The sequence below is a fragment of the Momordica charantia genome, unplaced genomic scaffold, assembly GCF_013281855.1.
Source record: "Momordica charantia cultivar OHB3-1 unplaced genomic scaffold, Mcharantia_2.0 BLBB01000173.1, whole genome shotgun sequence".
In the NCBI taxonomy this organism is placed as follows: Eukaryota; Viridiplantae; Streptophyta; class Magnoliopsida; order Cucurbitales; family Cucurbitaceae; genus Momordica; species Momordica charantia.
Window position 1 is genome coordinate 1 of NW_028275329.1, and position 64,467 is coordinate 64,467.

The 64,467-nt window shown below is 32.5% G+C and overlaps 6 protein-coding genes and 2 pseudogenes across 10 annotated transcripts; 3 read left to right on the forward strand and 5 right to left on the reverse strand.

The window, feature by feature from the left end:
* The first annotated feature begins 602 nt into the window (after positions 1 to 602).
* LOC148207182 (uncharacterized) lies at positions 603 to 3,715 on the forward strand. Its single transcript, XM_088118489.1, is given in 7 exon segments — positions 603 to 769; positions 1,031 to 1,197; positions 1,200 to 1,391; positions 1,394 to 1,438; positions 1,441 to 1,565; positions 3,015 to 3,080; positions 3,215 to 3,715. Coding segments are annotated over 7 exon segments (744 nt in total). The 5' UTR covers positions 603 to 680; the 3' UTR covers positions 3,275 to 3,715.
* A 1,138-nt stretch (positions 3,716 to 4,853) lies between these two features.
* Positions 4,854 to 10,789, reverse strand: LOC148207183 (squamosa promoter-binding-like protein 17; annotated as a pseudogene). Its single transcript, XR_015788101.1, has 3 exons — positions 9,995 to 10,789; positions 5,850 to 5,984; positions 4,854 to 5,707 (listed from the first exon to the last, which is right to left on the reverse strand). The product of XR_015788101.1 is annotated as a squamosa promoter-binding-like protein 17 (transcript).
* Positions 10,790 to 20,830: 10,041 nt separating this feature from the next.
* On the reverse strand, positions 20,831 to 26,139 carry LOC148207184 (UBP1-associated protein 2C-like). Of its 2 annotated transcripts, XM_088118495.1 has the most exons (7): positions 25,901 to 26,139; positions 24,500 to 24,620; positions 24,137 to 24,280; positions 23,375 to 23,571; positions 23,184 to 23,259; positions 21,980 to 22,339; positions 20,831 to 21,113 (listed from the first exon to the last, which is right to left on the reverse strand). In XM_088118495.1, exons 1-6 carry the CDS (start codon positions 26,026 to 26,028, stop codon positions 22,004 to 22,006), a joined length of 1,002 nt encoding a protein of 333 aa, XP_087974621.1. In that variant the 5' UTR covers positions 26,029 to 26,139; the 3' UTR covers positions 20,831 to 21,113; positions 21,980 to 22,003. The 2 variants fall into 2 exon arrangements, with proteins under 2 accessions (XP_087974621.1, XP_087974622.1); XM_088118496.1 differs by lacking the exon at positions 24,500 to 24,620 and having other exon boundaries at positions 25,901 to 26,035.
* A 1,430-nt stretch (positions 26,140 to 27,569) lies between these two features.
* On the forward strand, positions 27,570 to 31,788 carry LOC148207185 (uncharacterized). Of its 2 annotated transcripts, none has more exons than XM_088118494.1 (7): positions 27,570 to 27,728; positions 28,150 to 28,323; positions 29,465 to 29,547; positions 29,731 to 29,898; positions 30,308 to 30,418; positions 31,198 to 31,264; positions 31,343 to 31,788. In XM_088118494.1, exons 2-7 carry the CDS (start codon positions 28,203 to 28,205, stop codon positions 31,621 to 31,623), a joined length of 831 nt encoding a protein of 276 aa, XP_087974620.1. In that variant the 5' UTR covers positions 27,570 to 27,728; positions 28,150 to 28,202; the 3' UTR covers positions 31,624 to 31,788. The 2 variants fall into 2 exon arrangements, with proteins under 2 accessions (XP_087974620.1, XP_087974619.1); XM_088118493.1 differs by having other exon boundaries at positions 27,575 to 27,772.
* On the reverse strand, positions 31,752 to 36,889 carry LOC148207186 (protein STRUBBELIG-RECEPTOR FAMILY 2-like). Of its 2 annotated transcripts, none has more exons than XM_088118492.1 (16): positions 36,664 to 36,889; positions 36,353 to 36,484; positions 35,948 to 36,080; positions 35,768 to 35,839; positions 35,626 to 35,691; positions 35,435 to 35,506; positions 35,287 to 35,358; positions 34,966 to 35,037; positions 34,812 to 34,877; positions 34,630 to 34,695; positions 34,194 to 34,522; positions 33,408 to 33,682; positions 33,067 to 33,332; positions 32,442 to 32,589; positions 32,180 to 32,319; positions 31,752 to 32,091 (listed from the first exon to the last, which is right to left on the reverse strand). In XM_088118492.1, exons 2-16 carry the CDS (start codon positions 36,444 to 36,446, stop codon positions 31,881 to 31,883), a joined length of 2,082 nt encoding a protein of 693 aa, XP_087974618.1. In that variant the 5' UTR covers positions 36,447 to 36,484; positions 36,664 to 36,889; the 3' UTR covers positions 31,752 to 31,880. The 2 variants fall into 2 exon arrangements, with proteins under 2 accessions (XP_087974618.1, XP_087974617.1); XM_088118491.1 differs by having other exon boundaries at positions 36,657 to 36,889.
* Positions 36,890 to 38,981: 2,092 nt separating this feature from the next.
* LOC148207187 (GDSL esterase/lipase At5g03980-like) lies at positions 38,982 to 39,947 on the reverse strand (annotated as a pseudogene).
* A 3,363-nt stretch (positions 39,948 to 43,310) lies between these two features.
* LOC148207188 (uncharacterized) lies at positions 43,311 to 46,532 on the forward strand. Its single transcript, XM_088118488.1, has 4 exons — positions 43,311 to 43,546; positions 43,772 to 44,308; positions 45,762 to 45,827; positions 45,962 to 46,532. Exons 1-4 carry the CDS (start codon positions 43,418 to 43,420, stop codon positions 46,019 to 46,021), a joined length of 792 nt encoding a protein of 263 aa, XP_087974614.1. The 5' UTR covers positions 43,311 to 43,417; the 3' UTR covers positions 46,022 to 46,532.
* A 1,073-nt stretch (positions 46,533 to 47,605) lies between these two features.
* Positions 47,606 to 53,424, reverse strand: LOC111025786 (squamosa promoter-binding-like protein 9). Its single transcript, XM_088118490.1, has 3 exons — positions 52,758 to 53,424; positions 48,603 to 48,742; positions 47,606 to 48,459 (listed from the first exon to the last, which is right to left on the reverse strand). The coding sequence occupies exons 1-3, from the start codon at positions 53,135 to 53,137 to the stop codon at positions 47,828 to 47,830; spliced, it is 1,152 nt and encodes a 383-aa protein (XP_087974616.1). The 5' UTR covers positions 53,138 to 53,424; the 3' UTR covers positions 47,606 to 47,827.
* Positions 53,425 to 64,467: the final 11,043 nt, after the last annotated feature.

The following is a 64,467-nucleotide window of genomic DNA, read 5'->3' on the forward strand; positions in this document are numbered from 1 at the left end:
ATGTGTTATAGGTTGAAATTTAGCACAACAGGCGTGTCTAAACTTCCCAAGACGAGGAGACGGATGTTGGCTTCAGCTTGACACTCCTAAGACGAAGAGGACGGGCCATTCGTAGCACAAATACAGTAGTGTTCCGACCTAGAAAGATTATGACCAACAGAAAATCTGTCAACATTCGATAGAACAATTATGCTATTAAAGAATCTTTCAATTGTCAGCGAATAATTCATCAAGTAAGTACAGTAGGCAAAGAGCTCCATCTCTTTATAAGAGGCAGAGTCTATCCTTTCATTATAAAAAGGCGGAGCTTATCTTTTCCAAAGTACGTAATCTCCTACATGCAATTTAGCACGTTGACACTAGCGAGAATTATAAACATTATAAAAAAAATTTATAGGTACGGTACTCCGTAGTGTAGGCTAATCATACAAAAATTTATTTTAAAATATCTACAGTGTAACAATAGAGGAATTATAATTGTCAAACAAAGCATAACGAGATAATCCAGAAGTCTTGGATTCTACAGCGGGTTGTACTCTAGCAAAATAATAAATAGATAAATTTATAATTTAATCTCGTCCAAAACAGCGCCTTCCTTTGCATATTGGCCCCGATTTGAACCGTTAGGGAAACCGAATTTGTATGTGTTCCAGACTCTGAGCTTCCAAAGGTCTCGAGCTATGGCTGAATCAGCTTTCAAGCAAACCAACGAACCAGACAATGAAGAAGAGGAAGAAGACTACATGGGTGATCTTTCTAAGTTGTTCCTGTAGAAGATACTACCTCTTCGAGATCCTTGTCCAGAAAGGTAACCCCTTCTGGCTTTGCTTGATTCTTCGGCTAATTGTGAATTACCGGACCTTTTTTTCTGTCTCAATTCATTTGAATTCTGGTTTATTTACTCTATTTGCTGTAAATTTCACTTGGATTTTATTGGTTTTCAAAAAAGCCTGTTGGTTTTTTTTTTTTTTTTGTTGATTCTTTATTGAAATTTGTTGAATCTGTTTTTCATTTTTTTTTTTTTTTGCAGTTCCCTGCTAACAGAACCTCTGCTGTTGAATCTCGAAGAAGAAGAAGCCCAAACCTTCAATTGGCAAGAACAGCGCAGATTGGATAGAGAACGGAAGCAATTCGAAGAAGATGAACAGACGTTAGCCAGAATAGAGGCTCCAATTCCACAATCGAACATTGGGTTTAAATGTTGAAGCAAATGGGGTACACCCCTGGCGCAGCTTTGGGCAAGGGGGGATCAGGTCTGGCAGAACCAGTGGGACTTGAGATTCGACGGTCACGAGCTGGAATTGGCAGGGAAGATCCGATCAAAGAGAAGAAGAAGCAAGAAGAGTTTAGAGCTCAGACAAAGAGGAGCCATCAGGAGGCTTTAATGGAGGAATTGGGTCTCGACAGAAGTTGCAGTGGCGAAGTCGAAGAATTGTGGTCAATACAAGAAGGCGAAGGCTGCACTTGATCAATTGGAGAATAAGGAAATTGTGGAGCCTGAGAAGAAGGACAATGAAGAGGAAGAAGATCAGGAAGAAGAAGAGGAAGAGATTATAACAGAAGAGGTACAATTCTATTCTGCAAATTCTAGCATCCTGCACCCCCCGTTAACTTTAAGTAAAATTTCTCTAATTTCTATGACAATGTTGGGCTTAAAAGTGAGAAAAATTTACCATTATCTTACATAGTTTGAAATAGATTCTCGTTCTGAAGCTAGAGTTAAGATCATAATACATTATTTAAGATACGTTACAATAGGTAGAAGGCAAATTTAGTAGTCAGTGGAGAGTTGCAGGTTTAGCATGAATTTGGTTGGAGTGCCTTGATAAAGGGCTGGACCATAAGCGCCCATCCAATTGTATTGCCTTAATACAAAGGTTAGGCATTTGGACGACCGTTTTAATTTCCCCCCAAATGTTTCTTATAGAGTTGCAAGGCACTCTCGTAGAACAATTCAAGATTTGATTGTAGGTTACTTTTTATGAATTGAATGACTTTCATGATTTTGTCATTTCTTGGATCTTATTTCTATACCATTTGTTGGAAGTGTGTGGGGGATTCTCATAAAGCAAAAACAAACAAGAAAGCTATTGTGTAGGATCAAAATATTTTCCATTTAGCTCTTTTATCAATTTCATTCTAGTTTCAATTGGAGCTGTGATTGGTAGAATCAAGCATATTGAATCTCTCAGAATCTTCATATACAATGCTTCATAACTGCCAATCAATTTTTATTCGTGAATCAATCACTTTAGATAGCCTACTATAATTTTTTGGCTTTAATTGCACAAAAAGTTTTTTTCATCATCTCTAGCTTGAAGCATCATGGTGAGAGCCTTCTGAAAGTTTTTGCTTATATTCTATAAAGTTTCTCTTTAAGTTTCATTCAAGATAGCTTCATATTTTGGTTCTATGTAGCTTCTGTCAACAGTTTTTTTGCATCTTTTTTGCATCTTGTGAACCAAGTAGAATGTTGATGTTAACTACAGTCTACGGTAATCTTCTTGGCAAGTAAAGACACTGGAAAGAAACTAAATTCAATATGTCATTACCTTTTCAACTCAAGCTCTAATACTTGGGATGGTGGACACTTGCCAAGAAAACGGATTTTCTTACGTTGAAAATTTCACATAACACAAACTTGGTTCAACACCTCTGTCAAATCTTTTCTTTTCCCCTCCACATGCTTGATTTGACTACAGTACCACTCCAAGGATAACTGGTTTATGTAAAAGTAACAATGTCATGATTTAATGTAATGCACAAAAAGGAAAGAACCCGAGGGCACGGAGGTTGCAGAAAGGTATTCCAATTAGCATGAACCTTAGGTCATAACTCAAATCCTGGAACCAAGTTAGTCTTATGGTATTAAATGTCTTTTATGGTGAAGTTCCTTTTGTAGACCTAATAAGACCTGCCTGCTTGGCTGCAATACATTATTCATGATATTATTTTGCATTATTTCTGGTGAGCGTTACTTGGGAATTGGAATGACACAAGACTAATTGATGCAGGATTTGGAGGATGTATTGATGAAACTGAGAGATGAACATCGATATTGCGTTTTCTGTGGATACCAGGTGACATATTACATACACCATTCTCTGACACAATAGTTAAAGACTGAAGCACTTTATCTTTTTGTAGTCTTCTATGTTATATTACCAACCACCAGAATCCTGCTTTTCTAACATCCTTCTTCTGCTTCTGCCAGTACGACTCGATGGAGTTGCTCATATCTAACTGTCCAGGAATTAGTGAAGATGATCACTGATCACTGAACTCTGAACTATACCTTTTGCTCCAAACACTTCCATGGAGATGGGCTTTGTTGCAAGTCTCCCCTTCAGATCAAGGGTTGTATTTGTATCATGTGCTTCAATACTCTCAACACGAATGGAGTAGTCTCTCATACAGGAGTCCAGTCCGAAGTTGCTGTTCGAAACAACAATTTTTCGCTTCTGGGAATCATCTAACCTTGACAATGGATGGCCAGAGGTACACTTACAGATCTCTAAAGTTTTCACATTGAGCTATACGAGTAGTGCAGAACACCCCATTGACGGTCTGCTAACTGCTTTATATTGTACTTGGCCAAGCTTCATCCTACTGTGTGCCCTTTTGAGTACAAATTATGAGAGAATTTGGAATCATACAAGGTTTGTCTTGTAAGTGTATGATGTTATATTTAAATAACTATTTTAACTCTGTCAAATCACAATCCTAAACATAATCGAGAGATATAACCATCAAAATTTGTGAATTAACTTATAATTTAGCCTAACTCCCGACCATTTTGCTCGTAGCCATTAACGCTAACTCTCTGATGGCAATGGCTCTTTCAAAGGCAACCTATTATTGGGTTGACCGTTCATTTCTTTCATGTGCATTCAATTTTTGCCCTTTTATGAATGCAGGCTTGTCATAGCCAACTCTTTCTGCACCTTGCAAGCTAACATGATCATGTTTGATTCTTAAGGTAGTAGCCAGCTATAACTATTCATAGTTTGTGAATTAAATTTATAATATTAAAGTTTGAACCTTTAGGTGAACTTAAAACAAAAAAACTCTTTATGTTTTTCGAGGCTAGACCTTGGAGTTTATGTTTTTCGAGACCAGAACTTGGAGTTTTTGAATATAAGAAAGCAAGTTATGACTCTCAATTATCAAAAAAATAAATAAATAAACGAACTTATAATTTGACCAAGTTATTCAATCACAATTTCTAAAAAAATTTTTTAAAACGAAACAAAAACTTAGTTTTGAAAACAAATTGCAAATCTTCAAAGTAATTGTTCTTTGGAGATGTAAATTAGTGTTCCTATTACATTTTAAGTTTTAATTCCGAAAATAGACTTAAATTCAACATGTCTATAATTGAAAGATTATAATATAACCAAAACATTCCCTTTAATTTTTAATAATAAAGTAACAGAAAACATAATCATGTTCTATTTCGGAAGGAAAAAAAACAGAAATAAAGGTGCACTTTTATACACATTTCGTTTTTTATTTTACATTTTCTTAATTTATGCAGTAATTTTTTCATCTCTATTGAAAACATATTTAAATTCTTAACTAACTAATTTTATTTTTTCAAAATTAGCTTAAGTTTTGAAAATGTTAATAAAAACTATATGACAAATTGTTTTTAAATTTAATTTTTAAAGACAAAAAACTAAAAACGAAATTGTTATCAAACGGACCAAATCATTTTGGTGGCCTATTTCAATCAAACTCGACATGATTCCTCTACTCTAAGAAGATGGCCTATGAGTTCGCTTTCCATTCCTGCACATACTTGGTGACATTCATGCATCCAAAATCAAGCAGCTAGAATGGCAAAACAAGAGTAAACACAAAAGCATCAGGTAGTTCCAGAGTCAAATTTCAAAAGGCAAAGTTCAGGTTTCAAGCCTTGCAGGTGTTTGTCTTAAAACAGAAAGGAACAATAGTTTACGAATAAAACCAACGGTCTGGGAATGGCGTAGGCGATGACTCTGATGTCTCGAGCCAATTATTCAAAGCCTAAAAGAGGACTGATTCCATCAGAAGAGTGGAGGAACTGCACCACTTCAAAGTGACCAGTGCAGATGCTGGGTGGAGTTGAAGGCGCTCGAATGCCCGAGTTCCATGTACGACCTCCTACTTGATGATGAGGAAACTGGACATCACCAGAGAAACTGGTAAGCGCCTGTGAAAACTTGATTCAGACCCAGATCAGATGTCAGGTGGTCCTGGAGCTGCTGCTAGCAGCAGCTTCATCCCCTTGAAACCCCACGGTGCGGTCGGGAAGTGGTTGGCAGCAGCATGAGTTGCTGTAGTTTGAGCCACGAGCGCACCTTCAACATTCAACAAGGCATTTACCTCAAGAGCCGATGATGTTCGGTTTCTGGAGCCCCATGTTTGGTTTGACAGAAGAGAGAGAGCACAGGTTGAGTCAGTGACTCCATTGATGCATTCTCCAGAAGGATCCCAGGACCAGAAAACTGGTCCCAACTGCAGAACCTGGCACGAAAAGTTCAGATGGATTGTTCTCAGAGCTGCTCTGCCATGGATGAGGGGTATATTTTCCCATGGCAGTGATTGTTTGGTTTCCGGGTACCCGTTCAGATGATTTCATAGCCGACCATACATCTCTTCCGGTTAGCTTCGGGTATGCACTGAAGTCCATTAGAAAACTTCCAACCCTGCTGCTGTTTTCTATCATTGCAAGCAGCAAACAAATGGTTAGTTTTCCGCAAAAGATAAGTTGATGATACAAAAATTAGATAGCTCTTTAGGTTAACTTGAAGTTAGATCATTTTTATCCTGAAGTTTAGTAAATGATGATGGCAATGTCTAACCAAGATCGATGAAGAGAAGCGGCCATAACGAGTGGATAATAATGACCGGGTGGAGGCTTCCTACGGCGCTCATTATGACCAGCCAGACGCCTGCGACAACTACGTTTTCCTTGATCAAACTCAGGAAGCTGATGAAATCTGGCAAAAACTACCAAAGCAGCAATCAGTTTCAGTGAACTATTGAAAGCATACTTCACATACAGGGAAGAAAAAAACATCTGGATGTACTAAAACATATATTACAAGACAAGGAAAATAATAAAGACCATAGACAAATATTATCCTTACACATCAATCGATTGGGCCCCCAAGGAGCTGTTCTTGAAAAATGTTTCAAGAGCATAGAATCAAAAAATACAAAAAAGGAGTTACCAAAATGAATGTTTTGGTCGTTATACTTTTAAAGAAAAAAGTGATATTTTGGTCCCAATTTGGAAAATTTTAACACAAATTTTATATACAATAAAACTCTCAAATACAAATCTATAGCTATATTTCAAGAAATTTATTGACTGGAATGTCATTCTAAAATTATAATTGAAAAAAATGTGATAAAAAAGAAAATTAAGGACCAAAACGGTCACTTTTAAAAGTATAGGGACCAAAATAAATGTCTCAAAAGTATAAGGACTAAAATGAGCAAAAGCTAAAAGTATAGGACCAAAATAATATTTAAACAAAGAATTATTATAAGTCGTTTTAGCGATTCATAAGTTCAGAAGACTAAAGAGCCAGTGTACTCAAGGTGGCTGACAACCTCTCCTCTCCCGACTCCTCCTTAATCATCTTGTTCGAAGAAAAAGGCTAAAGAAATCAATTATCAAATAAAGTTATTTTCATATTTTATGGACAGTGTCCTTTTTGTTACAACTTTTGGGTAGGCAAAATTACTCTATTACTGATATTTTGGATTTCGGCCGATTGGAGGTTGTTCTTTTTTTTTTTGAAATTCGTGTGTCCGGGCTAGCTTGCGCGCACCTCGACTAATCACGGGTCAACCGCCTGACCCTACTACATTTGGTTGACAAGGTAACTTGTAGGATATTAAATCTTAGGTAGGTGGCCACCATGGTTTGAACTGATTGGAGGTTGTTCTTGTAAAACCCTTTTGGTTGTGGGTTGTCTTTCTCTTCCCCTTTCTTTTGTATATTTTACCGATCTAATGAAATATCATAACATTGTAATGGATCTTAATTTGAATACACATAGAAATGATAATATTTCATTTCTTTTAAAAGAAGAAATAAGACTTCATTGAATGAAAGGAAGGTACACAGCCTTAAGCCAAAGCGATAGCAGAAAGCCTCTAACACAAATCAAAATTAACAAAAGAAAAGAAGTAACAAAAGAAATGTTATCACAAACCCTACTCATGGGTCTTCCATTCTGGGGAATAACCTCACGTTTCTTTCTATTAAACCACTAACCAACCTAAAAGCTTAAACTGATGAATTACGATAAATTTAATCTTTTATAGATACCTTAACACTCCCCTTCGCTTATGGGCTTGCAATTTTGTACAAGGCCCTAATTTTAACAGAGAGTAAATGACATTACTGGAGATCGAACACAGGACTTCCTACTCTAATACCATGTTAAATCACCCGTCAACACAAAAGCTTAAGGTGATGGGTTGTAGTGAATTTAATGTTTTATGGATACCTTAACATTTTCCAATCAAACTTCTCATGTGGCCATAGAATTAGCTTTATAAGAGGTGATCTTAACATGATTCAGGAATACTAAGAACCAGCCAAATAAGTTAGTAGCTTCCTCCACAACTCCAAGATGACATGACAGCACAACACCAACTTTGTCAAGAGCCATAATGGGATTTCCCTGCTGAACTCTCTTGCACATAGAACCTCCATGCAATAGTTCGAAAAAAACAAAGGAAGAATTTTCTGTTCTTTGTATAATTGTGTCTCCAAAAAAAAAAACATAAATCCTTGTGGAAAATGAAGGTGCCTAAGCTATCTTCAAAACTCTGTAGTCATCATCTCAATAAGACCACCATCTCCAGCCTCTTAATCAGATTTAATTGATGCATTCAACCAATGCAAAATCAGCAAGTCTCTTCTAGTTTCAAAATTCCAACACAACATCACAACCTCATTCCAAATATCCAAAATGTACCAGTCCTTAGTGTTGGAGAACACAAATGATTCTAAACAAAATTACAAGAGGACCCTGATCGATCCATAAATCTTCCAGAACCCTCAAATCTTTACTATCGCCCATCCCAAAATGACTATGATTGGCATCAATATGCCTAAGGGCTAAGACTTGAGATCTCCTTAGCCCAGCTTCTTGAGCTAACCACTCTACTTCCTGAGAATCAACCACCAAGACCAAATCCAAACTCACTTGAATTTATCCTATGGCAAAATTCAAAAATTCATCTTTTTCAAGAGGAAACCTCCGTAGCCATTTGGGTGGCACGGACATGGTCCTTTTCTTCAAAATCCCAAATACCTGAGCCACCACTATCAATGGGGGAGGCACTAAGTTCCAATCTACAAGAATGAGACCCTCCTTCCAACCTGGGACACCTCCCAGCCCGACAAGAAGTTCATGAAGATTTTCCCTCACTCTTTAGACACACCACAAGGCACCTAAATTCTTTCATTTTCTGCCACTTGGTCATAATCTTCTGGATAACAGAGCATTAAAAACTTCTGACAACTTAAAAATTCCCATTATGAGGGAGGCCAAGATATGAATTGGGCCACTCATGACTCAACAATACATAACCTTACCCAGTTTGGGAATGTTGCAATAAAAATGGGTGTCATCAAGAAATTTGTAAATTATTTAGATGGAGCAAATATCTAAAACCCTTCCACAAAACCAGAATCCAACCTATTTAAAGGTGTCCTACCAAGGCAACCGTCTACTTGAACTAATAGGAGACAGAGTGTTTTCCCTTGCCTGAGGCCTCTCTAAGACAAATGCTTATCTAAGGAGTTCATTCGAACTCCCACGTTCAATATATCTTTCCATATGAAACAGAATGCCTTGTCTCCATCAGAAAAGAAGTTTAATAGGATATCATTGCCATTAACAGAAGAACATTATCTAAACCGTTTTTTACTTTGATGTGTCTAGCTGGGCTCCCACTCCAAAGGGCTTTTGTAATTTACTTCTGTACTTATTTTGAACAATAAGAGGGATTTATGTTAACTTCCTTGGCCTTTGAGGGTTGTGTAGAATATTAAGTTTTCTAGCTTCCATTGTATTAATCTTCCTACCATACAACTCTTTCTAAAATAACAAGAAAAGGGATTAAATATTTGTTCCTGATGCACCATAGGAAGCTGCAACAAAAACCCATATGGCATTTTGGATATGAAAATTGTACAAAGTAAAAAGAAGGGATAGAAAAAAAAAAGTAGTTGCACAAAAAAGAATAGTCAGAATGATTGGATGTAGGCCATCGTATTGACTAATATCCCTCTCCAGAAATAATATCGAGCAAAAGGTGGAGAATTGACAACATCCAATTAGAACAGAGTTAATAAAAAGACAATTAGAATCATTAATTAAAAAATAATAGTCTTGAGTGCTATTTGGCTCCATAATCTTTTCTGTAGGGTCTGCTTGGTTCAAATACAAGCAGCTGGACGTTGTAAAAAAAGAGGTTGGCCCCACCCAAAACCAAATAAATCCAACTAAAAGAAGATAAGACCTCATTGATAGATAAGAGAGATGAAACCAAAACCACAAACACATAAAGCCCTCTGAAGTGAGCAAGAAGCTGCTACATTCAACCTTGTGCTACAGCTCCGTACTCATATGTATCTACAAACTTAACCAAAATGACACAAGGAACATGATGAATCTAAGTTTAGACACAAGAAAGAAACACAAAACAGGACAGAGACAAAGAGAAATGACAAACAGTCAAGTGAATCCTTCTGTCATATTTTCTAAGAGAAACCTAACAACCATTCATAAGACCCAAAAGGAAGTACAAAATCTTCACTAATCAAACCCAATAACTCACAGATCACAGGAACAGAAAAGAGATTGTTTCAGCATGTGCTAAGCATATTCAACAACCCAAGATAAAAGAAAAAAAATCACAGACCAGTAAGAGCTCTGGGGAAAAAATTGCAACAAAAACCAAGAGTTAGAGAGCAGCTGACCTGCTACACTGCTGGCAAAACCTTTGCTCAAGACCAGCAACAATGACCTTGGGGGATTTGGAGTGCATAGTACAGACTTTGTGGCGTGAATAGTAAGCCTTAGCATCACTTAGATCTACTCTACACCCTTCAACCTGACACCTAGGGGGTTGAGCAGCCTGAACCACGCCGCCCCTTGCTTTCTTGGTGGGTGCAGTTGCAATTCCAGCCGAAGATGAGAAAGATCCCCCACCTGATTTCGGGAGCTCCCCAATACCCACATCTTCAAAGTAAATTTTCTGCCCAAATTTCAGGCCATTGACCGACTCAGCGGATGAGTTGTGTGGCGAGGAAGTGGAAGACCCACCAGACTCGGTCAAAGAGCTGCAATCCATTTCCATCAGAAACCCAAAAAACACAAAACCCCCTTCTAAATCTCATCCGTTGAGCTTCTAGAGAGGAGGGGTCGCATTATGAGGCTGTTTTTTTGACTGTGCGGGAAAGAAAGAAAGAGAGAGAGAAAAGGGGCTAAAGGTGAAGTGGGAAAGAAAGAAGAGTGAGAGAAGAAAGAAAATGGTGGTGGTGGTGATGTAGGGACAGCAAAAAGTAGAGACCTGACAGAGGCCCATGCCAGCTGAGTGCTGAAGTTTTCTTTTTTCCCTTTTTTTTTTTTCTCTCTTGGGTATTGTATGCTACACACTCGCAGCCCTCCCTATCCCTGCCAAAAATAGTGGGAGGAGGAGAAAAAAGGCTAAACCTTTGAGAGATTTTGCACTCATGTGGGGTCTTTTTGGCGCTCTGACGGCCACAATTCTTCCCCAAAGCCCTTCTTCTCTCTCGTTATACTCAATCGCCATTTTGGAAAAAACTTCTCTTGCAATCTCTCTTTGCCTGTTTCTTGATTTTCCTGCTACTTTCCAACTTCCATTTCTTTCATGGACTTGGAATTTGTTGGGCTCGTCTCAAATTGATCCTTTTTAAGAGATAATTACATAAATAGCATCGAATAAATATATTTTTTTAAGTTCACCTCAAATAAGTAAACGTTGAGTAAAAGACGGGGAGAGATAGGAATTCATGATCTCTTGGTCTAAAACAGGTGTAGTTACAATTGAGTTAAATTCGGGTTAGTACTCATTATATTATTTAAATATTATATGATAATTTGATTTCGGATAACTTTAGACTTTTAGCATGACAGTAAATAAGGAACGAGAGAGAGGTAAAGGATCTATTGAAAATAAAATATTTTGGTTCTGACCCGTGAGAATCTATTTTTGTGCTGACTATCATTGAAAATTTGATAGCTCGTTATTTTTTAAAAAATTTATGTGTTTTTTTTTCTCTCTCTTAATTGTTAAACATTTAAGGGTGGTAAGCACAAAATAAGTCTTGAACAATAAATACCTAAATGTTTTCTAAAATAAAATTTTTTAAATAATAACTTAGATTTATGTTTGCTCTTTTGAAAAACATTTTTTTTAATTATGAGCTAAATCTCAAATAATGCGGAAGAACATTTTTGTGTTTTGAAATTGACTAAGAGTATTAAAAAATAATCTTGAAAAAAAGTAAAAATAAAAAATTGTTACTGAAAAAATAAATTACAAAATAACAAATAAAAATTAGATTATTGTCAAATATATTTTAGAAACTTGGTTATATTTTAATTTTTGTTTTTTGAAATTATATTTTTCGAAAATCACTTTTAAGATTAGTCTATTTTAATCTCTACCGTTTTAAATTCTATATTTTAATTTTTGAACTTTTATATTTATTTCATTTTAATTATAATCCTTCAAGATGTCTATTTTAGTCGAAAATAATAATAATAAAAAATTAAATGAATGTTGGCCTTATGTGCACATTTATTTAGAATATTATGCAACAAAATAATAAGATAAATCCAAATAGTTGTTTTTTAACCTCACAAATAAAGTAAATATTTTGAAAGTTTACAAGTCAAAATAATAATTATTTTTTTAATACAGAGAAAATTGGACCCATTAAAAATTTTAAGATTAAAGTTAAAAATTCATGGACCAAAATCACGTTTAAATCTACTTTAATTAACATTTGATGAGAAATGGAAACAAAAATTAATTTAAAATATTAGGTTAGAGAATAATTAATGAAAATAAAGAATTGTAAATTGCAAATAGTTTCAAAAATTCATGAAGCACCAATGGAAGGATTTCTTTGCACCCAAAATAAAATTTATAAAATTTAAAAAATCCAGCTATTTACTTAAAAGAAATAAACAAATAAAAAAATCCAACTTATATGCGCAGCCACGCCGACGCTGCGCTCTACACTACCAATCAGATTTTTTTTAGTTGGCAACTTTTTTACTTTTTAATATCTGGAAAAGAAATCATTTTTTACATCGAAACTAAGTTATATCAATTTTCATTATATACTTTCAATTTCATTAAATCAGATAAATAAGTATTCCGTCAACAAAAAAAAAAACTATAATAATAAGTATTTAATTTTTACTTTTGTTAAATTTTCACTAATTTTTTATTTTTACAATGTAAAAAACTTTCAATTAACTCGTTAATTTCAATAAAATTAATTTGTTTTTCTTTTTATTGAATAGCTCTGTCAAACGGTTTTTAGTTAGTTTAAGGTATATTGTTATACCTTCTCAAGTTAGAAATTAAAATTGAATTTGTTCCCAGATGTCTTTTAATATATTTTTGAAAAGTAATTAAATACGTTAATTAAGGGACAAAATGAAAGAGCTGAATTTAAGTATGTTTGAAAAGTATATATTAACATTATAGCAATAGCTAAGTACAAGACCATGCTATAAAATATAAAAAGTGAACTATATGTAAAATATAATAAAATAACAGTTAAGAAACTTAGACAGAAGTCAAAACAAACATAGCTCAATGGTAATTGGTATATATCTCCAACTATGATGTTGTAAGTTCGATTCCCCACCCCCACATGTTGTATTAAAAAAAAAAAAACTTAGGTAGAAAAGTGTCGTTGGATAATATTTTTTGTTTCTGCTTTATCGTTTCGTAATAAATTATGTTTGACAGCTCTTTCTTATTTTTGTTTCTTTTTTCTTGAAAAACAACATAAACATTTTTTTTAATAAATTTTTGTTTTTCATTGGTTATATTTTAAATTAAAATAAGTATTTTTTATATTAAAATTAATTTAGTAGTTCATTATTGTTATATTTGTTTTTAAATATTTATTAGGCAAGAAAGATTAAATAATGCTTTTGTTTATGTTTTATAAAAATTGAGAATAAGAAATAAGAAATTTGATATTGTTATTTCTAAATTTCTATCCAATTTTGGAAATATTTATTAAAAATGAGAACCAATAATAGTTACTGAACACTAAGGATGAATTTGGCCAAATTATCAAGTGTCACGTCAATATTTTAAATAAATTAAAATTATATATTGGACCAATTATAAATTTAGAAGTATTCTCAAATTAATTTTCAAATTAGTAAATCAAATTATGACAAGTATTTTTTTTTCACGTGTCGTGACATTGGTTAAATTAAGAGAATTGGCTCAAACTCCTGTAAGCCCAACAGATGTCTATATAAAATCCACTAAAGACTCTATAAATAGATGATGTCACCTCTCGATAATTCATCTACTGCAAGCCAAAGACTTTATCAAATTGTATAACTAAAGAACTTCGTCAAGCAACAACCTAATACTCCAATCAATATGCGTAGTCAAATACTTCATCAAGGTGTGCAACTAAAGGCTTCATCAAACTTTATAGTTGAATATCTTAAAGGTCTTTCAACAAGCTAGAAGTCGAATACGTAAACCTGTTTGTTTCGAGAACAAGCTTATGGCTTTCAAATCAAAGTTTGCATCCAAGAGAAATCATCATAAAATTATATATTAGAGATTTGAGATTGTAAACATACGTACATAAATATAAATCAAGTTCATTCAATTCGAGTTTCTCTTCCAAAATTTTTTCATAAACATTTAAAAATTGAATACGAAAAATGCTCAAATCAGCTCTAATAAGTGTTATACAACATTATTAAAAATATATTTGTCTAGAGATTCATTTGACCTTTTTTGGGATGATTCATTTGACTTCTTAAAATACAACAATTAAGGTACAGTTAATCTATGAAAATTTTGTTTTGTTTTTTTTGGTATGAATTGTTTTATTGAACTATATTAAAAAATGATTTTATTCGCAACAAATATTTTTTTCCTCAGAACATATTTGATTCTACTCGCACCAAATGGTTTTTTTTTTCCACAGCATATTTTGGAATGCATGATCTCTGTTAATTATTTAAAATAACTTCTGAGATAGTCATTTTACAAGTATTTTTTCAAAGAAAATGTTTTTAATTCGACCTGACCTGTCAAAAAATGTTTTTTTCATTTAAAACCAAACGCTAGATTAAAAAAAATCATTTTTAATATTTAAAATAATTTAGGAAACTATACAAAAACACACAATCAATTATTATTATTCTTTTTTTACGGAACACTATAAATTATTAATTGTCTATTTAGTTTGTAATCTAGATTGGGACTAAATCAATACTAATTTTATAGTTCAAGAATTGAATCATTATTTTGACAATTTAGGGACATTATTTTAATTAAAATATAGAAACCAAATGTTTTTGTAATCAGAAAAATAATTATTACATATTACTAAAGAAATCAATAATACTGATATACTTAATTATTAGTGTTGATATACCAATAATATACTTGATATTTTTATATATGAATATTGATACATCAACGATATACATGATTTGGTATGATATTGATATATCGTAGACGTAGATGAAAACCTAGAAGGATAAAATCGAGATAATTGGAAGATGGAAAATGTGATTCTAAATATTTTGCCGTATTTTGACAATTTTGAAAAATTAAAAAACTTGTATTTCATTACAAATTCCAATAATGTTTTGTCCTTTTTCTTCCATGACAAGATGTTTTGTCATACATGAATGAAAATTTAGTACATAAACGTTCCAAATTGAATACCTTTTTTCTTTATTTTTGTTGCCTTTTTCACACATTATTGGAATAGAAGTAATCATGTAAGAATATATATATTTCAAAATAAATCTTTGTCAATTATTTTCCCATTCTTTGTAAAAAAAGTTGAGAGATTATAAGCCAATAATAGTTCAAATTTGTGGTCACACTCACATTAAAATGTAGACCTACAAAATGGAGTACTCTTTTCTTTTGGCTTTTTTTTTTTATCTATGCTTTCTATGATTTCATTTATTTTTTCGCTAAATTTATCAACATAAACATAGTTAAACTAATTAAAATATATATCGATTTCAAATTCTCACTTAAACTAAAAAAAATCAATTTAAACTGAATCCAATTAGTTAAAACACATATCTCCGACCAAAATGTCGAAAGTTCGAATCCTACCCCCCACATGTTATTGTATTAGAAAAAACTCTATATACTTTTTGTGTTTACTTACCATGTAAATTACGCACCATTAAAGTAAATAAAATATGATAATTTCACTACTTATAAGCTAATAAAATTTATTTAATAATCATTACCACGTCAATGTCCTATTAACAATTTTTACCTTGGGGTTGAATAGATAAACATAATCAAAAATTAAAAATATAATTAAAATTAATATTTTTAGTTTAAAAAATAAATAGCCGTAATATTCAAGGTTGAATGACTAAAATTTGAACTTAAACTATATATTAAAATCAACACTATTAGATTTAGTTTTTTAAATTAAAGTAAATTTAGTACGTCCAACTTCCAAGCACCTGATTATATTTGTTGTTTTTATAAACATAATTTTTCTTCTTTCCAAATATTAATTAAATAATTCACCAAACTCAAGAAAAGTCAAAATATGATGTTTTGTCACACATGGTTGACTGTTTATTTTTAATTCAATTTAATTCAATGTTTGATATTCTTAACACCACATGAATATTATGAAGGTACATAAACTTTCTAATTTCTATATTGAACTGCATTTTCTATTATTATTATTATTATTATTATTATTATTATTATTATTATTTATTACCTTTTTCATAGATTATAGGAAGAGAATTAATAATGTGAAAAAAAAATATGTATTTATATTGTCAAACAAAATCTTTGCTCAACTATTTTCTACCTTTTTTATTAAAAGAAACAATTGGATATTATTTGCCTATATAGATCAAATATAATATACATTTAAATTCTAGTACTTGAAAATTTAAATGCATTTGGATTTCTTAAAAACACACTTGAATTATTAATCAAAAAAAAATTAAAAATAAAGAACAAATTTTCAAATACAATTTTTTTTAATTTTTTAATAAGTAGATAACAAAAAGAAAAGAAACACAATTGTTATTCCAAGACTTAATTTTTAAAAATAGAAACCAAAAAACAAAATTGTTGGTGCCTAAATTTTTATGTTTATTCCATTTTTTCAAAACTTCAAAAAAAAATTTTAATCCAGAAACTTTGTTTTAAAAAATTATTTTAGTATTTATCATTTTTTAATGAATTGTTTAATAAAACATTTATGCGGATACATCTTTATTCCATTTGCCTGATCATAATTAGTTTGGTATTAGATTTCCAAGAACAAATTGATTTTTGCTTAATGGTAAATAAATAAAAAAATGCCATTGTTTAAGGATTGAATAAAAAAATCGAATATTTGAAAATTTAATAATTATAATGTAAAATAATTATAAAAGTTCTAAAGACCGCATTATGATTTAAACTAATTCAAAATGACCAAAGAAAAAAATAATTTTGTCACAATATGTGTAGTTGCTCGAACAAAAAATATTCCTCATTTTTTACGAATTTGCATGTAGAAAATAATTTTTAGTGAAAATTTAAAATTTGCCATAGATTTAATTTAGTGAGTGAATTTTAACTTTAAATGTAAAATACATTTGAATTTCATTAAAACAACTCCAAACTTAAACCAATAGTAACATTGAAACCTCTTCAAGACTGAATTTTAAAACTCCCCACAAACCGGCCAATAAATCATACAAAGTTGAATTAAAAAAAAAGAGAATACTAAAAATCTAGCCACAAAAATGTTCAAATCCAACTATGAAAATACTCAAACTTTAATAAATAAATAAATATATATATATTGAAAAATTTGTTCAACTAAATAAGAGCCACAATGTTGATTCAAGCATAACCAAAGGTTTAAAAGGTATGATGTCGGTCAAAGTGAGCATCGTTTAGCGATAATTGACATGTATCTCCAACCAAGAGACTGTGAATTCGATATCCCACCCCTAAAAAAAAAGTATGATGTGGATAGATCAATTATTAATGATGAAAAAAATCACCACTCAACCCGACCTCCCGCTCTGATACCAAGGATGAACAAACGACCATTCAACTCATCAGCTTATATATATATATATATATATATATAAAATGTCGATAAAAATATTAATAAAATGTCGGAGATACATGTTAATTCTTTTATGGATATCTAACATTAATTTTGTGAAATGTCAATAAAAATATTAATAAAATGTTGATGTTGATGGATATTTATAGAAAATTATAAAAATAACAAATATGTAAATTAACAAATAAATATTTTACCATGTCGATATCAGTGATATTTTGTTGATGTTTTTTTATCAAATTTGTTCCAATACTATGGAAATGTCGATTAGCCCCTTATGTCAATGTTGAACCCATAAACATATGAAATTGTCGACACGTCGACAAAAATTTAATATCCTAAACATAATTCAACCGAGTTAATGCAATGCACTATAAGATTCTCCTAAACGTTAGAGGTTCGAACCGAATCCTTTCTAATGGGACATGGATTGAAATGAAGAAAAAAGAAAAGTAAAATGAAAAAGAGAAGGGAGAAAAGAAAGAAAGAAATAGAAAGTGGGATGGAAGATGAGTTGGGAAATGTAGCAATAATTGGGGGCAAGAGGGAAATATGATGGGGCCTTATCTGCAAAAACCACAACCATTTGCACATGCCATCACCCAAAACAAGACCTGAACTTGGATTGGATATCTCCCACTGACAAACACCCAAGCAATTGTCTTGTCTCATAAGATTTCACAATCTTCAACACTTGTCCCCACCCAACCATTTTTACATTATTCTCCCTCTTTCCAATTTGGTCCTTTTATCTTTTATATTTTTCAATTATACCCTTCATGGCCCTAAATATTCAAATTTGTTAGGATAAACTTACGGGACATGATACTTAGAGAGGCTGGATCGATCCAGTAGGTTGGAATGAGGAATTTGAAACTTTGCTCTCTTAAGTGGAAATTTGATGCTTTGGTCCTTGAGTTTTCGAACTAGGTTTAAATGGTCCCTCAACTAACGCCTCTATTAGATATCTTACAAAAAAAAGCTGATTGGATCGGCATGACATATTTGAGTTGGAAAATATCATTCATCATGTGGATATTTACTCGCATGCACTAGATGTTAAGTCATTGGGTAGCGCAATATTGAATAAAATAAGTATGCGATGAAACCTCAATACATTCACGTGGAATATAACACGGCACTGATCACTATATATTATTGGTCATTGTGCAGCATGATCAAATAATTTAGTAATGCAATCATAAAATCTTAGAACGTAAGGTTGTGTTGGTCCTCCATGCGAGCATTTACAGATGCCATTTATAAACTTTAGACCGTATATAGTCTAACACGATCTTATCTTCCATGACAGGTTAGAGTTTGTGATTGTGCCGCTAAGTTATCTGATTTTGCTACACGATAGCAAAAAATGTTCATTGATCGCGTGAGTTATCAGTGTGATATTACATTCCACATGGATGCATCAAAGTTTCATGATGTTCATATTTTATTCAATTGCGCCACATTGATAGGCATAGCGCCACGGAGAGAGGTGAATAGACGCAACGAATGATATTTTCCAACTCGGATATGTTCATTGAGAGACCATTTAAACATTTTCTAAAAATTCATAGACCAAAATGTGCATGGCTTTTAAAACATAGGGACCAAAGTGACTTATAAAGTGTAAACTCAAGGACCAAAAAGGGTTTTTTTTCCCAAAATTTTTGTAATTAACATCTAAAACGAAAATTATTATATATGTTTCACTTTTAGCAGAGGGATAAAAAATTGGATCTTCGATCTCTAGAAACATAGCAAGATACCTTAACAAGTGAGCCAATGTTAGGTTGGCACGAAAGTTTTTTGTGTTATACCGTAATATTTCAATCTTAGTTTTATAACTTGAATTAACAATGCGAAGCAAAAATCTCATTTTCATTGTTTTTTAATTACATAACTTCTAGTAAAATAATAACACTTCGATCATTAAAAAAAAATCATATTCATTTGCTTACATGACATTGGTACTCAAGCATATGATATTTATAGAATTGTATTTATAATTTTTAATAATTGAGAAATATTTTATGGTCCAAAACCATTCTTGAAGTGATTCAAAGACAGATATGATTTAATATCAATAATTTCACTCAAATAGGGAAAAGGGTCAAAGAAGTGTTCCCCACCAACACAGACCTCTTTGTAAGAACCATTGAATACTAAAAAATAGGTTTGCTGTCCTTTTGAATTTGATTCATTTTAGTCATTGTATTTTCAAACAATGACTATTTTAATCTGTATTTGCAAAATTAAACATAAACTTTATACATAATGGAAATCTTTTAATTCAAATTTATAGTTGCATTTCAAGAAATTAGTGAGTAAAGTGATAATAAAATTTTTATGGAAAGAAATGAGATAAAGAATCAAATCGAAGGACCAAGATGATCACTTTTAAAAAATACAGACATCAAAATGGATACTTCAGAAATATAGATACCAAAATAATATATGAACTTAAAAGAATAATTAGGAATATAATATAATTGAGATTAAATATTATAAAAATAGTAGCTAAAACAATAATTATATATACATGGTGGATCACAAACATATGAATATTCAAAAAGTCTACTTCATCTAAAAAATTATGTTAACCCAATTTAAATAGGGAGCCTACTCCCAACCCTACACCATTTAATATAGTCACAAAATTTATTAAACATTTAAATCTAGAATTGATCACAAAGATATTCAAATAAAATGTTGGTTGATTAAAAACATTAAACTAAAAGGAGATGAAAAATTATTTGGGAGTTTATGAGAAAACTGGATACTTGTATTCGTGTTGAGCCTTCTCTTAGAAGGCTACTTATTTAGTATATTTTGAGAAATTTTTAATCGGTGGTAATTCATATTGTTATATTTATAAATATAGTAAAATAAAAATATTTCATATGATTCCTTTTTTACCCTCGTACATTATTCATTTATGTTTATTGGTGAGAGATGAATTGTCATATTGGTAAATATAGTAGCAGAAATTTTTTTAATGTGATTCCTCTTTTACCCTCGTACATTATTTATTTACATTTATCGGTGAGAGACTATGTCATTGATACACATCCATCACGGATATAATTTATCATTAGATCGGAGGTTCAAAGCCCCGATTACCCCCAATTTGTTGTACGAGAAAAAAATGTTTTGAGATTAAAGATAAAATAGCTTGAGGCCTATGCATTCCTATATGTCATCCATTAATTTGATGTCAATTCAACCTCAATGTTGGCTAAAATTTAACCCAGACAGAAATTTGTCACTACCAAACAAAGAAATAGCAAGTATTTCCTTAAACAAGAAAATTGTTAATGGCACAACAATTATTCTATACAACTCTACAAATATGATCTACGAGACCCATTTTCTAAATTCCAACTTTGAAGTTCAATTTAAAATAGGAATACAATTCAAAAATCATGATCGATCGAAGAGAAATATCAAGAATATTGTCACCTGTTCATTAGTTAGAGTAGCTAACACCAATATTTTCCATGCTCAGAATTGAATAACTCTAATCCTAAAAATAGGCTAAGTTATGCATTATCATTATTCCTAGGTAGCATTAATATTGCACAGACAAGGTATAAAAATATAGAGTTCTACTTAAATCCACAAGCTCACCTGGGCACCTTCAATGTCCAAATTACCATTTCAATCAATAAGATTTGCCTATTCTCAGCAACCAATGTGTAGAGGTGCATAGTCAAGCTCTAGGTTCCTACAAAAAAACCGAGCAGGTACCACGAACAACTGAATGAGAATGAAAATAATGCAGGTAATACCGTTATTACGTGAAGGGGGTAAAGAAATAAGAAGAAACAAAAGTAGATTGCAAAAGTTACCCCATACTTGAAGTCTTGTGATTAGTCTTACATTATCCTTTTGAAATCATAAATATTTTACCCTTTTTAATTCTATGGCCAAATATAGGTTTTAGTCCGGAGTGTTTTCAATATAGTCCCCAGTGTAAGTTCGAGGCTAATTTCTCATCTAAATTTGTCCCGAGTGTAAGTTCATCATCAACCAATTTTAACATTCACAACAGTGAGGGTATAATTGAAAAATGTTAAAACAGAATGAACTAAATTTAAACTTTTTCAACAATAGAGACTAGAATGAAAAACACTATAACGTTAGGGATTAAAACATATATTTAGCTTAATTTACACATTTTTCTCTCTAAACTAAACTTTCTTATTTCAACCAACGAAAATGCAGATGCGGCACATCAAAATTGCAGAAGTTACCCCAACATCCTATCCAAGTGTAAGTATTACTTCAATTAGATGAAAAAGTTAAGCCTAGAATAGAAGGTACAGTTCTGTAAAGTGTAAGATTTATTATTATTTTTTTAAGATAAGAAACCAAACTTTCGTTGAACTATAAAGTGTAAGTATATATAATTTTGTCGGCCTAGTTCAACTAGTTAAGACATTACATACCAGTCTTAAAAGTAAGAAATTCTCACCCCTACAGCGTTGTAAAAAAAATTGGTATGTAATTTCAATTAAAGAATGTAGATATATTATTTGCATGGATGCTAAATCTGAAGTGTAAAGGTAAATATAAAGTTTTGAAATTCACCTCTTATAAATCACATTGAGGTTATTATTTCGCCATGTAATATGGATACCCGCCCATTCCAGCAGGTGCAGTCGGGTGAAGTCCGGGAGCCTCTTTCACTCCAATCGCTTGATGAGGGTATGGCATTTGGGGTTGGCCCGCATACGAAGCGTGTGCAGCCGTAGGACTAGGATACGAAGCAGGATATGCAGGAGCTTGGGGATAAGTATAGCCAACAGGGGCAACAATGCCGTGTGATTTTCCGGGTTGAGGATATCCCGCTGCTACTGGATATGGCATGGAAGGAATGGCTGGGGATACTTGAGCCTGCACCATCTTGCTCCTGTGGGAATCGGCAAGCTTCACAATGATGTTCCTTCCCTACAAAGAGTCAAAACATCATAGAAATGCTTACATATGGAAACAGACTTACAGAGAATGTCAAAGATTCTAAACGGACAAATTTTACTCCATATCTTAAGTAAAGAGAGGAAAGTTTTTCAATTCTTTTCAATATGCAAAATAAAGAGGCTTATTTAGAATCTTAAAAATTCGATACTCAATTGCCATACACGTTTCTTATTATGTTGTTAAATTTAACTAGAAGAATGAGTCAACTGTCGCCCAAGTTGCACTACAAAGGATTTGCTGAACAGCTTTAATAGTATGATATGAAACAAAGGAAAAGTGAACTCTAAAGAACTTTACATATTTGTATACATAATACATCAGTAATATATTATCCTTTTCATTGAAGGTTACAAGTTATTTGCAATATTTTGACATATGGACAAGAACATTTCTAGTTTGGCTCTTGAACTTGATTGTGAACATTCTTCATTTCTACACAATCCGCTTTTGTTTGTTCCCCCTCTAGAATATTATTTTCAGTTTACCCCCTTCCCCTTTCAAAAATAAAAATAAAATTGATTCTAATAATTCCACATTTAATCTAAATGATTGCTTATGCTTAATTAGAACTCCTTTAAGACTTCATACATCCTCGGCAGATGAGTTAAACTAAACCAAATATTTTCTACCAGTTCAAAATCATATAATTCTAAGTTTTAATTATGGCCATTTTCCTTATATTATGACTTAACAAATAATTAGAGCATTTCTAAGCATTCAAATAACTGGAATCTTCCATTCTGAAGAGTTATTAGTAAAATTCAACAAACTATCTATTTCACAAAGTTAATCATAAAGCTCATTACTAGCTCACCCCAAAGGTCTTGTCTGGATCATCTATTGCCTTCTTTGCAGCCTCTACTGTCGTATAGGTAACAAATCCAAACCCTCTACAGAAACAAACTGTGCAAATTATTACATAGGTGCAGCATTTGTGGATCTCCAACAAGTTATAGACATCAACAGCAAAAAGTCCCAATGAAATGGGAGGAGAATGTTACTAACCGTGATTCATTTGTATCCTTATCATAAGCAACCGAACCTTCTTCTATATCACCATACCTTCCGAAGAAATTCAGCAACACTTCACTTGAAATATCTGGTGATAAACCTCCAATGTAGAGCTTCCTCTGTGCTAAATCTGGCGTTGTACTTGATCCGGTTAGACCCTCGCAAGCCAGATTGCAGACAGCCATGCGACCCTAGAATTAAGAAGGATTAATCAAATAAAAAATATTCAGTTCTCTTGGAATCTTAAATATCTTATAAAACCACCACCGGCTATGATGAGGTGGAATGAAGAGGTGATTGTGTTAATTGAAAGTCTGTATGCTTGCAGGTGGATAGCCCATCTATCAACTACCCTTAATAATCTCCTTTAAAGGCATAGCATAGATCTTGTTCAAGTTATGAATTACATGTCATGTATAAGAGTTAGTTAAGTTTAAATCTTTATAAAAGTTATGTTGATCACATATTACGATCCAAAAAGCAAAAAGAATACTTCTCCATTAACCCTAAGCCAGAAGCTAACATCCTATGAACAAAGAAATGATCGAGAAAAGGAGTGCTTGTTCACAAAACATAATACAAAAATGTCTAAACTCTAAAAAAGAAGAGATCGCATTATTCATTTTATTCCTAATAAAAGATATACAAATTGCTTCATCCCATCCCAACTAGTCTCACGCACATTTAACTCCTTCAAAAAGTAACCAGATCAAACAGAAAATATTTCCACAACATTTGCAAGGGGTAAGTGCTTGCCTCAATAATTTTGCTAGGAGCTTTTAAAGCAGCTTTAGTTGACTCCATGTGCTTGTAAGTAATGAAACCATATCCACGGGACTTTCCTGTTGCTTTGTCATAGATAACAGCTCCTTCTTCAATTTCACCATGCACGCTAAATGCCTGAACATCAATATAATTGTCACAACTTTATTAAGGAAAAGAGAGAGAGAGAGAGAGAGAGAGAGAGAACACTGTTCATTGTAGATAGAAGCCAAGGAAAAAAAATTGATTAAACAAGTGATTCAAAGATTTAATGTTCCAGGTCTAGGCACAGATAGAGTCTAGAGAACATTCCCAAACATGACAGGCAAAACACAAGCAACAACCAATTGCACTCACAGCACACAATGTTTCTGAACTGGTATTCCAGGCCAAGCCACGAACAAAAAGCTTTCGATTGACAGGATCTGCACTGGCAACACTTTTTATTTCTTCTGCAATGGAAGGATACTGGGACCCTCTTTATGCCTCAACATGCAATGAAAATAAACACACATTCACCATGTCAATCACACAGGATACAATTGGAGCAACACCCTTGTGATTTCCGCTGTGTATACCCACAAAAATGTGTCCTTACTATGGTTTTAGTAATGGAATTTACTTTCAAAAGAAACCTTTAATTTTGAGAACTATAAATATAAGAATTTTCTCAAACAAATAGCTTTGAATTTGAATTTTTTTATGAGTATTGAACTTATATAAGTTTATCTTCCTTCTAAAATAGTGTCTTAGATAAGTATCCTAAGACAAATCTGAATTTGGTTTGAAATACCTTTATGATAACATTTTGAACGGTGTTGATATGAGAAATCTAAGATGTGACACACTGTTTGACAAAACAAAGCAAATCATCCAAACATGCTAGATGAAATTGTAATATATCAATATTGTGCATGTTCATGAGGAATAAATAAAATATTTCTTAGAGGCTGGGAAATGTGGCTTTAAGAATTAAAGCTTGCTTCGCTAATAATTTTGTTAGCAGGCCAACTTCCATGCTAACGCTTAGAACAAAACACCCATTTGGATCGCCCTAGTTGTAAAGATTTGGAATGTTCAGAGATGCCCTCTAAAGTCCTAGGCTCAAGCTACAGATAGAAAACTTAATAAAACTTGTGCTCTCTTAGAGTTGGCTTTGGAGATAGTAAGAGTGGGCCATCAGCAAAATGCAAGGTGCGGAAAAAATGCTTAGAAGAAAGCCTTTTTCAATCCCATCAATGTATTGAGACTAAACTTCAATCACAACTCAATCATTGGGAGCTGCAAGTTCTAATATTTCTGAAATATAACAAACTCCTGAACAAAAACATTGAATTCTTTATCGATCACAATAACAGCTTCAGAAAAGGTTAAACCCCTAGCATCTACGATATGACAGTTTCAAAGCTTGGGAAGGTGTCTACTAGTTTTGAAATTATAAATGGGCAAGCTGTTTACTGGTGCTTTTACAGTGGGAATGCCTCATACATCTAGGCACCAATTAGATTCAGAACAGAACATCCGCAGCATTGGCATCCACATAAATGAGTTAAACTTGGATGATAGGAGTGTCCTTAACCCCATATCTCATCAAATAGCGTTTGCCCATGAAACAGAAGGACACAAGCAGTGGAGAAATAGAAGAAGAACTAAGAAAGTAAAACGGTACGAGCATTCTTGAAAAGAAAGAAGAAGAAGAGGAGGAAACTGCAAATGGAAGTCTCGTTTTAATCAAGAAAAAGGTAGAAGGAGACGCACAGTCTGGCGAGGAGATCGACGAGTTGTGGCTTGGGAAGCGGTTCCAGTAGAGAGCGCAGATGTTCCACCGACGAGAATTCGCAGTTGGCGACGGTCTCCTCCAGCTTCCTCTTCTTCAAATCCTCCATTTTTGTGTAGGTTATCCAACACCGTTGGCGCAGAGTTGAGACTGAGAATGGACTGTGAAGCTGAGCCCTCGTGGGAACCGGACCGGACAGAGGCCTTAGGGCTTATTTGGCATTGTAGATGCTTTATATATATATATATATATATATATATATAAACAAATTGGGGCCTTGGGCAAAGGTTGGAACTTCCGACCTTAATGACTAAAGCGAGTATAGTTCAGTGTTAATTAGTATGTATCTCCAATCAAGGGGTTATGAACTCGGGTGGATCTATCGAAATGAAAGAGGGAAAATGGTTAGGTCGGGGTGCAAACCAATCTCTAGAGAGTGAAGAGTTACTTACTTGGAGCTGATGACAATTCGTGATGACAATTCGTGATGGCCTAGAAACAATGGCCAATGAGGACACTGAACTGATTAATCTAGAGTTGGATTCCACGGAGGATGTTCAACTTCTCCTAGGCCATATGGATGTTTTCACATAAATTACTTGGCTTCCGAAGGATTTCAAGAATTGTGAAGCGGAAAGCGACTTGGATCGATTCAACATGTCAAGAGAAACTCAAATTCTTTAGCTCATGATATTGTTCGTTTTGCGATGGAAGAGGGGTTAGAGATGGAGTGGTCGTCAAATCTCCCTCTTTGGTTATCGAGACTTGTAGACTCTGATTTTTCTAAGTTTTGTTTATCTATATGTAGTATTGAACAAAAAGAAAAGGTTGTGAGTTCAATTTTCAACCTCAATGAAATGAGAAAATGTCAATTATCGCTAAGTTGTACTAATGTCATGTAGCTCATAGATTATTAAATTTCAAGAATCACATTGACACATACTCAAAACTTTAAAAACTAGCTGAAGCGAGCATAGTTCAATGATACTTGACATATATCTCTAACCAAGTGGTTGGGAGTTCGATCCTCCACCCCACATGTTGTATTAAAAAAAACTTTAGAGAACAAACGTGTTCATTTTTTGAAATTTCATAGACCAAATAGACACTCTAAATCTTATGGACCAAAAGTATAGTTTATGCGTTGTTTATACACGTCGAAGGAAAACATTATTTTAAACTTTGATTATTTGTATTTATCAATTGATTTTCTTTTATTGGGACTTGGATCGTGTGTTAGCACCAATATGTTATTTGAACCATACATACCACCAACGTGTCATATGAACTATACAATATGAGAAATGGTATGACGGAGATGCAATTGTGGATTTTCTTAATTAAGTGATGAAAAGTTCTATTATTCTTATTTTATTACGGTAAATCTTTAGTTATTTAGTACGGATATGAAGTGTTCATGTCAAATACGAATTCGTCTAGATACACTATGGACACATGTTTGACACATCAATTTAAGTCTCCGAATTTTAAAACTAAGAAAATGTTTAGCCCACTTTTGCAAAAAAAATAATAATAAAAAAAACAAAAAACAAAACAAAATGCCCAGCCCAGTCCAGCCCAATTTTAGAAGCCCATAAATAGAAAAGAAAGAAACATTAAAAAAATAATAATAATAAAACTAAAAAACGATGGAAGCCCTAAATCACAAAAAAAAAAAAAAAAGCCCACGCACGACTTCTGCGATCTGCCCTCCCACCACGAAAAAGAAACCCACGCTGCTTCCTTCGCCGATTGCGTTCGCCGCCGCCACCGTCAGTTTCGCCGTCGACTCCTTGCCGCCGGGACACCGTACGCCTTCGCCTTCTATCACCTTTGCCGCCGACGATTTTTTTGTTAGCATTTCGTTCCTTTTTTCCTCTTAACTTCCTATGAGTTAAACTAATTAGAACTTGAAGCATGTTCAACTGAATAGCATAAAATTTTTTGCATTCCTAACATTACCATTCAACCAAATTGTTAGGACGACATCTTCAACTTTCTTTGTATTGGAAACTTTGTATTGTAGCGTTCATCGAATGTTGGTACATTTAGTATTTTTATGCTAAATTTACACATATCATACCAAAAAAAAAAAAAAATGATCCCAGTGTCTGTGCCCTAGTTTTGTAGAAATGGACTTATCGCCGTGTGTGTGGTTCTTAGGTTATCTGTCATGTTATTTACCATCTTCAATATCCAGAGATTACGTTTCTTTTCTTTTGGTTTTCAGGGCTTCTGTGAATTCTCTTGTGAAGTATCAATCGAGTTAGCAGTCAAGTTATCATGGTTGGTTGGCAGCGATATGTTCGGTCTATGCTTGGCCATGTGCAGAAGAGAGTGGAATTGAGTTACAATGTAGCTGCCAACTCTAATTGTTATCGCTTGCAATCCTCCCTCTCATATGGTCAGTTGTACTTCCTTTTGGATAAATGTATGAATTATATAATAAGACGTTCTTCTAGCCCATTCAAGCTTTAGTTATTCATCAACACATTAGACATGTATGTCAGAAATGAAAATGGGGTTTACTTTTGAAATATGTTTGAAGTGTATGTGTTTACTTGACTTGTCATTAACTTTGCACTATAATTGTTTTCTTTTCAACTGTTTTTGTGGTTTTTTAATAATATAAATTACTGTTATAAAAAATATTATTTTTTACCCTTGTACTTAGATATGTTTGTCAATTTTTGTTCACCCTTGTACTAAGTTGTTAAATTTAAGCCTTAAAAGTTTTAATTTTATCAAGACTTGAATAACTCATGAAATTACTCATTAGAACTTCTGATTTCCTTCTTAATTTAGAGTGGAAACCTATTGTTCAGCGGCTAACCTTTGGTTTGGATAACAATCTACCTGAAAGTTGTTCAGAAAAAAACTAGCCAATCGACCAACTAAAACCTAGGACACAGACACGGTGATACATGTCAATTAAGTTTCCTCATTTTTTATACCCTCCTAAAAACTAAATTAGGAAATTACAGTTGAAATGTTTTTAAGAATAGTTTAAGGTTTTTTTTTTTTTTTTTTTTGGGGGGGGGGGGGGACCTGAAAAGCAAAGCAGAAAACTGCTTTCGAAAAAAGCTTCCAAACAACCCCACTCCTTAGCAATCAACTTGCTCTGGTCAACCGCTTGAAGCTTACCAAGGTCTGTTTTTTGAGTGTCACTTTGCAAGTTTTGCAAGTTCAAATTAGAGATTTAATTGGAACCGATCAATTGTGTGAAGTCATATAAAAGAAGCAAAGCTTTAATGAAATTGTATCAACACACAGTTGCCCATGGTGCATTTTTGCCAAAATGATAACGAGAACGCAAGTTTATTGATTATGTTGTTACAAATAATAAGTCCTATAAGCTCCTATATGAATATGGAGTTCCTGATCTTTCACCATTTTATTGGATAGGTCACAATCCCGATGTTTCGTCTTTCAAAGAGGACTTCTCCTCTTGAAAGTGTTAAATGTTTCGCTTCTGACTAAAATCAATATAACCACAGCACAATCTTAGAATTGAAGTTCCTGAGTTTCTCCAATTTCTTATGCAGGGGAGTTGCCTTATCTACAGAGACTTTTGAAACCATCTTCAGCAGGCATTACACAACCTTATTATCAGTGCCTCCAGCAGATGGTACACTCGCTGGCTATACCATCCATTGAATCTCTATGAAATTAATCCTTCATTTTTTGAAAGAAAAGTTATTTCTGAAAACAAATCTTCAGGGTATTTGTGGTTTCTTTTCACAAAATACTTGAATATATTTTATTTTCTGAAAAATGCCTTCGTCCTGTTCTACCTTTTTTCCTTTTACAGGGAATTTCCAGTTCAAGGTTTTTACTTGCCGATAAATCTGAGGAAGCAGCAGTTTCATCACCTCTGACCTCTGCTTTGGCTTTAAGTAGTGGAAAAGAAGGAGATAAAGACCAAAAAGTAGTATCTAAACCTTCCAAAGTCCAAGCTATATTAAAGGGAATCAAACAGGTATAGTCTTTAGACTTTCTCTTGTTACTAACTCATCAAAAGCTTGAGTAAAAGAGAGAAAAGCTATAGCTTAAACTTGCAAACTTATTTTAGTTTGAGATTCTAGAATTACAGAAGTTGATAAATGTTAAAGTTTTAATGATATTTAATTAATGCTTAATCAACTTGCTTACTATATGACCTCTTGGCCCCATTTCTGGAACCAACTTTTAGCCGTTTACCGGAAGTATTTTCTTAGTATTGGGTTTTGGACTTTTTTCTGTCCGGAATATTTTCCCTCCGGTCAAGTGTGGTAACCCATTTTCTGTTAATTAAAGTTGGTTTCCAAATAAAGAAAAGTATTTACCTTTTCTTTTGACACATCAAAGAAACAGTTAATACGTTGGTGACATTTGAATTGTTCTACCAGAGTCCCAAGAAAGTCAACTTGGTTGCTGCATTAGTTCGAGGCATGCGTGTCGAAGATGCACTGTTGCAGTTACAATTGACTGTAAAGCGTGCTTCAAAAACTGTTTATCAGGTGAAACACTAATTTACATTACACTGTGATCTGAGTATTTCATTGATTTCATTTTTTGGGAGAGTTTTAACTCTGGTGAGAAATCAGCATTCAAATACTTGAGTCTGGTCAACCTGTTTTGAAGATTGGGCTCCTGGTCTTGGCACATAAAAAGGGAGAGGGATGGGGGAAAATGTATCTAGGACCAGGACTAGACCAAAACGAGAACTTTCATTTTTTTTTTGAATTATTATTGTTTTAATTTTTTATTTTTAGATCTATGAGCATTCGGCCTCCAGGGGAACTTTTTGGCTATGCTATATTTGGTTGTCAAGGAAACTTATGGAATATTAAATCCTAGGTATTGGTGGGGCTGAAGCAACTTGACTAATCTCACGAGACAATTAATTGATTCTACTATATTTAGTTGTTAAGAAAACTTATTGGATATTAAATCCTAGGTTGGTAGGTGGTTGGTGGTCACCATGATTTGAACTCGTTTTCTCTGTGTTGTTTACTCTTATTATTAATTTTTAATTGCCCTTAAATGACCCGTAGGCCAACCCATAGTGGTCACTTTTATTTCTCCAAAAGGCCATTTGAACAATATAATAATTAATGGTTTGGGAGCTGGATGGAGACTGTTGGAAGATTTATACATTGACCTTGCTAGTTAATGTGAGTTCTATGTTACAAATTGTGCTCCCATTTGTTCTGGCAGATGCACCCTCTTTTGGCATTGATAATATTTACGAACGTTTTCTAAGAACTTTTCGTGTCGTGAATTTGTATTTGTGAAGGTCATTCACTCGGCCAAAGCAAACGCAACCCATAATCATGGAATGGATTCAGATCGGCTCCTTGTTGGTAAATGAAGCAATCAAAGATAACCCGGTGGTTATATTTTATGGTTTCGTTTTTCTGACTTGTTGCTATTTTGTACAGCTGAGGCATTTGTGGGCAAAGGATTCTTTAAGAAAAGAATATCATATCATGCTAAAGGAAAATGTGGAATTAAAGTCAGACCAGAATGCCGGCTAACAGTTGTTGTTAGGGAGATAACACCTGAAGAAGAGGCAGAGATAGCCAAGCTGAGAGTTAGCAATTTCCGCAAGCTGACCAAGCGTGAAAGTCGGCTCGTACCTCATAAGCTTATTGAAACCACGCCAATCTGGAACCGAAAAGGCAAAGCTAGAGCAAATGAAGAAGGTCGAATGGCTTCATAAGTTTTAACGGCCTCCAGTTGAGTTTCTTCATCTCTTTCTGCCGATGCATTGTTTTCTTCCATGTTCTTTTGTTCTAGACAAGTTAGGGAGGAAAAGTGATTTAATATGGAGAATGTAAGGATACGTTTTGCATAAGGGAGCAATCACATTGTGTTATTTTTCTTACATTCTTGTATAGATCATGTGGCCTCACTCGGCGAAGATTTACTTTCATTTAGGGTATGTTTGGGAGTGGTTTTGACATGTCATTGTCAAAATCACTTCCTTTTTCCTTCATCACGAATTAAAAATTTTGATTTTAAGAAAGCTTTTGGATGTTGATTTGAGATAATGTCGACAAAGCGAGAGAGGGTCTTAGAGGAAAATGTTCCTTTAATGCCTGGATCAACCATCTGTTCCAAACTCTCATTGTCATGAAGCCGAGATGAAGCCCATTTCACCAGCGACTGCTCTTTCCTGGGTTTCGAACTGAGTGAAAAGAACAAAAAGTATTCAAAATCTGCAACAAGAGTTTGAAAAGGAAGAGCGAATCAAAAGGAGGTTGGATGAATTGTACTTGTCAAATGGTTTTCTTCCTGTGACAAGCTCCAAAAGCAACACTCCGAAAGAATACACATCACTTCTGGTATTATCAAATCCTGGCTGGCCGTGTTCAGGTGCAAGGTAGCCTCTGTCACCACTGACAATCTCAGAAGCCTGTTTTTCATCAGTATTTTCACATATAAAACTCATGAAAAAAACCATAAGCAAACAAACAAAGCTGGCTGTCCAGTTTATTATCAGATGCAAAGAAAAGCATGTTCTCAACTGTATTTTACCTTTGTTTTAACTCTATTGATCACAAGTGGCCTCAAAACAGACAACCCACAATCACAAATACGAGGCATCAGTTCTTCATCAAGTAAGATGTTGGAAGCCTTCAGATTGCAGTGAGCAAATGGAGGGAAAAAGCTTGTATGCAAATAACTGAAAACCCAAAAGGCAAACAGTTATAACCCCACAAGAATACAATTATCATCGATAACTTTGTCTCGAGGTAAGAGAGAGTGGCTTTTGAAGGTACTAACCAAAAAATTTTACATTTCACAAACAGGGTAAAAAGTCAAAATTTTCATGGTAGGAAGTATTTATAAATTAGTACGTTTCTCAAAAGTGCTAAGAGAAAAGGCATTTCACCTAATACGCTAATACATGAAAAATGCCTTTTAAGTTGGTCTAAGATTAAGTAAGTTGAAAAAGCATTATGAATATAGAATGCAAAACTAAAGATGAAATATTATGAATATAGAATGCAAAATTAAAGATGAACTATCATGAATATTGAATGCAAAAATTAAAGACGAACTAGAGGTCTTTGATCGCTGATTGATGTTTGGGGAACCTCGTTCCTTAATCAGTCTAAGATCAGAAGATATGAACTTGATGATCGAATAATTTACTTACTCTAAGGCCCTAGCAACTCCAAGAGCAATCTGGAAACGGACAGTCCATGACAGAGGCATGTATGCTTCACAGTGTAAAGCGTCACCAAGAGACAAATTTCGAACATATTCATATCCGAGTAAATGTTGTCCATGCTCTACACAATATCCAAACAGTGTAACAATGTTCGGGTGCCTCAAACGGGAAGCAGTCCATACCACATCCAGAAACTGCTCTTCTTCTGTAAAAGAGAGTTCTTCCATGTTGATGTTTTTCACAGCCAAAACCTGTTGGAAATTAGAAGTCAGAAAGAAGTTAATGGAGGTCAGTTAAAACTTCTCTCATAATAGGAACATTTTTACTTGGCCATCAGGAAATTCAGCTCTATAAACAGCACCAAGAGATCCCTCTCCAAGAAGATTCGCATCGCTAAAGTTGTTTGTTGCAGATTGAAGCTCTGCTAGAGTGTAAACTTTTGTTCTCACCGGGAGCCTGCATCTCTTTGAGAAACCTTTTCTTCCAGAAAATTTCTCGGTTCTTGTGTGATTTAATAGAGGTATAGGCCTTGGACCACCCATAAGTAGAGAACTAAGGGACAAACTTCGTGAACTTTCTTCTGGTGCAGTAGACGAACCATCTATCAGAGAAAATAGAAGTGTAACATCTCGGAAGAAAATGGCACAGCCTTCTCCTTCTCATAGTACTAAAAAGATGGATTCCCAAAACATTGAATATTTTCCATCACAAATCTTAAACGAATTCAAGAAAACAGTCTTTCGCATACTTGAATGATTATAATCATCAAATATCAACATTTGAATTTCCATTGCGACATAATGGGGCATGGATAGAAGCATATGGACTTATGACACATATCTGAGACCTCAGAAGCAGAAAAGTAGCACGTTGAGATCAGAAATAAAGCTTCCATTATTATGTGAAAGAACATAGACTATGGGACTAAACTATATATGTCAAAATTCTACCAGTATGAAAAAATGGATTTTTTAATCAATTCATTAGTTATAAAGATTAGCCAATGAACTTGTATCTAGTTATACTTAAACAGCATCAAAACAACAAAATAAAGACATCTGGAAATAAAAAAGGCAAAAAGCTGGAAGAACTTAACAAGGAGAAGGATTCACCTTCAGATTTGTCAAGAGGGAGAGAACGGGGTAAAATATTGCTAATCTTCAAATTTATTTTCTTTTCATGTACTTTCTTCATGGTGAAAACAACAAAGAGAGCCGTAAAGGTTACTACTAGTGTTATCCCCCCAACCAGGAGAACTATTCCACCAGGACCGAGCCTTTTCTTCTCATGCCTGACTATACTACCACGAGAGGGATAATTCTGGATGGCATTTGACTTGGTTGTTGGAGGACCACTGATGTTTTTCACCACTGGTGCTTTTTCCAGGGGGAAATCCCAGGGTGGAGAATTGACTTCTTGACGGAACCTATTTCCCCCAATCCTTAAACAAAGGCGAAGAGAAAACAAATCAGAAACAATCGTTTGAGTAAACTTGATTTTCAGTTTAGGTAAAGAAATCCACCAACAGCTGAAATTTGAAAAGAATACCACAAGTTTGGAATAGTTCTAAAACTTCCGGGAATAATGCCACTAAAATAATTGTCTTGGATGTTCCTGAAAGAAGAGATATGTGAGTGAGTACAAAGGTAGCCAGATGAAGTAAGTCAGAAATTCTACAGAGAGGACGGGGTAGTGGAGAAGAAGGTAAGAGGAAGCCATGGATAACATACAAGTCAATTAATGGAAGGTGAGACAAGTAGGCAACCGATCCAGTGAATTTGTTGTCCTGCAAGAACCTAGTCTTGATAGCATTAATGTGATAAATAGTTGTTCAATTTGTTGAACTAAGAAAGAAGAAGAAATAATCAAGTACAAGAAACTCACAGCCTGGTGATGTTTGTCAGGGAACCGAATGAACTTGGCAAATCACCAGTGAATCCATTATATGACAAGTCCCTGTGAGAATCATTGGTTGAATCTCTTGACAAAAAGGGCTTGTATGTAAAAGTTTAAATACCCAAAAATGTTATGAGTTAATATCTGAATACAAGACCCAACTTGTAGAAAAATCATGAAACTTTATTGTATAGTAAATTAGAAAGATATGTTGTAAGATGCAAATGAGAGGGTGCTTGGTAGATTCTCCCTTCATTTCAGTTCAATTCAAAGGCAGAAATAGCTTTTATAGCGAAGAAGGAAGCGTACATCTCCCTCAAATTCTGTAAACCAGTGAACACATTTCCAATCACACCAGATAGAGTATTATGGCTCAGATTCCTGCATGCAAAAGACTATGGGTAAGAACGAACGACCTTTAAACAGTAATACTACGCATAGTCAAGGATCAACTTACAGATGTCGGAGACTTCCCAAGTTAGATAAAGTATGTGGAATATTTTCGCTCAAATTGTTGAATGCCATATTTCTGCAATAGATCAGGAATTTTACTGAATCTATTAAACGGATGTAACAAACAGAAAAAATAACTCTTTTAATTATACAACAAACATGAATGAAAAAACATCACATTCACATACAACTTACATATGAGTGGCATTAGGGGGCAAGTTGCGAGGAATTCCACCCGTAAGTCTATTGGAACTAACATCCCTAAACAAACAATTAAACAGACTTTTACACACTGAAATTAGCAACAGTGAAAATTGTTCCATTAAAATTAACTTACAGTTGCTTCAAAGTATTAAGACTATTGAGCTGCCCTCCAAGATTCCCAGTGAGGTTCAGTCCATGAAGTTTACTGCAGAAGCAGAGACAGTGATCAGAGTAATATTTCAATCAAAGAAGGAAACATAGCATCAAGCATATGCTTATGGTGTGTAGTTCAGAGAAACAATTATGTGATTACAGGTATATTACAGATGACCCAGAGCAAGAAACTCCAGCCCATGATTCCTCACAAGGATCTCCACCTTCTTTTCTCCATCCTTTAAGCTCTGATGGATAATTCAAAGCACTGTAAAAATCCTGAAGTGCTGTCACTGGTACACAGTATCGATTCTTCAATAACGGATAACAAAATACCTAAAAAGCTTCGGAATGATTCGCCGAAGTAAAGCAAAATTAAAGTTGACTGGAATTCCATAAAGAAGCTGAAGAGAGTTTATATTCAAGAAGTCAAGATGTCACCAGAAATTAATGTCAAGAAACTATGGCCACAAAAATCAATGATCTATTTCAATCTTTTCTTCTAATTCAAAGCTCCAAGAAACTAAAAACATGCCGCATTCAAACAAACAGGTAGTACAGTTACCATCCGGCGGGTTAGTGAACGCCCGAGCCAGCGAAGTCAGGATTGTCGAATAGACAACGACACTAAAATACGCATACAGACGCTGTTGGAGCATTTCTCCCGAAAACCAAAACCATCCAGTTTGATGTTTCTCTGCGAATCGATCGAACACAAATAAAATGTCAAGAACATGCTTGTTGTGTACAAGAAGATTATTAAACCTCATTATAAGAAGCCAAACAGAAAAATTTCATGTAAGAATCAACAAAGACAAAAGAATGTAGTAAACTGAATCGCGAAGCAAAACAGAGGAAGAAAAGTTTACTTCTTACTCCTCTTTCTCTGCAACCAGAAGTCCGAAAAGATGACACCGCCACGCCGAGAAGTTCTTCGGAGGAAATTAGGGTTTGAAAACCGTACCTTCGAGAAAGCAAACGGATGGTCTCACAGAGAGAAAATGGCTCGTACGGACAAGAGTGGAGTGAGAAAAAAAAATGAAAAATGGAAAAATCGCCTGCAATAACGAGTACTATATCCCGGCGATGAAGACGACGAAGTTTTTGCAATGGCGGGAAATTTGATGAGCTGGCGTCCACGTCCGCTGAAACGGTTAGGCGGTTGGATTTTTTTTATTTTTTTATTACAAGCTCTTCCAAACTCTAGATTCAAATTTATAAATTTTTTGATACGGACCGTTTGTTTTTTTGGAAATATCTCATATGCCCGAAATTTTAGATGTTTGGAATTTCAAATAACTACGTTTCTTATAACGATATATGGGAATATTGTAAATTTATGTAATGTTCCAAAAATGCCGTTAGCGATCGTCATATAATTTATATATTAAATTTAATATTATTTGAATTTATATAAAAATTGTACTTCTATTAATTTAATAATATATTTTTATGTCAATTTTAGTTTATGTTTGGTGACTATTAAAAGAGTAAAATAAAGGAAAGATGGCACCCTACATTTGAATTAAAAATAAATTAAGATATTATACCATCCACCAGTGTTTATTTTTTATATCTAAATGTAGCATATAAATAGAATTATATTTAGACATTTATCAATGAATCAGCGCATACATTTATATTAAAAATAAGATAAAATAAATGAGAAATAAATATTATTGATGAAAAAAAATTATAGAACAAAAACGATGAGGGATAAAATTGTCAAAAGAAGATGTCCTCAACACGGAAATCTTAGAAACTCATGTTACATCCTCCCATATAGGCATCAAAGAATTCTCAGGAATCCAACATTCCTATCAAACAAATACAAACATCTGGATGACCATTCCATGAAACAAACGGTCTCTATAAGTTGTTTTACGGGTGTCAAAGTGAGCATAGTTTAGCCGTAATTGACATATATCTGTAATCAAGAAGTTGTGAGTTCGATCCTCCACCTCATATATTGTACTAAAAAAACTTCTTTATCAGTTGAGCTAAGTTTAGGTTTGGTAATTTAGAATGTTATAGGCATAATAATGAAAAGTTATATGTCATACAAACAAATTAACGGTCATGAAAATAAAATTTTATTTCTTTCATTTTAGTTTAAAATATAGGGTGTAATGTTGACGTATTGAGCTTAATTATTGATATAACAACTCCAATATAATTTAGTAGTTAAGACTATTATGAAAAGGGAGATGTGAATCTATAGATAATACTTTAAAAGTGGTTAATAATTTAATATACAGGAATCAAAATAATTCAAAACTAAAAATATAGGATCAAAATAGTATTTAAATCTATATATTTTTATGAGGCAAGTTGATCTTACACCACCTTTTTAAATATGTTTTAAGTTTTTTTCTTCCTTGAATTTTCTAGATTTAGTATATTTTGTTAAACGAATTTTCAAACTTGGACAAAATACATTTTTTAGTTTCTATGATTTGAAATAGGTGTAAAGTTGATCCTAAAGTCTTAAAATAGACAATGATCTCTGAGTTTGAGAAATGGTTCTAAATATGATCTGTGAGATACTTTAATCGTTAATTGACCAACCTTCAAATAAGTTATAGACTGTACTAGTAAAATATAATAATATTTATTTGGTGATAGGACTCTCCATCCTTCCCACTTCATTAATTTATTTTCATTATGTTTTTGTCCTAAAAGATTGAATTATGGGTTAGAAAATTGATTTTGAAGGAGCGTTAGACTACGTTTGATTTGTGATTTGAATTATATTTTAGCTTCATATTTAAAATAATGATAGACGTAAAATAGTTATAATAAATTATTTATGTTTGATATTATATGATATTTTCGCTAATAATAATTGATATATATCAACATAAACTGTGTAAAGTCTTTTAGTCCAAAAAAAAAAAACTGTGTAAAGTATTAAAAGAAAATTTATGGTTTCACTCACAGAATCCGTATAAATTTTTCTACTTGGGTTTACCATTTGTAATTCATTGCCAATTATGTCTTTTTAAATGGACTGTATCTTCTTTTTAAGCCAGAGTTTTGTTGATTTTCACAAATTTTTAGGTTGAAAAATGGAAACCAAACCTGAAATTATAATTGGGACTATATAATAAATGTAATACTTGCATTTTATTAATAAATCAATAATGTCATAAATCATAATCATTAATAAAAAAAAAACCCCACTAAAATAAAATTTAAACAATGTAGTATAATTTTAGGAGGATGTCGTGGATGAGCCACTGTGTCATGAATTTGTAAGCCTTTTGCGTCAAATGGATTCCATCCCAACTTATATGTTCATTAGGGTTTGGGCAAACTGGTACATCCGGAAGTCTCCATATCTTCATGAGGTTAAAGTTGTAGTTGCCTCCAATCCCGCAACATGATTTTTGTAATGAAGCTTCATCAAAACCTGCTCATATAAAGATGGATATGCAACATCATTGATAATTGATAAACTTAATGCTAAATCTTAAGATCTAATATTATTTTGTAAAATGTATAGAATAGCATACCGAGCACAAAAGCATGACGAAGGATCCAAAGCAATGCATTATAGTAGTCACCATATACGATAATGGTACGCGGATTCTTCCTTTTTAATTAATACTTCAATGGCTTGCTTGATTTGATCATTGTGATAACTCGCCAAACTATTCAAACCCTTTAAACAATAAAGTTTGTCATAAGCACTTGTATCATTAGTTTGGAATCCAGTGAGATAGATGGGTAAAACATGGGAACAATAATCCGAGTAGCACCATAACTTATCACATTGTGCAAACATCATCATAAAAAAATATATATAGTGATCAGTGGAAAAAACTCAAATCCACATAGCTTGTGAAAAGTATCTAAATATAAATTACCTCAACAGCATTTTTTATGGTTTCAACAACATTTGGCACCATGTATTTCACCTCTTGTATAGTTTTACCTTGGAACAGTGCATAATTATAGTCATTCCCACCAATCTCACCAACCAAAGAACAAAGCACTTCTTAATTTCTCGATGCAATCTATCAGATATAAATACCAAAAAGTAAAATAAAATAAATAAATCAACATGTATAATTAAAGAAAAAAATAGGTTAATTAAATGAATTACCTCTTTCATCACAACAAATGGAGTTAAAATGAGAAAACATCCAATCAAGTTGATGGTTGAGAGAAGGGAGTGTTCGGATTTTCACGAATCAGATTTCTAGCGTATATTGCATCGAACATACAAGCCTCGGCCGTGGAAGAAGAGGAAGAAGAAGAAGAAGAGAGAAAGATGATCTTGTACTTGAAGTCGCCATTGTTGCAGAAAAGAGAGAGCTTGGTGCTAAAAGTATGGACTCGTAGGAAAAATTTGTGAATGAGTGAAGAATGGAATAATTGTGAGGCCTTATTTATAGGTTTTGATTTCTTCCCATTCTGGTGGGATAAAAGAAATTTGGTTTTGAATTTCCTAATCCTCCTCGGAATGGGAATTTCTTCTGCCATTTTTAAAGCAAAATAAAGATATTATTTTTTAAATAAAGATAAAACTTAAATAATTATTTTCTTAGAGTGAGCATGTAATAGATATTTTTGAGAAAATATAGTCTAAGGCCAAATTTTTTTATGTTGAACTTTAATATATAATTACCTTTAATTATATTTAATTTAAAAAATTAGGAGTCGTTAAATTTTAAAAGTTTATAATTTTAATATATATATATTACTGTAAAGATTATTTCATGGCCTCTAAGTGATTAATTTCAATACAACAAAATGCGGTGATAGATTAAAATTCAACTTCGAAGAAATGAGCCAGTGATTTAATTAATGTTCATTTAATTAATATTTTATAACATGCATTTTTTAGTTATAGTTAAAATTAGTTTAAAATGTTATTAAAATTTTAGATAAATTACATTTTTAATCCATGAGATTTGAGTTAAGATTCTATTTGGTCCTTAGATTTCAAAATCTAACAATTTCGTCATTAATGTTTTGAAAATGATTCTAGATGGTACTTGGAGCTAAATTACCACTATTTTTTGTGCAGTTGAAAATATGGAAAAAAAATATTTAGTAAAATAAGCAAAATAGCAGCCAAATCTAGTTTTGTCAAATATAGCATTTTTTCCAACATAAAATTGAGATCTAATTCAATATATCTGCAATATATCTTACTAGTGATATATGCCTCTAATATACCACTGATATAATAATGATATATAATTGATTTACTTGTAACTAGTGATGAACTTGTACCACTGATATACGTATGATAATCATTGATTTACCACGTCGATACAACATTTATATATCTATGATATATACTTGATATGTCTCTAATTTAACATTGATATACAAATAATATACCACTTATAATAACTGTGATATCTACTAATATAACTTCTTATATATGATTATATGATTTACCACTAATATAACACTGATAGATATTTGATATATACTTAATATACTATTGATATACCTCTAATATAATCATGATATCCACTAATATAATTATAATACTTGTGTGTTGGTATAATATTTTTTCATATGAAAACAATGGTGCAAAAAAAATTGAAATATAAAAGTAATCGTATAAAAGGTTTACGTGGATCATGTACGTCCAAAAAAAAAAGTTAAAAATCTGATATACTTTATAAATTTAAATCGTTTATATCACTTATATTTAGTATCTAATTAATATTAATATAGAATAAATAGTAGCGATATAGTAACCCATATTATTGATAATATTAGTATATCAACCAACAAATTGCAACGATAAACTAGAATTTAAACAACCGATATACCTTATAGTTAGTATATAAATTGCAAATATATTTAGTATATCATAAATTTAAGGTACATCAGATAGATAGATATAAATAGATAATACATACATCTAATAATGTATATCATGGGTACATATGATAAGGTATTATCAGTAGTACATCAAATGTATATCTGGAGTATATCAGAGGTACATCAAATGTTATCAGATATAGATTGAATGTACATCAGATACAAATATACATTGGATATATATCATATACAAATATACATGGGATGTATATCAGATATCATAAGGATAAAATTGAAATAATAAAAATTACGAAAATAAAAATTCAAGTATTTTGCTATATTTGAAATTTTGAAAAGTTGGTGACATTTTTTGAAATACATAAATTATTTTTCTACCCACCACAATCACCCTTATTTTTTTAATCGAAATATGATGTACCTGGTAGTTTTATGTGGCATATTTTTAAATTATAAATTATTTTTCATTATGTGTATTGGACTAAAACCGAGCTGAACGAAATTGTGAATACCCCCAATGTATCGAGCCTTTTTTTCACTCATACTAAATACATATTCTTCAAAGATTTTCAAGCAAAAAGTTTACAGTGCTAGTAGGTACTCCTTTTTATAGTAAATGAAATTATTGATTTCAATCAATAAAATAATATCTTTATTAATTGCGTGATTGAATATTATTAAAAATGTTTAAATATTATTTTCATCCAGTTTTGTTCATTTTGGTATTTTAAAAATATATAACTTTCATTGTTGTACTGCAATTGTGATAGAAAAAATGAGATAAAAGAAATGTAAAAATATGAAAATGCAGAGTAAATTTCTTTTTAGGTAGGTTTTGACTTTTAGCAACTTCTAGCCACAAAATGTGTCATAATAGTTAATTTAACTATTTTAATGCTAATTATCCTATTTGTCATTCTAACCTATTAATTTTTCAAATTACTTTTCATTATCACTTTGATTCAAACAAAATTATTATTTTTTAGTGTAAAATGTTTGTGTAGGTATTCAAACTTTCAACTTGATGGTTCGATACATGTGCCTTCACTCACTAAACTAACAAACAAAATTATTTGTAACTTATAAAACTAAAATTATTTATTTTATCTCTCCTAATATTAACAATCAAGCAATATGTGTTATAGGTTGAAATTTAGCACAACAGGCGTGTCTAAACTTCCCAAGACGAGGAGACGGATGTATGGGCTTCAGCTTGAACACTCCTAAGACGAAGAGGACGGGCCATTCGTAGCACAAATACAGTAGTGTTCCGACCTAGAAAGATTATGACCAACAGAAAATCTGTCAACATTCGATAGAACAATTATGCTATTAAAGAATCTTTCAATTGTCAGCGAATAATTCATCAAAGTAAGTACAGTAGGCAAAGAGCTCCATCTCTTTATAAGAGGCAGAGTCTATCCTTTTCATTATAAAAGGCGGAGCTTATCTTTTCCAAAAGTACGTAATCTCCTACCATGCAATTTAGCACGATTTGACACTAGCGAGATATTATAACATTATAAAAAAAATTTATAGGTACGGTACTCCGTAGTGTAGGCTAATCATACAAAATTTATTTTAAAATATCTACAGTGTAACAATAGAGGAATTTATAATTGTCAAACAAAGCATAACGAGATAATCCAGAAGTCTTGGATTCTACAGCGGGTTGTACTCTAGCAAAATAATAAATAGATAAATTTATAATTTAATCTCGTCCAAACAGCGCCTTCCTTTTGCATATTGGCCCCGATTTGAACCGTTAGGGAAACCGAATTTGTATGTGTTCCAGACTCTGAGCTTCCAAAGGTCTCGAGCTATGGCTGAATCAGCTTTCAAGCAAACCAACGAACCAGACAATGAAGAAGAGGAAGAAGACTACATGGGTGATCTTTCTAAGTTGCTTCCTGTAGAAGATACTACCTCTTCGAGATCCTTGTCCAGAAAGGTAACCCCTTCTGGCTTTGCTTGATTCTTCGGCTAATTGTGAATTACCGGACCTTTTTTTCTGTCTCAATTCATTTGAATTCTAGGGTTTATTTACTCTATTTGCTGTAAATTTCACTTGGATTTTATTGGTTTTCAAACAAAGCCTGTTGGGTTTTTTTTTTTTTTTGTTGATTCTTTATTGAAATTTGTTGAATCTGTTTTTCATTTTTTTTTTTTTTTGCAGTTCCCTGCTAACAGAACCTCTGCTGTTGAATCCTCGAAGAAGAAGCCCAAAACCTTCAATTGGCAAGAACAGCGCAGATTGGATAGAGAACGGAAGCAATTCGAAGAAGATGAACAGACGTTAGCCAGAATAGAGGCTCCAATTCCACAATCGAACATTGGGTTTAAATTGTTGAAGCAAATGGGGTACACCCCTGGCGCAGCTTTGGGCAAGGGGGGATCAGGTCTGGCAGAACCAGTGGGACTTGAGATTCGACGGTCACGAGCTGGAATTGGCAGGGAAGATCCGATCAAAGAGAAGAAGAAGCAAGAAGAGTTTAGAGCTCAGACAAAGAGGAGCCATCAGGAGGCTTTAATGGAGGAATTTGGGTCTCGACAGAAGTTGCAGTGGCGAAGTCGAAGAATTGTGGTCAATTACAAGAAGGCGAAGGCTGCACTTGATCAATTGGAGAATAAGGAAATTGTGGAGCCTGAGAAGAAGGACAATGAAGAGGAAGAAGATCAGGAAGAAGAAGAGGAAGAGATTATAACAGAAGAGGTACAATTCTATTCTGCAAATTCTAGCATCCTGCACCCCCCGTTAACTTTAAGTAAAATTTCTCTAATTTCTATGACAATGTTGGGCTTAAAAGTGAGAAAAATTTACCATTATCTTACATAGTTTGAAATAGATTCTCGTTCTGAAGCTAGAGTTAAGATCATAATACATTATTTAAGATACGTTACAATAGGTAGAAGGCAAATTTAGTAGTCAGTGGAGAGTTGCAGGTTTAGCATGAATTATGTTGGAGTGCCTTGATAAAGGGCTGGACCATAAGCGCCCATCCAATTGTATTGCCTTAATACAAAGGTTAGGCATTTGGACGACCGTTTTAATTTCCCCCCAAATGTTTCTTATAGAGTTGCAAGGCACTCGTAGAACAATTCAAGATTTGATTGTAGGTTACTTTTTATGAATTGAATGACTTTCATGATTTTGTCATTTCTTGGATCTTATTTCTATACCATTTGTTGGAAGTGTGTGGGGGATTCTCATAAAGCAAAAACAAACAAGAAAAGCTATTTGTGTAGGATCAAAATATTTTCCATTTAGCTCTTTTATCAATTTCATTCTAGTTTCAATTGGAGCTGTGATTGGTAGAATCAAGCATATTGAATCTCTCAGAATCTTCATATACAATGCTTCATAACTGCCAATCAATTTTTATTCGTGAATCAATCACTTTAGATAGCCTACTATAATTTTTTGGCTTTAATTGCACAAAAAGTTTTTTTCATCATCTCTAGCTTGAAGCATCATGGTGAGAGCCTTCTGAAAGTTTTTGCTTATATTCTATAAAGTTTCTCTTTAAGTTTCATTCAAGATAGCTTCATATTTTTGGTTCTATGTAGCTTCTGTCAACAGTTTTTTTGCATCTTTTTTGCATCTTGTGAACCAAGTAGAATGTTGATGTTAACTACAGTCTACGGTAATCTTCTTTGGCAAGTAAAGACACTTGGAAAGAAACTAAATTCAATATGTCATTACCTTTTCAACTCAAGCTCTAATACTTGGGATGGTGGACACTTGCCAAGAAAACGGATTTTCTTACGTTGAAAAATTTCACATAACACAAACTTGGTTCAACACCTCTGTCAAATCTTTTCTTTTCCCCTCCACATGCTTGATTTGACTACAGTACCACTCCAAGGATAACTGGTTTATGTAAAAGTAACAATGTCATGATTTAATGTAATGCACAAAAAGGAAAGAACCCGAGGCACGGAGGTTGCAGAAAGGTATTCCAATTAGCATGAACCTTAGGTCATAACTCAAATCCTGGAACCAAGTTAGTCTTATGGGTATTAAATGTCTTTTATGGTGAAGTTCCTTTTGTAGACCTAATAAGACCTGCCTGCTTGGCTGCAATACATTATTCATGATATTATTTTGCATTATTTCTGGTGAGCGTTACTTGGGAATTGGAATGACACAAGACTAATTGATGCAGGATTTGGAGGATGTATTGATGAAACTGAGAGATGAACATCGATATTGCGTTTTCTGTGGATACCAGGTGACATATTACATACACCATTCTCTGACACAATAGTTAAAGACTGAAGCACTTTATCTTTTTGTAGTCTTCTATGTTATATTACCAACCACCAGAATCCTGCTTTTCTAACATCCTTCTTCTGCTTCTGCCAGTACGACTCGATGGAGTTGCTCATATCTAACTGTCCAGGAATTAGTGAAGATGATCACTGATCACTGAACTCTGAACTATACCTTTTGCTCCAAACACTTCCATGGAGATGGGCTTTGTTGCAAGTCTCCCCTTCAGATCAAGGGTTGTATTTGTATCATGTGCTTCAATACTCTCAACACGAATGGAGTAGTCTCTCATACAGGAGTCCAGTCCGAAGTTGCTGTTCGAAACAACAATTTTTCGCTTCTGGGAATCATCTAACCTTGACAATGGATGGCCAGAGGTACACTTACAGATCTCTAAAGTTTTCACATTGAGCTATACGAGTAGTGCAGAACACCCCATTGACGGTCTGCTAACTGCTTTATATTGTACTTGGCCAAGCTTCATCCTACTGTGTGCCCTTTTGAGTACAAATTATGAGAGAATTTGGAATCATACAAGGTTTGTCTTGTAAGTGTATGATGTTATATTTAAATAACTATTTTAACTCTGTCAAATCACAATCCTAAACATAATCGAGAGATATAACCATCAAAATTTGTGAATTAAACTTATAATTTAGCCTAACTCCCGACCATTTTGCTCGTAGCCATTAACGCTAACTCTCTGATGGCAATGGCTCTTTCAAAGGCACCCTATTATTGGGTTGACCGTTCATTTCTTTCATGTGCATTCAATTTTTGCCCTTTTATGAATGCAGGCTTGTCATAGCCAACTCTTTCTGCACCTTGCAAGCTAACATGATCATGTTTGATTCTTAAGGTAGTAGCCAGCTATAACTATTCATAGTTTGTGAATTAAATTTATAATATTAAAGTTTGAACCTTTAGGTGAACTTAAAACAAAAAAACTCTTTATGTTTTTCGAGGCTAGACCTTGGAGTTTATGTTTTTCGAGACCAGAACTTGGAGTTTTTGAATATAAGAAAGCAAAGTTATGACTCTCAATTATCAAAAAAATAAATAAATAAACGAACTTATAATTTGACCAAGTTATTCAATCACAATTTCTAAAAAAATTTTTTTAAAACGAAACAAAAACTTAGTTTTGAAAACAAATTGCAAATCTTCAAAGTAATTGTTCTTTGGAGATGTAAATTAGTGTTCCTATTACATTTTAAGTTTTAATTCCGAAAATAGACTTAAATTCAACATGTCTATAATTGAAAGATTATAATATAACCAAAACATTCCCTTTAATTTTTAATAATAAAGTAACAGAAAACATAATCATGTTCTATTTCGGAAGGAAAAAAAACAGAAATAAAGGTGCACTTTTATACACATTTCGTTTTTTATTTTACATTTTCTTAATTTATGCAGTAATTTTTTCATCTCTATTGAAAACATATTTAAATTCTTAACTAACTAATTTTATTTTTTCAAAATTTAGCTTAAGTTTTGAAAATGTTAATAAAAACTATATGACAAATTGTTTTTAAATTTAATTTTTAAAGACAAAAAACTAAAAACGAAATTGTTATCAAACGGACCAAATCATTTTGGTGGCCTATTTCAATCAAACTCGACATGATTCCTCTACTCTAAGAAGATGGCCTATGAGTTCGCTTTCCATTCCTGCACATACTTGGTGACATTCATGCATCCAAAATCAAGCAGCTAGAAATGGCAAAACAAGAGTAAACACAAAAGCATCAGGTAGTTCCAGAGTCAAATTTCAAAAGGCAAAGTTCAGGTTTCAAGCCTTGCAGGTGTTTGTCTTAAAACAGAAAGGAACAATAGTTTACGAATAAACCCAACGGTCTGGGAATGGCGTAGGCGATGACTCTGATGTCTCGAGCCAATTATTCAAAGCCTAAAAGAGGACTGATTCCATCAGAAGAGTGGAGGAACTGCACCACTTCAAAGTGACCAGTGCAGATGCTGGGTGGAGTTGAAGGCGCTCGAATGCCCGAGTTCCATGTACGACCTCCTACCTTGATGATGAGGAAACTGGACATCACCAGAGAAACTGGTAAGCGCCTGTGAAACTTGATTCAGACCCAGATCAGATGTCAGGTGGTCCTGGGAGCTGCTGCTAGCAGCAGCTTCATTCCCCTTGAAACCCCACGGTGCGGTCGGGAAGTGGTTGGCAGCAGCATGAGTTGCTGTAGTTTGAGCCACGAGCGCACCTTCAACATTCAACAAGGCATTTACCTCAAGAGCCGATGATGTTCGGTTTCTGGAGCCCCATGTTTGGTTTGACAGAAGAGAGAGAGCACAGGTTGAGTCAGTGACTCCATTGATGCATTCTCCAGAAGGATTCCCAGGACCAGAAAAACTGGTCCCAACTGCAGAACCTGGCACGAAAAGTTCAGATGGATTGTTCTCAGAGCTGCTCTGCCATGGATGAGGGGTATATTTTCCCATGGCAGTGATTGTTTGGTTTCCGGGTACCCGTTCAGATGATTTCATAGCCGACCATACATCTCTTCCGGTTAGCTTCGGGTATGCACTGAAGTCCATTAGAAAACTTCCAACCCTGCTGCTGTTTTCTATCATTGCAAGCAGCAAACAAATGGTTAGTTTTCCGCAAAAGATAAGTTGATGATACAAAAATTAGATAGCTCTTTAGGTTAACTTGAAGTTAGATCATTTTTATCCTGAAGTTTAGTAAATGATGATGGCAATGTCTAACCAAAGATCGATGAAGAGAAGCGGCCATAACGAGTGGATAATAATGACCCGGGTGGAGGCTTCCTACGGCGCTCATTATGACCAGCCAGACGCCTGCGACAACTACGTTTTCCTTGATCAAACTCAGGAAGCTGATGAAATCTGGCAAAAACTACCAAAGCAGCAATCAGTTTCAGTGAACTATTGAAAGCATACTTCACATACAGGGAAGAAAAAACATCTGGATGTACTAAAACATATATTACAAGACAAGGAAAATAATAAAGACCATAGACAAATATTATCCTTACACATCAATCGATTGGGCCCCCAAGGAGCTGTTCTTGAAAAATGTTTCAAGAGCATAGAATCAAAAAATACAAAAAAGGAGTTACCAAAATGAATGTTTTGGTCGTTATACTTTTAAAGAAAAAAGTGATATTTTGGTCCCAATTTGGAAAATTTTAACACAAATTTTATATACAATAAAACTCTCAAATACAAATCTATAGCTATATTTCAAGAAATTTATTGACTGGAATGTCATTCTAAAATTATAATTGAAAAAAATGTGATAAAAAAGAAAATTAAGGACCAAAACGGTCACTTTTTAAAAGTATAGGGACCAAAATAAATGTCTCAAAAGTATAAGGACTAAAATGAGCAAAAGCTAAAAGTATAGGACCAAAATAATATTTAAACCAAAGAATTATTATAAGTCGTTTTAGCGATTCATAAGTTCAGAAGACTAAAGAGCCAGTGTACTCAAGGTGGCTGACAACCTCTCCTCTCCCGACTCCTCCTTAATCATCTTGTTCGAAGAAAAAGGCTAAAGAAATCAATTATCAAATAAAGTTATTTTTCATATTTTATGGACAGTGTCCTTTTTGTTACAACTTTTGGGTAGGCAAAATTACTCTATTACTGATATTTTGGATTTCGGCCGATTGGAGGTTGTTCTTTTTTTTTTTTTGAAATTCGTGTGTCCGGGCTAGCTTGCGCGCACCTCGACTAATCACGGGTCAACCGCCTGACCCTACTACATTTGGTTGACAAGGTAACTTGTAGGATATTAAATCTTAGGTAGGTGGCCACCATGGTTTGAACTGATTGGAGGTTGTTCTTGTAAAACCCTTTTGGTTGTGGGTTGTCTTTCTCTTCCCCTTTCTTTTGTATATTTTACCGATCTAATGAAATATCATAACATTGTAATGGATCTTAATTTGAATACACATAGAAATGATAATATTTCATTTCTTTTAAAAGAAGAAATAAGACTTCATTGAATGAAAGGAAGGTACACAGCCTTAAGCCAAAGCGATAGCAGAAAGCCTCTAACACAAATCAAAATTAACAAAAGAAAGAAGTAACAAAAGAAATGTTATCACAAACCCTACTCATGGGTCTTCCATTCTGGGGAATAACCTCACGTTTCTTTCTATTAAACCACTAACCAACCTAAAAGCTTAAACTGATGAATTACGATAAATTTAATCTTTTATAGATACCTTAACACTCCCCTTCGCTTATGGGCTTGCAATTTTGTACAAGGCCCTAATTTTAACAGAGAGTAAATGACATTACTGGAGATCGAACACAGGACTTCCTACTCTAATACCATGTTAAATCACCCGTCAACACAAAAGCTTAAGGTGATGGGTTGTAGTGAATTTAATGTTTTATGGATACCTTAACATTTTCCAATCAAACTTCTCATGTGGCCATAGAATTAGCTTTATAAGAGGTGATCTTAACATGATTCAGGAATACTAAGAACCAGCCAAATAAGTTAGTAGCTTCCTCCACAACTCCAAGATGACATGACAGCACAACACCAACTTTGTCAAGAGCCATAATGGGATTTCCCTGCTGAACTCTCTTGCACATAGAACCTCCATGCAATAGTTCGAAAAAAACAAAGGAAGAATTTTCTGTTCTTTGTATAATTGTGTCTCCAAAAAAAAAAACATAAATCCTTGTGGAAAATGAAGGTGCCTAAGCTATCTTCAAAACTCTGTAGTCATCATCTCAATAAGACCACCATCTCCAGCCTCTTAATCAGATTTAATTGATGCATTCAACCAATGCAAAATCAGCAAGTCTCTTCTAGTTTCAAAATTCCAACACAACATCACAACCTCATTCCAAATATCCAAAATGTACCAGTCCTTAGTGTTTGGAGAACACAAATGATTCTAAACAAAATTACAAGAGGACCCTGATCGATCCATAAATCTTCCAGAACCCTCAAATCTTTACTATCGCCCATCCCAAAATGACTATGATTGGCATCAATATGCCTAAGGGCTAAGACTTGAGATCTCCTTAGCCCAGCTTCTTGAGCTAACCACTCTACTTCCTGAGAATCAACCACCAAGACCAAATCCAAACTCACTTGAATTTATCCTATGGCAAAATTCAAAAATTCATCTTTTTCAAGAGGAAACCTCCGTAGCCATTTGGGTGGCACGGACATGGTCCTTTTCTTCAAAATCCCAAATACCTGAGCCACCACTATCAATGGGGGAGGCACTAAGTTCCAATCTACAAGAATGAGACCCTCCTTCCAACCTGGGACACCTCCCAGCCCGACAAGAAGTTCATGAAGATTTTCCCTCACTCTTTAGACACACCACAAGGCACCTAAATTCTTTCATTTTCTGCCACTTGGTCATAATCTTCTGGATAACAGAGCATTAAAAACTTCTGACAACTTAAAAATTCCCATTATGAGGGAGGCCAAGATATGAATTGGGCCACTCATGACTCAACAATACATAACCTTACCCAGTTTGGGAATGTTGCAATAAAAATGGGTGTCATCAAGAAATTTGTAAATTATTTAGATGGAGCAAATATCTAAAACCCTTCCACAAAACCAGAATCCAACCTATTTAAAGGTGTCCTACCAAGGCAACCGTCTACTTGAACTAATAGGAGACAGAGTGTTTTCCCTTGCCTGAGGCCTCTCTAAGACAAATGCTTATCTAAGGAGTTCATTCGAACTCCCACGTTCAATATATCTTTCCATATGAAACAGAATGCCTTGTCTCCATCAGAAAAGAAGTTTAATAGGATATCATTGCCATTAACAGAAGAACATTATCTAAACCGTTTTTTACTTTGATGTGTCTAGCTGGGCTCCCACTCCAAAGGGCTTTTGTAATTTACTTCTGTACTTATTTTGAACAATAAGAGGGATTTATGTTAACTTCCTTGGCCTTTGAGGGTTGTGTAGAATATTAAGTTTTCTAGCTTCCATTGTATTAATCTTCCTACCATACAACTCTTTCTAAAATAACAAGAAAAGGGATTAAAATATTTGTTCCTGATGCACCATAGGAAGCTGCAACAAAAACCCATATGGCATTTTGGATATGAAAATTGTACAAAGTAAAAAGAAGGGATAGAAAAAAAAAAGTAGTTGCACAAAAAAGAATAGTCAGAATGATTGGATGTAGGCCATCGTATTGACTAATATCCCTCTCCAGAAATAATATCGAGCAAAAGGTGGAGAATTGACAACATCCAATTAGAACAGAGTTAATAAAAAGACAATTAGAATCATTAATTAAAAAATAATAGTCTTGAGTGCTATTTGGCTCCATAATCTTTTCTGTAGGGTCTGCTTGGTTCAAATACAAGCAGCTGGACGTTGTAAAAAAAGAGGTTGGCCCCACCCAAAACCAAATAAATCCAACTAAAAGAAGATAAGACCTCATTGATAGATAAGAGAGATGAAACCAAAACCACAAACACATAAAGCCCTCTGAAGTGAGCAAGAAGCTGCTACATTCAACCTTGTGCTACAGCTCCGTACTCATATGTATCTACAAACTTAACCAAAATGACACAAGGAACATGATGAATCTAAGTTTAGACACAAGAAAGAAACACAAAACAGGACAGAGACAAAGAGAAATGACAAACAGTCAAGTGAATCCTTCTGTCATATTTTCTAAGAGAAACCTAACAACCATTCATAAGACCCAAAAGGAAGTACAAAATCTTCACTAATCAAACCCAATAACTCACAGATCACAGGAACAGAAAAGAGATTGTTTCAGCATGTGCTAAGCATATTCAACAACCCAAGATAAAAGAAAAAAAATCACAGACCAGTAAGAGCTCTGGGGAAAAAATTGCAACAAAAACCAAGAGTTAGAGAGCAGCTGACCTGCTACACTGCTGGCAAAACCTTTGCTCAAGACCAGCAACAATGACCTTGGGGGATTTGGAGTGCATAGTACAGACTTTGTGGCGTGAATAGTAAGCCTTAGCATCACTTAGATCTACTCTACACCCTTCAACCTGACACCTAGGGGGTTGAGCAGCCTGAACCACGCCGCCCCTTGCTTTCTTGGTGGGTGCAGTTGCAATTCCAGCCGAAGATGAGAAAGATCCCCCACCTGATTTCGGGAGCTCCCCAATACCCACATCTTCAAAGTAAATTTTCTGCCCAAATTTCAGGCCATTGACCGACTCAGCGGATGAGTTGTGTGGCGAGGAAGTGGAAGACCCACCAGACTCGGTCAAAGAGCTGCAATCCATTTCCATCAGAAACCCAAAAAACACAAAACCCCCCTTCTAAATCTCATCCGTTGAGCTTCTAGAGAGGAGGGGTCGCATTATGAGGCTGTTTTTTTGACTGTGCGGGAAAGAAAGAAAGAGAGAGAGAAAAGGGGCTAAAGGTGAAGTGGGAAAGAAAGAAGAGTGAGAGAAGAAAGAAAATGGTGGTGGTGGTGATGTAGGGACAGCAAAAAGTAGAGACCTGACAGAGGCCCATGCCAGCTGAGTGCTGAAGTTTTCTTTTTTCCCTTTTTTTTTTTTCTCTCTTGGGTATTGTATGCTACACACTCGCAGCCCTCCCTATCCCTGCCAAAAATAGTGGGAGGAGGAGAAAAAAGGCTAAACCTTTGAGAGATTTTGCACTCATGTGGGGTCTTTTTGGCGCTCTGACGGCCACAATTCTTCCCCAAAGCCCTTCTTCTCTCTCGTTATACTCAATCGCCATTTTGGAAAAAAACTTCTCTTGCAATCTCTCTTTGCCTGTTTCTTGATTTTCCTGCTACTTTCCAACTTCCATTTCTTTCATGGACTTGGAATTTGTTGGGCTCGTCTCAAATTGATCCTTTTTTAAGAGATAATTACATAAATAGCATCGAATAAATATATTTTTTTAAGTTCACCTCAAATAAGTAAACGTTGAGTAAAAGACGGGGAGAGATAGGAATTCATGATCTCTTGGTCTAAAACAGGTGTAGTTACAATTGAGTTAAATTCGGGTTAGTACTCATTATATTATTTAAATATTATATGATAATTTGATTTCGGATAACTTTAGACTTTTAGCATGACAGTAAATAAGGAACGAGAGAGAGGTAAAGGATCTATTGAAAATAAAATATTTTGGTTCTGACCCGTGAGAATCTATTTTTGTGCTGACTATCATTGAAAATTTGATAGCTCGTTATTTTTTAAAAAATTTATGTGTTTTTTTTTCTCTCTCTTAATTGTTAAACATTTAAGGGTGGTAAGCACAAAATAAGTCTTGAACAATAAATACCTAAATGTTTTCTAAAATAAAATTTTTTAAATAATAACTTAGATTTATGTTTGCTCTTTTGAAAAACATTTTTTTTAATTATGAGCTAAATCTCAAATAATGCGGAAGAACATTTTTGTGTTTTGAAATTGACTAAGAGTATTAAAAAATAATCTTGAAAAAAAGTAAAAATAAAAAATTGTTACTGAAAAAATAAATTACAAAATAACAAATAAAAATTAGATTATTGTCAAATATATTTTAGAAACTTGGTTATATTTTAATTTTTGTTTTTTGAAATTATATTTTTCGAAAATCACTTTTAAGATTAGTCTATTTTAATCTCTACCGTTTTAAATTCTATATTTTAATTTTTGAACTTTTATATTTATTTCATTTTAATTATAATCCTTCAAGATGTCTATTTTAGTCGAAAATAATAATAATAAAAAATTAAATGAATGTTGGCCTTATGTGCACATTTATTTAGAATATTATGCAACAAAATAATAAGATAAATCCAAATAGTTGTTTTTTAACCTCACAAATAAAGTAAATATTTTGAAAGTTTACAAGTCAAAATAATAATTATTTTTTTAATACAGAGAAAATTGGACCCATTAAAAATTTTAAGATTAAAGTTAAAAATTCATGGACCAAAATCACGTTTAAATCTACTTTAATTAACATTTGATGAGAAATGGAAACAAAAATTAATTTAAAATATTAGGTTAGAGAATAATTAATGAAAATAAAGAATTGTAAATTGCAAATAGTTTCAAAAATTCATGAAGCACCAATGGAAGGATTTCTTTGCACCCAAAATAAAATTTATAAAATTTAAAAAATCCAGCTATTTACTTAAAAGAAATAAACAAATAAAAAAATCCAACTTATATGCGCAGCCACGCCGACGCTGCGCTCTACACTACCAATCAGATTTTTTTTAGTTGGCAACTTTTTTACTTTTTAATATCTGGAAAAGAAATCATTTTTTACATCGAAACTAAGTTATATCAATTTTCATTATATACTTTCAATTTCATTAAATCAGATAAATAAGTATTCCGTCAACAAAAAAAAAAACTATAATAATAAGTATTTAATTTTTACTTTTGTTAAATTTTCACTAATTTTTTATTTTTACAATGTAAAAAACTTTCAATTAACTCGTTAATTTCAATAAAATTAATTTGTTTTTCTTTTTATTGAATAGCTCTGTCAAACGGTTTTTAGTTAGTTTAAGGTATATTGTTATACCTTCTCAAGTTAGAAATTAAAATTGAATTTGTTCCCAGATGTCTTTTAATATATTTTTTGAAAAGTAATTAAATACGTTAATTAAGGGACAAAATGAAAGAGCTGAATTTAAGTATGTTTGAAAAGTATATATTAACATTATAGCAATAGCTAAGTACAAGACCATGCTATAAAATATAAAAAGTGAACTATATGTAAAATATAATAAAATAACAGTTAAGAAACTTAGACAGAAGTCAAAACAAACATAGCTCAATGGTAATTGGTATATATCTCCAACTATGATGTTGTAAGTTCGATTCCCCACCCCCACATGTTGTATTAAAAAAAAAAAAACTTAGGTAGAAAAGTGTCGTTGGATAATATTTTTTGTTTCTGCTTTATCGTTTCGTAATAAATTATGTTTGACAGCTCTTTCTTATTTTTGTTTCTTTTTTCTTGAAAAACAACATAAACATTTTTTTTAATAAATTTTTGTTTTTCATTGGTTATATTTTAAATTAAAATAAGTATTTTTATATTAAAATTAATTTAGTAGTTCATTATTGTTATATTTGTTTTTAAATATTTATTAGGCAAGAAAGATTAAATAATGCTTTTGTTTATGTTTTATAAAAATTGAGAATAAGAAATAAGAAATTTGATATTGTTATTTCTAAATTTCTATCCAATTTTGGAAATATTTATTAAAAATGAGAACCAATAATAGTTACTGAACACTAAGGATGAATTTGGCCAAATTATCAAGTGTCACGTCAATATTTTAAATAAATTAAAATTATATATTGGACCAATTATAAATTTAGAAGTATTCTCAAATTAATTTTCAAATTAGTAAATCAAATTATGACAAGTATTTTTTTTCACGTGTCGTGACATTGGTTAAATTAAGAGAATTGGCTCAAACTCCTGTAAGCCCAACAGATGTCTATATAAAATCCACTAAAGACTCTATAAATAGATGATGTCACCTCTCGATAATTCATCTACTGCAAGCCAAAGACTTTATCAAATTGTATAACTAAAGAACTTCGTCAAGCAACAACCTAATACTCCAATCAATATGCGTAGTCAAATACTTCATCAAGGTGTGCAACTAAAGGCTTCATCAAACTTTATAGTTGAATATCTTAAAGGTCTTTCAACAAGCTAGAAGTCGAATACGTAAACCTGTTTGTTTCGAGAACAAGCTTATGGCTTTCAAATCAAAGTTTGCATCCAAGAGAAATCATCATAAAATTATATATTAGAGATTTGAGATTGTAAACATACGTACATAAATATAAATCAAGTTCATTCAATTCGAGTTTCTCTTCCAAAATTTTTTCATAAACATTTAAAAATTGAATACGAAAAATGCTCAAATCAGCTCTAATAAGTGTTATACAACATTATTAAAAATATATTTGTCTAGAGATTCATTTGACCTTTTTTGGGATGATTCATTTGACTTCTTAAAATACAACAATTAAGGTACAGTTAATCTATGAAAATTTTGTTTTGTTTTTTTTGGTATGAATTGTTTTATTGAACTATATTAAAAAATGATTTTATTCGCAACAAATATTTTTTTTCCTCAGAACATATTTGATTCTACTCGCACCAAATGGTTTTTTTTTTCCACAGCATATTTTGGAATGCATGATCTCTGTTAATTATTTAAAATAACTTCTGAGATAGTCATTTTACAAGTATTTTTTCAAAGAAAATGTTTTTAATTCGACCTGACCTGTCAAAAAATGTTTTTTTCATTTAAAACCAAACGCTAGATTAAAAAAAATCATTTTTAATATTTAAAATAATTTAGGAAACTATACAAAAACACACAATCAATTATTATTATTCTTTTTTTACGGAACACTATAAATTATTAATTGTCTATTTAGTTTGTAATCTAGATTGGGACTAAATCAATACTAATTTTATAGTTCAAGAATTGAATCATTATTTTGACAATTTAGGGACATTATTTTAATTAAAATATAGAAACCAAATGTTTTTGTAATCAGAAAAATAATTATTACATATTACTAAAGAAATCAATAATACTGATATACTTAATTATTAGTGTTGATATACCAATAATATACTTGATATTTTTATATATGAATATTGATACATCAACGATATACATGATTTGGTATGATATTGATATATCGTAGACGTAGATGAAAACCTAGAAGGATAAAATCGAGATAATTGGAAGATGGAAAATGTGATTCTAAATATTTTGCCGTATTTTGACAATTTTGAAAAATTAAAAAACTTGTATTTCATTACAAATTCCAATAATGTTTTGTCCTTTTTCTTCCATGACAAGATGTTTTGTCATACATGAATGAAAATTTAGTACATAAACGTTCCAAATTGAATACCTTTTTTCTTTATTTTTGTTGCCTTTTTCACACATTATTGGAATAGAAGTAATCATGTAAGAATATATATATTTCAAAATAAATCTTTGTCAATTATTTTCCCATTCTTTGTAAAAAAAGTTGAGAGATTATAAGCCAATAATAGTTCAAATTTGTGGTCACACTCACATTAAAATGTAGACCTACAAAATGGAGTACTCTTTTCTTTTGGCTTTTTTTTTTTTATCTATGCTTTCTATGATTTCATTTATTTTTTCGCTAAATTTATCAACATAAACATAGTTAAACTAATTAAAATATATATCGATTTCAAATTCTCACTTAAACTAAAAAAAATCAATTTAAACTGAATCCAATTAGTTAAAACACATATCTCCGACCAAAATGTCGAAAGTTCGAATCCTACCCCCCACATGTTATTGTATTAGAAAAAACTCTATATACTTTTTGTGTTTACTTACCATGTAAATTACGCACCATTAAAGTAAATAAAATATGATAATTTCACTACTTATAAGCTAATAAAATTTATTTAATAATCATTACCACGTCAATGTCCTATTAACAATTTTTACCTTGGGGTTGAATAGATAAACATAATCAAAAATTAAAAATATAATTAAAATTAATATTTTTAGTTTAAAAAATAAATAGCCGTAATATTCAAGGTTGAATGACTAAAATTTGAACTTAAACTATATATTAAAATCAACACTATTAGATTTAGTTTTTTAAATTAAAGTAAATTTAGTACGTCCAACTTCCAAGCACCTGATTATATTTGTTGTTTTTATAAACATAATTTTTCTTCTTTCCAAATATTAATTAAATAATTCACCAAACTCAAGAAAAGTCAAAATATGATGTTTTGTCACACATGGTTGACTGTTTATTTTTAATTCAATTTAATTCAATGTTTGATATTCTTAACACCACATGAATATTATGAAGGTACATAAACTTTCTAATTTCTATATTGAACTGCATTTTCTATTATTATTATTATTATTATTATTATTATTATTATTATTATTTATTACCTTTTTCATAGATTATAGGAAGAGAATTAATAATGTGAAAAAAAAATATGTATTTATATTGTCAAACAAAATCTTTGCTCAACTATTTTCTACCTTTTTTATTAAAAGAAACAATTGGATATTATTTGCCTATATAGATCAAATATAATATACATTTAAATTCTAGTACTTGAAAATTTAAATGCATTTGGATTTCTTAAAAACACACTTGAATTATTAATCAAAAAAAAATTAAAAATAAAGAACAAATTTTCAAATACAATTTTTTTTAATTTTTAATAAGTAGATAACAAAAAGAAAAGAAACACAATTGTTATTCCAAGACTTAATTTTTAAAAATAGAAACCAAAAAACAAAATTGTTGGTGCCTAAATTTTTATGTTTATTCCATTTTTTCAAAACTTCAAAAAAAAATTTTAATCCAGAAACTTTGTTTTAAAAAATTATTTTAGTATTTATCATTTTTTTAATGAATTGTTTAATAAAACATTTATGCGGATACATCTTTATTCCATTTGCCTGATCATAATTAGTTTGGTATTAGATTTCCAAGAACAAATTGATTTTTGCTTAATGGTAAATAAATAAAAAAATGCCATTGTTTAAGGATTGAATAAAAAAATCGAATATTTGAAAATTTAATAATTATAATGTAAAATAATTATAAAAGTTCTAAAGACCGCATTATGATTTAAACTAATTCAAAATGACCAAAGAAAAAAATAATTTTGTCACAATATGTGTAGTTGCTCGAACAAAAAAATATTCCTCATTTTTTACGAATTTGCATGTAGAAAATAATTTTTAGTGAAAATTTAAAATTTGCCATAGATTTAATTTAGTGAGTGAATTTTAACTTTAAATGTAAAATACATTTGAATTTCATTAAAACAACTCCAAACTTAAACCAATAGTAACATTGAAACCTCTTCAAGACTGAATTTTAAAACTCCCCACAAACCGGCCAATAAATCATACAAAGTTGAATTAAAAAAAAAGAGAATACTAAAAATCTAGCCACAAAAATGTTCAAATCCAACTATGAAAATACTCAAACTTTAATAAATAAATAAATATATATATATTGAAAAATTTGTTCAACTAAATAAGAGCCACAATGTTGATTCAAGCATAACCAAAGGTTTAAAAGGTATGATGTCGGTCAAAGTGAGCATCGTTTAGCGATAATTGACATGTATCTCCAACCAAGAGACTGTGAATTCGATATCCCACCCCTAAAAAAAAAGTATGATGTGGATAGATCAATTATTAATGATGAAAAAAATCACCACTCAACCCGACCTCCCGCTCTGATACCAAGGATGAACAAACGACCATTCAACTCATCAGCTTATATATATATATATATATATATAAAATGTCGATAAAAATATTAATAAAATGTCGGAGATACATGTTAATTCTTTTATGGATATCTAACATTAATTTTGTGAAATGTCAATAAAAATATTAATAAAATGTTGATGTTGATGGATATTTATAGAAAATTATAAAAATAACAAATATGTAAATTAACAAATAAATATTTTACCATGTCGATATCAGTGATATTTTGTTGATGTTTTTTTATCAAATTTGTTCCAATACTATGGAAATGTCGATTAGCCCCTTATGTCAATGTTGAACCCATAAACATATGAAATTGTCGACACGTCGACAAAAATTTAATATCCTAAACATAATTCAACCGAGTTAATGCAATGCACTATAAGATTCTCCTAAACGTTAGAGGTTCGAACCGAATCCTTTCTAATGGGACATGGATTGAAATGAAGAAAAAAGAAAAGTAAAATGAAAAAGAGAAGGGAGAAAAGAAAGAAAGAAATAGAAAGTGGGATGGAAGATGAGTTGGGAAATGTAGCAATAATTGGGGGCAAGAGGGAAATATGATGGGGCCTTATCTGCAAAAACCACAACCATTTGCACATGCCATCACCCAAAACAAGACCTGAACTTGGATTGGATATCTCCCACTGACAAACACCCAAGCAATTGTCTTGTCTCATAAGATTTCACAATCTTCAACACTTGTCCCCACCCAACCATTTTTACATTATTCTCCCTCTTTCCAATTTGGTCCTTTTATCTTTTATATTTTTCAATTATACCCTTCATGGCCCTAAATATTCAAATTTGTTAGGATAAACTTACGGGACATGATACTTAGAGAGGCTGGATCGATCCAGTAGGTTGGAATGAGGAATTTGAAACTTTGCTCTCTTAAGTGGAAATTTGATGCTTTGGTCCTTGAGTTTTCGAACTAGGTTTAAATGGTCCCTCAACTAACGCCTCTATTAGATATCTTACAAAAAAAGCTGATTGGATCGGCATGACATATTTGAGTTGGAAAATATCATTCATCATGTGGATATTTACTCGCATGCACTAGATGTTAAGTCATTGGGTAGCGCAATATTGAATAAAATAAGTATGCGATGAAACCTCAATACATTCACGTGGAATATAACACGGCACTGATCACTATATATTATTGGTCATTGTGCAGCATGATCAAATAATTTAGTAATGCAATCATAAAATCTTAGAACGTAAGGTTGTGTTGGTCCTCCATGCGAGCATTTACAGATGCCATTTATAAACTTTAGACCGTATATAGTCTAACACGATCTTATCTTCCATGACAGGTTAGAGTTTGTGATTGTGCCGCTAAGTTATCTGATTTTGCTACACGATAGCAAAAAATGTTCATTGATCGCGTGAGTTATCAGTGTGATATTACATTCCACATGGATGCATCAAAGTTTCATGATGTTCATATTTTATTCAATTGCGCCACATTGATAGGCATAGCGCCACGGAGAGAGGTGAATAGACGCAACGAATGATATTTTCCAACTCGGATATGTTCATTGAGAGACCATTTAAACATTTTCTAAAAATTCATAGACCAAAATGTGCATGGCTTTTAAAACATAGGGACCAAAGTGACTTATAAAGTGTAAACTCAAGGACCAAAAAGGGTTTTTTTTCCCAAAATTTTTGTAATTAACATCTAAAACGAAAATTATTATATATGTTTCACTTTTAGCAGAGGGATAAAAAATTGGATCTTCGATCTCTAGAAACATAGCAAGATACCTTAACAAGTGAGCCAATGTTAGGTTGGCACGAAAGTTTTTTGTGTTATACCGTAATATTTCAATCTTAGTTTTATAACTTGAATTAACAATGCGAAGCAAAAATCTCATTTTCATTGTTTTTTAATTACATAACTTCTAGTAAAATAATAACACTTCGATCATTAAAAAAAAATCATATTCATTTGCTTACATGACATTGGTACTCAAGCATATGATATTTATAGAATTGTATTTATAATTTTTAATAATTGAGAAATATTTTATGGTCCAAAACCATTCTTGAAGTGATTCAAAGACAGATATGATTTAATATCAATAATTTCACTCAAATAGGGAAAAGGGTCAAAGAAGTGTTCCCCACCAACACAGACCTCTTTGTAAGAACCATTGAATACTAAAAAATAGGTTTGCTGTCCTTTTGAATTTGATTCATTTTAGTCATTGTATTTTCAAACAATGACTATTTTAATCTGTATTTGCAAAATTAAACATAAACTTTATACATAATGGAAATCTTTTAATTCAAATTTATAGTTGCATTTCAAGAAATTAGTGAGTAAAGTGATAATAAAATTTTTATGGAAAGAAATGAGATAAAGAATCAAATCGAAGGACCAAGATGATCACTTTTAAAAAATACAGACATCAAAATGGATACTTCAGAAATATAGATACCAAAATAATATATGAACTTAAAAGAATAATTAGGAATATAATATAATTGAGATTAAATATTATAAAAATAGTAGCTAAAACAATAATTATATATACATGGTGGATCACAAACATATGAATATTCAAAAAGTCTACTTCATCTAAAAAATTATGTTAACCCAATTTAAATAGGGAGCCTACTCCCAACCCTACACCATTTAATATAGTCACAAAATTTATTAAACATTTAAATCTAGAATTGATCACAAAGATATTCAAATAAAATGTTGGTTGATTAAAAACATTAAACTAAAAGGAGATGAAAAATTATTTGGGAGTTTATGAGAAAACTGGATACTTGTATTCGTGTTGAGCCTTCTTTAGAAGGCTACTTATTTAGTATATTTTGAGAAATTTTTAATCGGTGGTAATTCATATTGTTATATTTATAAATATAGTAAAATAAAAATATTTCATATGATTCCTTTTTTACCCTCGTACATTATTCATTTATGTTATTGGTGAGAGATGAATTGTCATATTGGTAAATATAGTAGCAGAAATTTTTTTAATGTGATTCTCTTTTACCCTCGTACATTATTTATTTACATTTATCGGTGAGAGACTATGTCATTGATACACATCCATCACGGATATAATTTATCATTAGATCGGAGGTTCAAAGCCCCGATTACCCCCAATTTGTTGTACGAGAAAAAAATGTTTTGAGATTAAAGATAAAATAGCTTGAGGCCTATGCATTCCTATATGTCATCCATTAATTTGATGTCAATTCAACCTCAATGTTGGCTAAAATTTAACCCAGACAGAAATTTGTCACTACCAAACAAAGAAATAGCAAGTATTTCCTTAAACAAGAAAATTGTTAATGGCACAACAATTATTCTATACAACTCTACAAATATGATCTACGAGACCCATTTTCTAAATTCCAACTTTGAAGTTCAATTTAAAATAGGAATACAATTCAAAAATCATGATCGATCGAAGAGAAATATCAAGAATATTGTCACCTGTTCATTAGTAGAGTAGCTAACACCAATATTTTCATGCTCAGAATGAATAACTCTAATCCTAAAAATAGGCTAAGTTATGCATTATCATTATTCCTAGGTAGCATTAATATTGCACAGACAAGGTATAAAAATATAGAGTTCTACTTAAATCCACAAGCTCACCTGGGCACCTTCAATGTCCAAATTACCATTTCAATCAATAAGATTTGCCTATTCTCAGCAACCAATGTGTAGAGGTGCATAGTCAAGCTCTAGGTTCCTACAAAAAAACCGAGCAGGTACCACGAACAACTGAATGAGAATGAAAATAATGCAGGTAATACCGTTATTACGTGAAGGGGGTAAAGAAATAAGAAGAAACAAAAGTAGATTGCAAAAGTTACCCCATACTTGAAGTCTTGTGATTAGTCTTACATTATCCTTTTGAAATCATAAATATTTTACCCTTTTTAATTCTATGGCCAAATATAGGTTTTAGTCCGGAGTGTTTTCAATATAGTCCCCAGTGTAAGTTCGAGGCTAATTTCTCATCTAAATTTGTCCCGAGTGTAAGTTCATCATCAACCAATTTTAACATTCACAACAGTGAGGGTATAATTGAAAAATGTTAAAACAGAATGAACTAAATTTAAACTTTTTCAACAATAGAGACTAGAATGAAAAACACTATAACGTTAGGGATTAAAACATATATAGCTTAATTTACACATTTTTCTCTCTAAACTAAACTTTCTTATTTCAACCAACGAAAAATGCAGATGCGGCACATCAAAATTGCAGAAGTTACCCCAACATCCTATCCAAGTGTAAGTATTACTTCAATTAGATGAAAAAGTTAAGCCTAGAATAGAAGG

Excerpts from the sequence above, each read along its gene's own strand:
- LOC148207184 (XM_088118495.1), bottom strand. The coding sequence starts at position 26,028 with ATGGAGGATTTGAAGAAGAGGAAGCTGGAGGAGACCGTCGCCAACTGC. Across the intron at positions 23,572-24,136 it reads CTCCTAGCAAAATTATTGAG|GGTCGCATGGCTGTCTGCAA; the intron begins GCAAGCACTTAC and ends TCTTAATTCTAG. Across the intron at positions 23,260-23,374 it reads AAGGATACAAATGAATCACG|AGGGTTTGGATTTGTTACCT; the intron begins GTTAGTAACATT and ends TTGTTTCTGTAG.
- LOC148207185 (XM_088118494.1), top strand. The coding sequence starts at position 28,203 with ATGGTTGGTTGGCAGCGATATGTTCGGTCTATGCTTGGCCATGTGCAG. Across the intron at positions 28,324-29,464 it reads GCAATCCTCCCTCTCATATG|GGGAGTTGCCTTATCTACAG; the intron begins GTCAGTTGTACT and ends TTTCTTATGCAG. Across the intron at positions 31,265-31,342 it reads TTCAGATCGGCTCCTTGTTG|CTGAGGCATTTGTGGGCAAA; the intron begins GTAAATGAAGCA and ends TATTTTGTACAG.
- LOC148207186 (XM_088118492.1), bottom strand. The coding sequence starts at position 36,446 with ATGCTCCAACAGCGTCTGTATGCGTATTTTAGTGTCGTTGTCTATTCG. Across the intron at positions 36,081-36,352 it reads GTTCACTAACCCGCCGGATG|TGACAGCACTTCAGGATTTT; the intron begins GTAACTGTACTA and ends ACTGTGTACCAG. Across the intron at positions 34,523-34,629 it reads AGAACTATTCCAAACTTGTG|GATTGGGGGAAATAGGTTCC; the intron begins GTATTCTTTTCA and ends CCTTTGTTTAAG.
- LOC148207188 (XM_088118488.1), top strand. The coding sequence starts at position 43,418 with ATGGCTGAATCAGCTTTCAAGCAAACCAACGAACCAGACAATGAAGAA. Across the intron at positions 43,547-43,771 it reads CGAGATCCTTGTCCAGAAAG|TTCCCTGCTAACAGAACCTC; the intron begins GTAACCCCTTCT and ends TTTTTTTTGCAG. Across the intron at positions 45,828-45,961 it reads GCGTTTTCTGTGGATACCAG|TACGACTCGATGGAGTTGCT; the intron begins GTGACATATTAC and ends TGCTTCTGCCAG.
- LOC111025786 (XM_088118490.1), bottom strand. The coding sequence starts at position 53,137 with ATGGAAATGGATTGCAGCTCTTTGACCGAGTCTGGTGGGTCTTCCACT. Across the intron at positions 48,743-52,757 it reads TTTTGCCAGCAGTGTAGCAG|ATTTCATCAGCTTCCTGAGT; the intron begins GTCAGCTGCTCT and ends AGTTTTTGCCAG. Across the intron at positions 48,460-48,602 it reads CTTCTCTTCATCGATCTTTG|AAAACAGCAGCAGGGTTGGA; the intron begins GTTAGACATTGC and ends TTGCAATGATAG.